The sequence below is a fragment of the Carcharhinus amblyrhynchos genome, chromosome 19 (assembly GCF_965287045.1).
Source record: "Carcharhinus amblyrhynchos chromosome 19, sCarAmb.v2.hapA, whole genome shotgun sequence".
In the NCBI taxonomy this organism is placed as follows: Eukaryota; Metazoa; Chordata; class Chondrichthyes; order Carcharhiniformes; family Carcharhinidae; genus Carcharhinus; species Carcharhinus amblyrhynchos.
The window spans coordinates 46574030-46646118 of NC_137342.1; the positions used below are offsets into that span (position 1 = coordinate 46574030).

Here is a 72089-nt window from a genome sequence, read left to right on the forward strand (position 1 = left end):
TTGCTCCAAGGTAAAGATTATGTCCCCATGTTCTAGGTTCCACACAAAAGGAAGGAACTTTTGCATAGCTACATATAGGGCGGCATGGTAGCACAGTGGTTAGCACTGCTGCTTCACAGCTCCAGGGACTTGGGTTCGATTCCCGGGTCGGGTCACTGTCCGTGTGGAGTTTGCACATTCTCCTTGTGTCTGCATGGGTTTCCTCCGGGTGCTCTGGTTTCCTCCCACAGTCCAAAGATGTGCGGGTTAGGTTGATTAGCCATGCTAAAAAATTGCCCCTTAGCGTCCTGAGATGTGTAGGTTAGAGGGATAATAAGAATTGCCTTTGACATCAAGATAGTATTTAACTGAACTTGGCACCATGGAGCCCAGCAAAACTGGGGTCAATGTGAATCAAGGGACAAAATCTCTACTGGTTACACTCATCCCTGGCACAAAGATTGTGATGGTTGGAGGTCAATATTCTCAGCCCTGGGATATCACTTTGAGAGTTCCTGAGAATAGTGTCCTTGACCCAACCATCTTCAGCTGCTTCATCGATGACCGTTCCTCCATCATAAGCTCAGAAGTCGGGATGTTCGCTGATGGCTGCACAATGTTCAGCATCATGAGCGATTCCACAAATACTGAAGCAGTTCATGTCTAAATGCAGCAAGGCCTGGCTTGGGTTGATAAGTAACATTCACACCACACAAGTGCCAGGCAATGACCATCTCCAACAATAGAGAATATAACTATCTTCCCTTGGCATTCAACAGTATTACATAAGAACATAAGAAATAGGAGCAGGAGTAGGCCATCTAGCCCTTCGAGCCTGCCCCGCCATTCAATAAGATCATGGCTGATCTGTCGCTGCTCAGTTCCACTTTCCCGCTTTCTCCCCATAACCCTTAATCCCCTCTCTTATCAAAAACCCATCAACCCGCTTCTTAAAAATATTTAGCGAGGCAGCCTCCACCACTTCAACGGGCAGAGAATTCCAGAGATTCACCACCCTTTGAGTGAAGAAGTTCCTCCTCAACTCCGTTCCAAACCGCCCCCCTTTTATCTTGAGGCTGTGCCCCCTAGTCCTACTGTCTTTTTTGAGCGGGAAGAGTCTCTCCACCTCTATCCTATCCATCCCATTCATCATCTTATACATCTCAATGAGATCTCCCCTCATTCTTCTAAACTCTAACGAGTACAAGCCCAGTTTATTCAGCCTCTCCTCATAGCTCAACCCCCTCAACTCCGGTATCAGCCTAGTAAACCTCCTCTGCACTCCCTCCAAGGCCAAAATATCTTTGCGCAGGTGCGGCGCCCAAAACTGCACACAGTACTCCAGCTGCGGCCTCACCAATGCCCTATACAGCTGCAGCAAGACCTCCCTACTTTTATATTCAATCCCCCTCGCTATGAAGGCCAGCATCCCATTCGCCTTCCTGACCACCTGCTGCACCTGCAAGCTGGGTTTTTGCGACTCATGCACAAGGACCCCGAGGTCCCTCTGCACCGTCGCCTGCTGCAGTTTTTCGCCACGTAAGTAATAATCCTTCCGACCATTATTCCTACCAAAGTGGACCACCTCACACTTGCCAACATTAAATTCCATTTGCCATTTCCTGGTCCATTCGCCCAGCCTATCTAGATCCTTCTGCAGACTCTCCACACCCTCCGCACAATTTGCCGTTCCCCCAATCTTGGTGTCATCAGCAAATTTCGACACCCTACACTCAGTTCCCTCCTCCAGATCATCTATATAAATGGTAAAAAGCTGAGGCCCCAGCACTGACCCCTGGGGCGCTCCACTAGTCACCATCCGCCAATCCGAATAGCACCCGTTGACCCCCACTCTCTGCCTCCTATTTGACAACCAATCCTCTATCCACGCTAACACCCTACCCCCAACTCCATGTCCCCTGACCTTCTGCAATAACCTCTTGTGAGGTACTTTGTCAAACGCCTTCTGAAAATCCAGAAAGACCACATCCACCGGCTCTCCTCTATCCACCGCCCTAGACACATCCTCATAGAACTCCAGTAAATTTGTCAGACACGACTTCCCTTTAATGAAACCGTGCTGCGTCTGCTCTATCAAGCAATTCCCTTCAAGATGCCTTGCAATTTCCTCCTTAATGATGGATTCTAACATTTTACCTACCACAGACGTTAAACTAACCGGCCTATAATTCCCCGCCTTTTGCCTGGCACCCTTCTTAAACAACGGCGTAACATTAGCCGTTTTCCAATCTTCCGGCACTTCCCCGGAATCCAGCGACGTCTGGAAAATAACCACCAAGGCATCCACTATCACCTCCGCCATTTCTTTCCGAACCCTCAGATGCATTCCATCCGGTCCTGGGGACTTGTCCACAGTCAGCCCCCTCCAGTCTGTCGAGCACCGCCTCTCTAGTAACAGTAATGTCATTAAGACCCTCCAGTCCTACCACCTTTCCATCGCTAACACCCGGCAAATTATTCACGTCCTCTTCCGTGAAGACAGAAACAAAAAAGTTATTCAAGAATATGGGGGTAGGACCTGGGTGGAATTGTGGTTGGTGCAGACTCAATGGGCCGAATGGTCTCTTCCTACACTGTAGGATTTCTATGATTTACCCCATCAACTCCCAAATTTAATGCATCTTGATCAGATCATCCCTGATGTTAGTGTACCTTTAAGAGGTTTTTAGATTCATGCTCACAGCTTTGGGTGATGTCATTGTCAGGAGGAGAAAAATCTCGGTGCAGATCAGGTGACAAGGAGTTCATTTTCAGTTTTGTTTTGGCTGCAGGGTTAGAGGCAGTCTTAGAAGCAATCTGGTAAAGAAGTCTTTCTCTCCCCCTATTTTGCTTTGAAAATTTTACCAGTTAGCTGAAAGCAAGGCTTGCTGTCATGATGCAGTAAATAATCTGTGCTTTGGTATTTTGGGGAGCTGATTTGGCTACAGACTGCTCTGAGTTTTCAAGATCATTTAGAATCAGCATTCAACCCAGGGTGCTGGATTCCAGTATCATGTGAGCTTTAGCCTGTGTAGTGATAAATCTGTTTAAAGAGTTTTGTTTATTGGATATTAGTTTTGATTAGAACATCTGATATATATTGGTTTAGGGATATACATTATTGTAGTTGTTTTGTTTTCAATTGTAATTGATAAAAGTTATTACTAATTTTCATTCCGCATATGTTATCTATATTCTGAAGGAAAATTTGTTTGATAAAAGATCCCTAGTGGGTCATTTGAATCATACCTGATGTGAAGCATATCATGCTTATTATAACCAAATTCAAGATGCAAAACCTATAATTCAGACGGGGCTTCATAAAACACTTTGGAGTTTCTAACCTGAGCCATAACACATCTCTCGATCTCCAGAATACATTCCACAATTCTCACAATTGAATATAATCTGGTCCAAAGATTAAGGGCAGCTTCCTTATTTTAGATTGGTCAAAGATTTGCTTTAGAGTATAAGACCCTTGTCACAGGTTCCTCAACCAAGGTAAGATACCTTCTCTGTATAAAGTCCCGACCATTGGATTTATTCCTTCTGGGTGAAACTGAATCAATGATTTCCTTGGGTGTAACTAAATTGTACAATAAACTCATACAGACTAAAGCCCATTATAAACCTACACTACTTAGCTCATTGTTACCAATGATGTGGAGGTAGATTGTTGATGTGAAGTCATACCTCACATTAGTTATTTGACTGCAAACATTTCTCATCTGTTCGTTTTCAAAATTAAATCCTTGCAGGTAGAATTATTAATTCTGAAAACTGGCAAAGATGTCAGTGTCTGTTTGGCAGCTCTCATTATCAGAATTACTCTCAGTTAAGGAAAACATTCCATTGCATCTGCTGAGCTGAAATACTTTGTTTGGTCTTTACTATGGTGGCACAGTGTGGTTAGCACTGCTGTCTCAGTGCTAGGGACCCGGGTTCGATTCCTGGCTTGGGGTTCACGGTCTGTGCTGAGTCTGCATGTTCTCCCCGTGTCTACGTGGGTTTCCTCCCACAGTCCGAAATATGTGCTGGTTAGGTGCTTGGCCATGCTAAGTTCGCCCTCAGTGTACCAAGCAGGCATCGGAATGTAGCAACTAGGAGATTTTCAAAGTAACTTCATTGCAGTGTTAATGTAAACCTACTTGTGACACTAGTAAATAACATTAAAAAAAATCACCTGATGGTGGAGATCACATATAACTTAGTTGAACCAACTTTCTCTTGAACCTGTTAATGAACGTGAGGACAATCTAAATTAATTCTGTTTTCTCTCTGTGTGCCAGTGAAGTGAGATGTGAATTAACTCACATTTTGCTACAGGACATTTCTCTGCAATAACAAGTTAATAATCAAACCCGCAAAGCGTGTGTTAGAGAGCACCTGTAGTAACAATTTTAAATGCTTAAATTAACATACTTAATTCCAGCTTTTAAATGCTGAATAGTACAATAAAGATGAACAGAAAAACGTTTATCTCAAGCTGCTATCACAGATAAGGATTTATAGAAAATCAAAACCCTCCAACTACATTGCAGGCTTTAAGATTGGAGAAGCACTCAAAAAATAGTGAATATATTTTTAACTCACTTGTAAAGAGAAGCTGATGGCTAAAAGGAAGGTAGATCCGAAGAAAAGTTAGAAGATGCCAGAAATGGTTGGCACAGCGACACTGTGGTTAGCACTGCTGCCTCACAGCACCAGGGACCCGGGTTCGATTCTGACCTGGAGTCACTGTCTGTGTGGAGTTTACACCTTCTCCCCGTGTCTGCCTGGGTTTCCTCCAGGTGCTCCGGTTTCCTCTCACGGTCCAAAGATGTGCAGGTTAGGTGGATTGGCCATGCTAAATTGTCCCTTAGTGTCAGGGAGATTAGCAGGGGAAATACATGGGATTTTGGGGATAGGACCTGGGTGGATAGTTGTCGGTGCAGATTGGATGGACCAAAGGGCTTCTTACTGGACTGTAGGGATTCTATGACACTAAATGTACAAAAGGCTCTCCAAAGAAATATCTTGATTTCTTAATGTGTTACCAATTTCTAACACGTTCCAGCTGATAGTGATAATGAGCAGAAACAATGTTTAATTTTGTTGAGCAGATTGTTTCAGGAAGCTAATGCTTGTATTCTTGTTGTTTTTCTCTTCTGCAGGACAGTAAACCCCACATGACAGATTTCATTGTCAAATCCACTATCTTTTCTCGCTATGCGTTCACAGCTGTTTCCTCCACAATGGTCAATCGAGCTCACAGACCCAAAGATGCAATTTTCCAAGTGCAAATCCCAGCCTCTGCCTTCATTTCCAACTTTACAATGTGGGTATCCACCAATCCTGGTTCTCGGGGTGGCAGTGGCCTATTGAGAGATTGTCACAGATTGTCCAGAGAGATCAATGAATGGGTGATTTGTGAAGTCAGATTTCACAGCGACAGAGCATTTTCCACGCGCGAAATCTTCCTCCACTCGAAACATTTTCTCCCGTTGAGTTTCAGAAAGTGTGAGTTGAAAATGGATCAGGGAGGGAAACAGGGCAAGTTCCAAACAGATCCAAAGATGTGTGGATTAGGTGGATTGGCTGTGCTAAATTGCCCCTCAGTGCCAGGGGTACTAGCTGGGGTAAATACATGGAATTATGGGGATAGAGTCTGAGTGGGACTGTGGTTGGCCCAGACTCAATGGGCCAAGTGGCCTCCTTCTGCACTGTAGGACTGAGACCTGGTTTCAATCCCCGGCTTGCACCACTGTCTGTGTGGAGTCTGCACATTCTCCCCGTGTCTGTGTGGATTTCCTCCGGGTGCTCCGGTTTCCTCCCACATTCCAAAAGATGTGCTGGTTAGGTGGATTGGCCATCTAAATTCTCCTTCAGTGTGCCCGAACAGACACCAAAGTGTGGTGACTAGGCGAGTTTCACAGTAACTTCATTGCAGTGTTAATGTAAGCCTATTTATGACTAATAAGTATCATTTTTTTTACTTTTACGATTCTATGGCTCTGTGTCAGTAATAGTATATCTTCACTAATCAGATTAGAGGATTGGGAAGAAACATGAGCAAAGCTGGAAGGGGAAAGTTTGATTGGATGAATCAAATCAGTTACAGAAAAAAGAATAGTGAGAGGGAAAGAAAGATTGTGGGGGGTGGGGCATGATTTTGGAAATGGCAAAGCATACTCTAAATATCTCAAAGATCAGGAAATGCCTTGGGTGAGAGAGCCCGAATGATTGTGCCTTGGGGGTGCTGGGGGGGCAGAGCCCCTAATGATTGGTGGTGGGGAAGGGAGCCCCCCCAGTGATTGTGCCATGGGGCTCGGTGTAGAGCCCGCGATGATTTCACTATGGCGGTAGAGGGGCAGGAGAGCGCTCTAGGATTGTACCATGATGATGGAGGAGAGACCCTCCCCCCCCATTCCTTCGTGGTCAGGGAAAGTGGGAATGTATTAATTCGCTGATGATTTGGATGTCCTTTGAAGATGACGCCCCAATCTCTGTGGAGCTGGCCTTGCTGGTTCTATCAGGCCCTGCCCCGCCAGACTAAATTACGCCCCCAGGTCTCCTTTTGTCAGAATGGCTCAAGACCTGATCTGAAAACTGGGCAATGCATCTGGAGAGCTACACCGCCAATTTTCAACCAGACAAATTATGGTGAAAATTCCGCCCTGGAATATGAAAGAGAAAAGAAGAGACAGAACAGGAAAAATGAGAAAACAATTTTGTTCAGTTTAACTTTTGGAAATTTTAAAATCACCATGATAAATTCAAAGCTTGAAGAAATGAGACTCTACACTTGTAAAAGCTGATTTGCAATGCCAGAGAGGTTTGGCAGTAATTAATTGTCATCACATTGTTATCCGACACTATCAATTATTAGTCTTAATTATCTGTGATTAGTTCAGTTCATATCTTGTGCACAAATGCATTTCAGTGATGAATCAGGCAGTAAGCCCCTGCTTTTCATAAAGATAATTGCGGACTGATACAATTTGGACAGCACCCTTTGCATGTAACCACATATCAACCACTTGCCTAAAGTTTATATATTTTTATGCATAAGTAACAGTAAGCCCCTTCAGCCTAACTGTTACTTTGATGGTAATTCGGGCCCCGTTGTTTTGATTGAGCATAAGTATTGTCTTCTCATTTAGTCTTATATTCACAAAATGAACTGGTTATGCATTAAGGAGACAAAACGACACAGGATCTTCAGCAGAGAATGAGTGGCTTTAATGTAGGATGCTTCCATCTAGTTCGGGGTGAAATAAATCCAACAAAAGCCATTTCAACTAAATAAGACAGATCTTTGTTTATCTGTTCTCACTGTCAAATTTGCTGGAAATCCATTATTTTGGCTCTCCAAGCAGGCAAAGAGATATTGATCTGATGTGAACTTTGGGAGATGGTGTTCTCCAGCGGGTAACTGTTACTGTTATAACATACTCTGGCACTCTTAGCCCCGGATGTTAATTGGGAGGAATTAGTGAGGCATTAAGTATTGGCTCGCACACTGGATTTATTTAGTTACGGTTGACAGCAGGACCAAATTAGGATGGGAACTGCTCGCAACTTGCATTAACTGAGTGTTTCCATGTTTGCTTTTAGCTTTGTAGCCAGCCATTGAGGGATTAGGAGAGATCTGACACAGCATTCCAAACCCAGATTTGACCTTACTTAGACCCATTTTGATCTATCCAGAGGCACAACCTTAACTGCACTTGATATTATTTCCCAGTAGCTGTCAAAATGAAAAGTTCGGCTAAAAATGAAGAGCGATTGTGAAGAAAAATATATCTCTGCCTCTAATTCAATCCTACAAATCTTCTGACATGCAGAAGTTTCTATGGAACAGTCTGTGAATTGATCTATCCAGCTATTATTATATAATACATAGCTGGGTGGCACAGTGGTTAGCACTGACTCACAGTGCCAGGGACCTAGGTTCAATTCCAGTCTTGGGTGGCTGTCTATGTGCAGTCTGCACGTTCTCCCCTTGTCTGTGTGGGTTTCCTCTGGGTGCTCCAGTTTCCTCCCACAATCCAAAGATCTGCGGGTTAATTGGCCATGGTAAATTGAGTATCAGGAGGATTAGCAGGATAAATACCTGGGGTTACAGGGAGAGGGTAACCCTGGGTGGGATTATTGGCAGTGCAGGCTTGGTGGGCCAAATGGCCTCCTTGCATACTGTAGGGATTCTTCTTTGGTACGATTACGTTATGGCCCAGAAATCATGTAGGCAATCTCTACACTACATCCCCACAGTGCACAACATGCCTTATGTTTGGTTCAAAAAGACAAGGATTTATTTTTAATTCTTTTCATGGGCTGCGACCAACAGTTGTTGCCATTCCTAATTGCCCCAGTGAAGACGCTGGTGAGCCACCTTCTCAAACCACTGTAGTCTATCTGATGTAAGTACACCCACAGTGCTGTTAGGAAGGAATGCCAACAGAGTCCCAAGTCAGGATGGTGGGCAGTTTGGAGGGGAACCTGTTGGTAATGGTGCTGCCATGTGTCTGCTGCCCTTGTCCTCCTGGGTGGTAGAGGTCGTGGATTTGGAAGGTGTTGTTGAAGGAGCCATGGCGTGTTGCTGTGGGGCATCCTGTAGATAGTACCCTCAGCTGCCAGTGTGTGTTGCTAGTGGAAGGAATGAACGTGATGAATGGGGTGCTGATCAAGCAGCAACTTTGTCCTGAATTTTGTCAAGCTCCTTGAGTGTTGAATCCACACTCTAGACAATAACAATTAATAAATGGAGGACAATTACTTCCTTTCCAACCATTTTGTTTGGAAATCATAGAATCCACAGTGCAAGAGGAGGCCATTTGGCCCTTTGAGTCCACATCGACAACAACCCCACCCAGGTTCTAACTCCGTAACCTCACATATTTATTCCTCCTAGTTCCCCTGACACATGGCCAATAAACCTAACCCATGTATCTTTGGAGTGTGGGAGGAAACCGGAGCACCCGGTGGAAACCCATGCAGACACTGGAGAATGTGCAAACTCCACGCAGAGCCGAGGTGGGGATTGAACCCAGGTCGCTATGAGGCAGTAGTGCTAACCACTGTGCAGCCGTGCTGCCCTGCATCCTTACTGCTGATGTCCACAACTTTACGGATGGAAAACTAACCTTAATACAGGTTTGATGGTAAACTATCCATTTGTCAAAGCTAGGAGACTGGGAACGTGAAGCAAGTGTGGAATACAAGGAAAGTAAGGAGTAAGGGGTCATGAAATGAAAAAGCATTGGCCAGCAGGATTAAGGAAAATCCCAAGACTTTTTATACGTATATAAAGAGCAAGAGGGTAACCAGAGAGCGGGTTGGCCTACTCAGGGACAATGGAGGGAATCTATGCATGGAGCCAGAGGAAATGGGTGAGATATTAAATGATTACTTTGCATCAGTATTCACCAAAGAGAAGGACTTTGTGGATGATGAGTCTGGGAAAGGATGTGTAGATAGTTTGAGTATGTTGAGATCAAAAAGGAGGAGGTATTGGGGTTCTTGAGAAACATTAAGGTAGGCAAGTCCTCAGGGCTGATGGGACATACCCCAGAACACTGAGAGAAGTAAGGGAGGAAATTGCTGGGGCCTTGACAGAAATCTTTGTATTCTCACTAGTTACAGGGGAGGTCCCAGAGGATTGGAGAATAACCAACGTTGTTCCTTTGTTTAAGAAGAGTAGCAAGAATAATCCAGGATATTATAGGCCAGTGAGCCTTACATCAGTGGTAGGGAAATTATTGGAGAGGTTTCTTTGAGACAGGATTTATTTCCATTTGGAAATAAGTGGACGTATTAGTGAGAGGCAACACGGTTTTGTAAAGGGGAAGACGTGTCTCACGAACTTGATCGAGTTTTTTGAGGAAGTGCAAACAGCCCCAATAAGGCTCATTGTCTCATAACAAGATTTACAGTGACCTGTGAAACATTGGTCATTATTAAAATGTGGAATGTACCAACCCATTCTCACAACACTGACAGACCCAGAATAGAAACGTCTGGACATTGCTGTGACTTAATTAACATTCAATCTGTGCTTTTGTTCCTGTACAGGATCATCGGCAGAAAAGTACATCAGAGCGAGGTGACGAGCAAAGCTAAGCAACCCAAAGACAAAATGAAAGAACATTCTGGAAAAAATGATATGTAGGTATTCAATTCCTCACTCACCTGCACTCATATGTGTAAAAGTCCCCCAGGCAATACAGGGGTTGAAAGTATCTAGCAGGTACTGATTAGTTGATGTGATATGGAGATGCCGGCGTTGGACTGAGGTGGGCACAATGAGAAGTCTCATCACCATATCGAGTTTATCTGGAATCACCACACCAGATTAAAGTCCAACAGGTTTATTTGGAATCATTGAAATTATTTCAAACCTGTTGGACTTTAACCTGGTGTGGTGATTCCAAATAAACTTGGTTAGCTGGGGTATAATTAAAACTTGTGTGGTGTAAAGCTGGTGGTTTACCAAGATAGTAGCTCAAATAACAGCAAGTCTCAGCAGCATCTCAGGATTCAGTCGCAGTTATCCTGGGAATTGTAGTGGATCATGCGCAGGTCTGTTGACCTCGGGCAGGATTTTCCAATCTTGGAGTGAACACAACTGAAAAATCCTTACAGCAAATACCAAAGGGCCTTTATTTAAAATAGTCCTTTATTCAAAATGATTATTTCCACCTTAAAGAGGATGGTAGAACTGACAGGCGTAGCTGAACAGATGGAACACAATGTCTGGGACTCTTGCCTGCCACAGAATCCACACAGGCGCGGGTCCAGCAACAGAAATCTCCTTGGGCATGAATTTCCAGTCTCGCCCGAGCGAGGCTGTAAAATCCCACCCAGTTTGGAGGACTAATAAACTAAACTGCACATTGTGATTTTGTCCCTGTGGTTCCTGGTTGGTGGATTGGCAGATGAGCTAAGGGGGCGGTGGGCGCAGGGGGTGGTGGGGGGAGGGGCAGGTGGCAGGAGAAGCCAATTGGTGGGTCACGTCTGTCTAAGTGGCTGATTGAAAACTGCCATTGCCAGAGGTTTGAAAGTAAAGAGATCTGGCTGGCCTTTCACATGGGGACAATATATTATTCCAACTGGACAGAGGGAAGAGGGCCTCCAAGAGTTCAAGTCAGCGGACATCATTAAGGAGACAAGGGAAATTCCCAATTTGAATTATATTTGAGGCATAGACTTTATAAAAACAATCTACATCAATAGAGCAACAAGCAAAACAAGCAAATCTAATTTCCTAATCGAACGTGTACTTAAAATGTCTGCCTTTCTGTACTTGATGCGAACTTGTTTATTATTGGAGTTGTCAACACCAAGAATTATTTGGCTTCAGCTTTTAAATGAGCTATTCGTTTTGTGGGACATTTCACTGTAATTTCAACACTTGCTAGTCGAAGACATTGGTCAGCTGTGTGGAGAATCTTGGTTCATTGATGAGACAACGGAATACAGTGTCAAGTGTTGTTGGCCTCTTGCAAGTGGTCTCAGTTACAAAGAGAAGGGTGTGTAGTGATGGGTAAAAGTTCATGGGCAGAGTGAGTTCAGGGAGGGCCCAAAAGATTCCATCGGCATGTATTTATTTAATTTGTAACAGGACAAAATAAGTTATGAAGTAAATTTTATGAGATAGATATTAAAACCCTGCAGATTTTAAGAGGATATAAAGATTGAAGCGGATAGAGTGGGTGGGATTATCCAGCTGCGCATTCCCCAAGACAGGAAATTCTCACCCGAGCTTAACGGGCCTTTAAATGGTCTGCCGGATTTTCAGTCTCGCTCGCTATGACTCCTGCAGCGGACAGGATGGGAAATTTTCAGCCAGTGTTTCACAGGTTTGAGGGAATAGAATGTGTTAGAATACAAGCATTGTGTTGAGTCATGGTTTCAATGCAGTGAGGGATGGCATAGTTGGAGCTTGGGAGGAACAAGAGAGGAAAATTCAGACGGAGATATGGTTTCAATATAATCATAGAATCCTTACAGTGCAGAAGGGACCATTTGGCCCATCAAGCCTGCACTGACTCTCTGACATAGTATGTTACCCAGGCCCTCTCCCCGCCCTATCCCTGTAATCTTACACATTTACCAAAGCCAATCCCCCTAACTGATACATCTTGGGACATTAAGGGGCAATTTAGCATGGCCAATGACCCTAACCTGCACGCCTTGGGACTGTGGGAGGAAACTGGAGCACCTAGAGGAAACCCACATAGACATGGGAAGAATATCCAAGCTCCTCACAGACAGTGACCCACGGCCGCAATTGAGCCTGGATCTCTGGTGCTGTGAGGCAGCAGTGTTAACCACTGTGCCATCAGGCAGCTCCATAATGTAGGTGGATTAGTGTAGATGCACTTGCCACTCTGGTGAATATTTATCAAATGGTTGGGAGCAGGGTGGCCTGGAGGAGATTTTTTATAATTCATTCATGGGCATCGCTGGCTGGACCAGCATTTATTGCCTGTCCCTAATTGCCTAACTGAATGGCTTGTTAGGTCATTACAAAGGACTTTTGTTTTTTAAGAGTTATCCATAGTGCTGTGGATCTGGAGGCATGTGTAGGTTGGAATCGGTAAGAATGGCAGAATTCTTTTCTAATGGAGATTACTGAACCAGATGGGCTTTTACTAAAATTGATAATTGTTTCACAGTCATATTAGACTTTTAAACCAGATTTAACTTTCACCTGTAGCGGGATATGAACCCAGAATATTATCCTATGTCACTGGATTACTAGTCCAGTGTCAACACCACTATACCACCACCTCCCCATGAGGTTAATGTCCAAATACTAGTGAAGAACATAGAACATTACAGCACAGAACAGGCCCTTCGGCCCACGATGTTGCGCCGACCAGTTAAAAAAAACAATGACCCTCTAACCTAAACCAAACCCTTTCCATCCATAAACCTATCCACGGATCTCTTAAACGCCCCCAAACTAGGCACATTTACAACTGCAGCAGGCAGGGCATTCCAATCCCTCACCACCCTCTGGGTAAAGAACCTACCCCTGACATCCGTCCTATAACTACCACCCCTTAGTTTAAAGCTATGCCCCCTTGTGCTAGCTTTCTCCATGCGAGGAAAAAGGCTATCACTGTCTACCCTATCTAAACCTCTAATCATCTTATATGTTTCAATAAGGTCCCCTCGTAGCTGCCTTCTTTCTAACGAAAACAACCTCAAATCCCTCAGTCTCTCCTCATAGGACCTCCCCTCCATACCAGGCAACATCCTGGTAAACCTCCTCTGCACCCTCTCCAAAGCCTCCACATCCTTCCTATAATGCGGGGACCAGAACTGCACACAATACTCCAAGTGCGGCCGCACCATAGTTTTGTACAGTTGCAACATGACGCTGCGGCTCCTAAATTCAATCCCCCTACCAATAAACGCCAAGACACCGTATGCCTTCCTAACAACCTTATCTACTTGATTCCCAACTTTCAAGGATCTATGTACACATACACCTAGATCCCTCTGTTCATCCACACTATTCAGAGTCCTACTGTTAGCCCTATACTCTACACATCCGTTATTCCTGCAGAAGAAGTTATAATCCTCAGTGCGATTCTTTTTTGATTTTGTGAAAATATGAATTTTAAGATCAGTACAGCCAACATTTCCAAAGTGTGTTCCATTCCTTTCTTGCATTTCTTGTAAATTCCTTATTCCCACCATGATTCCACCTATATAATTTACCCCAGTGTCACAGCGCAGCTGAAAAATAAACATTTTTATTATCTGTGATGCTGAGCAGAGCAGCTGCAATACGATCCTCACTCACTCAAATCCTAAACTTATGAAAATCTCCACTCCCTGAGGTAACATCTATCACAGCCTGGCCCATGTGACCATACATCAACATATGATAACTCGGCAACTTGTCAGCTTTCTTTGGCTGAAAAGTAGTCCACCATTTAATGTTTCACTGAGTGACGAAGACACACAGGTCAATCATCATAAAATCCCTACAGTACGGAGGAGGCCATTCAGCCCACTGAGCCTGCACTGACAACGATCCCACCCGGACCCTATCCCCGTAACCCCATATATTTACCTTTCTAATCCCCCCAAAAGGGGCAATTTAGCATGGCCAATCAACCTAACCTGCACAACTCTGGTCTCTGGGTGGAAACTGGAGCACTGGAGGAAACATAGACATGGAGAGAACGTAGAGACTCCACACAGATAGTGACCCAAACGGGGAATTGAACACAGGCCCCTGGCGCTGTGAGGCAGCAGTGCTAACCAGTGGGCTACCATGATGGTAAAGCAGATGTCAGATGTGGGGCTGCAGAAGGGGAACATCAATTGAGGGAGGACAAGATAAATTTTGGCAGTGAAAATGTCTCCGATACTCAAAATGCTTACCACCATGTAGCTCCAAAAGGCCAATTGGCTGAGACACGTGTGAGATTCACAGGAATACACATAGAAAAGCTTCAACACTTCCAGGGGAGGCAAAAAATGAGAGAAAAAATGTGAAAAACTTCAAACTAATCCTTGCATGAGGCTGGATTTAAATAATTTGGCAAGTGTACATTAATGTGACTTTATCCCACTGACATGTGTAGAGAGATGGATGTCACTTTGACCCCAGAGAAATCTTTGTTTATCTTTTCAGTCTTTCTGCCATTTTGCTGACAAACATCACTGATTTCTCAACTGTGGCTTTGCTTCTAAGTCATTAGTGATCCAGTAGATTTTATTAACAATGAAACTATCCCAGAAGTAAAATCGAGATGCAGAGGTCTGTGGGTGTGACTATTCTGGAAATCATTAAATACAAAATGTACAGATTATGATACGGTTCGTACAAATACACTTAAATTATTGTGGTTATTTCACATGGTAACACAAGATAATCACTGTAGCCCTCAACCAAAATCATTAATCATTTCATATTCCAATACTGGAAGACAATGGGAGGCTCATGCATGGAACATTCTAACATATTAATCTACTGTGTCCTGACAGGGACACTGAAATGGAACTTTTCACCGTCAATGTAAGTTTGCCTGCGAGGACTAAAGGATTATTCCTCCTGACCTATGAAGAGATGTTGGAGAGGCGTCTGGGAAAGTACACCCACGTGATCAGTGTCAGGCCGATGCAGATCATTCCTAAACTCATGGTGGAGATCCACTTAATGGAGAATTCCGGAATCTCTTTCCTAGAAGTTGCACCCCTGAGAAACAGCAAGCAGATCAGCCAACCCTCTGCAGGTACAGAAAATCAAAGAGGAACGCTTATATTCCTGATGATAAATTTGCAATGAACAAGTTTGTTTTTTAATGGACAATAGATTTAGAACGCAAGTTTAGTTTTATTATTACATTTTGCCGTGATATCACCAATACCTGATTGCTATCATATTTTTTATAAAGTGTAATTTAATGGACTTTTTCACCTGTTATTTCATTCGCCTCTCTTTGTTTCCATGACATTTCTGCCTTCAAATGCCCTGCAGATATCCCTGGATTTTGATTGCAGGGAGCACTGGGGGATAGCATAGCTCCATTAATTTTCTCTCCCTTTTCTCTTGTGTTATAACAGGCAATGTTGCCTGTTATAACACAAGAGAAAAGCTGACATGGATAGAGCTGTAAACTCTGTCTATGTGCACTTAATAATGTGATGATACTGTGCCTTTAAGCATTTGTGTCATGTTTCTTGTTGAGGATTTTTTTAATAATCAGTTCTATGTATCGGTGCCGCTTTGTCTATAACTGGCAGCCCACATGTTTATGCTGCAGAGGCACAATTGATCCTAATTGCTGGAATGTTTGTTTTAATGTGGGCTGATGCAGTGTTATTATTTTAGTCTTTTCCCTTTGAATTTTTCAGAATGGGGCTTGATTAGGTTGATTGACAGGAAAAGTCATGTGATTGGGTGAGACTAGGCTCACAGAATGAAAACAAGCTCAGTGGCTGCTTGGGGGCTACAGAGAGATGTTCTTTCTGTCTCTGAAGATTAGAAATTGGGACCTGCCAGAAAAATAGGTCTCTGCTTGAAGTTAGATCTCTCTCTGGTGACTGCTGTATGGGAGTCAGACACAAGTGTCTGTCTGGACCTCTGTCCAGAGGTGTCAGGAGGCTGGAAACCTACCATGCATGTGAACTAGATGTTTTTGTGCTAACTGATTCTGAAAAAGGATTTATGTTCATGGGATATTACTTAAATTGGAACTATAGTGATATTAGTTGTTAAGAATTGTACCTTATCATGTTTAAGTATTTCCACTGGTAAAAGTTATCCTAATTCTTTTTGTTATATTTTAACTGCGTCGTTAAGTAAAGTTTGTTTTCATAAAAACCTACCTAGTGGGTCAATGCAATCACATCTGGAGTGGAACACCTTGTGCTCATACTAATGCCAAAATCAAAAATAGTTGGGGTCTGGGCTAACTTCATACTATATCTTGGAGTTTCTGATCTGGTCTATAACACTAGCTCTTAAGTGTTTGTGTGTTAATGCTAGGCCAACACTCTGCCTGCTACATTTCCAGGAATGTGTGAGAAAGAGAGCCAGTTGCTGTTACGATCCTAGTTGATGTCACCACTGAACAAGAAGGTCCCTGGCTCAAAAGACTATTACTTTTACTTCTATAGAAAACATGGATAGATAGAGCTACAGGACTACTAATTAGCTTTTAACAACATCAATTTTATTTATTAAACATGAAAAGTTTGACTATAATACAAGACCCCTTCATCCCACTTACATCTTCACAAATGTACGCAGATTTTAAGAATAACACAGTTTACAAATTGTATCTTATGCTCCAATGTTCTTAATAAATACATAGCCCCCGTAAACCAAAAACTAACTGCAGTCAGACACACTCCACTCTGAAACCAAGTGGTAGATGCCATCCAATCAAACTACTGTGGATTTCCCCTCAAATACCCTCCAGATGATTATCACATGAATATTTCCAAACACCACTCTCGAAATAACATGCCTCAGACTCTTCTTTCTGCTGTTTTCAACAAGGATCCATTGCCAGAATTTCCAACTCTCCTTTCAGTAGTCCTCTGCCTTGAATTATCAGGTGCATTCAAGCTCCCACACATTCGTGTCAGTACAGGCTTGGTGGGCCAGTACTCTTCTTCTTTCAGGTACACAATCTCTCAGGTACTCAGCCATGCTAATAAACACTACTACTTCACAAGCTATACTAAGTTCACCAGCCTTAGGATTGCTTTAGATATCTGGCTTCTTGCTAGACAACTTCAACGGTTGTATTTTTTATCATCTCTGCCTTTAACTTCAGTAAAAAAGATATTGGTCAAATTTCAGTCCCTTTTGTCCCTTTGACTTCAAACATGCTGGGACCTCTCTTTTCATTCCTCGTTTTCAAGAGCAAATTGTGCTTTAGTTTCTAGGATCCGCTTTCTTCCCATTACTCCATTATCCTGTTTCTGCTTCTCATAGAGATGTGAGAGTTGCCTTTTCCCTCACTACCCAGCACCAACTGTCTTGGATCCAAGGAAAACTAAATGGTTTCTCCAACTCAAAGCTGCTGTGGTTGCTAAGCAACAGCTTAGCCCATCTTTACACTTATTTGCTTTCCACGTCGTAAACTTTTAAATCATTGTGCAGACATAATTTCAAATGAAACCAAAACCCCCATCGTTTAACTCGAATTTAATTAGAGTTTTAACCCTTTCCTGTTCAGCAACACGAAATTAAACACACTTAAATATATCCCATGTTACAGATATTTGACACTACAAATATAGATTATTTGAAACTCCACTGCTTCCTGCTAGTCATTTCCCCGGACCCATTCCAATACTCTTACCCCTACCCAAGACCTACCTACCTGTTTGTTCAGCATCCAAGTTGGGCAATGCTGCGAAGGCCAGTTTTCTGTAGATATGACGTGAGGTCCAATTATTGGTAAGTGTCAATGGACATGTGTTGGAGGTGTTGCATTCACCTCACATGAGTTTTTGATACATGATGAATTTCTTTGCTTAGAGGCCCAGCTTGAGGCTTCAGTGCAATGATGAGGGAAAACTTCATTGTCAGAGGTGCCGTGGTGTCTCTCAGATTACACATTGTTCATTTGCCTCTGTGGTCTTGCCAGGAGTGGTTGAAAATATTCACAATGGTTCTTGTGACCTTTATTGACTCATATCTTAATCCCTCTTTCTAAATTTCCATGCAGGAGGGGATTTAATTTAAAACAGCCCTGATTTTTCCTCTCGCCATCCATCCATAAGGAGAAAGCTGTTTTGATTTTGATTTCCCCCTTTATAGGAGGTGGCGTATTTCCCAACCCTTCAGTTTTGGAGAGATCTAATTTCTATTAATAACACCAGCACATACTGGGATAGGATAAACTCAGAGGGTTAGTTTATATTCACACAACCTCAAATACTAGAGGAGGGTTGCAACATAGACCCCTCTTTCATTCATACAAAAGAGAGGAAAATAGAGAAAGAAATATTTATAGAGCAGTGGTCACAGAATTATTGTTTCACACAAGTCTTGAGCTCAGAATCAAAGTCCACTGGTGTATTCATTCACAGAGCCCAGCAGATTGAAGACAGATTCTGGATAAGTAGCGATGACTTCCAGGAAGGGGTAGGCACATAGAAATGAATTAGCCTCATAGGCAATGGTTTTGAATTTTAGAAGTTCCAGTAGAAATAGTGTAGATGTCTCCAAATGTGAACTGAGCTCCACCAGATGGCAGACTGATTGGAAATATAGCAGGACAGTGTAATTTGTTTTCCCAGCTGGGGCTCACGTGGGTTCCACCACTCGATTTTGGCTTTTCCTTTTTCTGTATTCTTAATATTGTTAGTGGTTCAACCAATATAAATTTCAAAGAGGTTTTCAGGGTCCTTTGTCTAGCAGACTGGTGATCTCCATTGACCAGGCTAGCTTAGGAAATGTAGATGACCTTTGTATAATACCCTTTGAATTTGACCTCAGGAGCTACAGATGTCATTATCATCTCTCCTGAGGTAAAGAGGTGTCAGCTTCTCTGATTCTTTTTACTCATTCAGAGGATGTGAGCGGGTTAGCGTTTCCTGCTCATCTCTAATTGCCCTTGAACTGATTGGTTTGTTAGGCCATTTAAGAGTCAATCATATGTAGGCCAGGCCAGGTAAGGGTGGCAGATTTCTTTCTCTAAAGAGCATGGGTAACAATCCCCTCGCAGTGGGTTGGGCGAGCCATGCAAATTGCCATTGACTTTGGCGGGACTGGAAAATCTGGCGGGCTGCTTACGGTGAGCTGCCTCTGCTGCGGGAAAACCCATTGTAGGAGAGGTGGGGGTGGGGTGGGGGGGTGCGGTGTGGAAATCATAGGTGTCTTTTATATGCATTATAGGAAATAATGAAAGGCCTATTGTTAGGTCCCAAGTTGTGGATGTTTGTGAATAACTGCACCAAAACCAGTTAAATACATGTCTAATACACTTATCCCAGCAACTACACTTCAAAGTAATTCAGTATATTTGTAGTTTTGTGGAGTACACCAAGAGGGGTACAGCAATTTGTGAAAAACAAATTTCTCTTTGTTTTAATGGAGTTTGTTCATCTGTTAGAATTCCAGGTTTGAATATAATTGTTCACCATTCCACCAGGTTGGACTAACTTTCTTTAGAGACCTATTAAATGGAAGAGAAGGGCCTAGCTTTTAATCATACTCAACTAGTGAGTTCCACTGCTGACTTACACACCCAAAGAATGATGAATCTGTGGAATTCATTACCACAGGAAGTAGTTGATGCCAAAACAACTGCTGAAGGCCATAGAAACCAGGTCATTGAGTGTCTTTAAGACCAATATGGATAGGTTCTTGATTAATAAGGGAATCAGGGGAAAAGGCAGGAGAATGGGGATGAGAAAAATATCAGCCGTGATAAAATAGTGAAGCACACTAGATGGGCCAAGTGGCCTAATTCTGCTCCTATGTCTTATGGTCTTATTGAATGTGTTCAAGGGGTATAACGCTTGGAGACGAACGGATCAAAGGTTATGGGGAGAAAGCAGGATTTGTCTACTGACTTGGATGATTAGCCATGATCGCAATGAATGGCAGAACAGGCTCGAATGGCCTCCTCCTGCTCCTATCTTCTATGTTTCTGTATCAATTTCATGAGGTGGTAGTCATCTTCCCTGAAGCTGATGAGAGTCCTTCAATAAGCATGCAAATCCTAGTTTGACAACATCATTGGGTAGCACTTGCAATTTTAACTTGTGATTCAACAATGAAACCAGTGACCAGAGAAGCCAAACTTTAGTGCGAAGAATAAAAACATGCATAAAGACACGGAGATTATGGAATCAGACTCTTGGATCTTCAGATAATGAGGAAACAAGGGTTGAGAAAAAGGGTTGAAGTCTTAATTATCATTTAGAAAAGAACCTTTACACAATCTTTGAAAGTATCCAATTTGACAAAGAATGTTCTAAAGTAGAGATGGTAAATGTTTACCTCTGCTGAGCTCAAAATTTTTTCCAAGAGTCAAACAAGAATTGTGTTTAATTTGGGCTGAAAATTATATCTCAAATATGTGGGTTTAAAAAGGTTCTATAAACTACTTGCTGGTAAGAGTTGTAAGCCTGTGAGAATTGTGCTAAATGGATGGAATATCTATCCACTACAGTTAAAAATTTTAATGGGATTTTGAAATGAAAGGTCAAATTATGGAATGTGTAAGGTTAGGTTTTATTTGGAACATCCTCGAACCTTCTGATTATATTTTGTGTTTTTGTCGCACTGTTACACATTTCAAGTTACAAAGTGATTATTAAGTCTTCAGTGTTTGTCTCCTGTGCAGTTAAAGCCTCACCCCCACCATCCACCAAAATCAACCAGACCAGAACAACAGCCCACATTAGATTTGCCCCGACTATTCTGCAGCAAGCTGGAATCAGTAAAACTGGGGTCCTGGGGGACTTCATTATGCGATACGATGTGAACAGAGAATTGGGAGTTGGCGAAATTCAGGTAGTTCTCTTAATTGTTTCCTTATTCTGTGTCCAGAGGATCCCAAGAGTTATAGAACACTCTTGAAAACCTGACAGATTGTAGCATTATTATTAAGGACATCATTTAAATCAGATAATTTAATTTTAACTTGGTTCACATGTTAAGTTGATGGTTTATGGATCTTAAAGATGTACCTATGTATTTTCTAATTGTAATATTTTGCCACAGCAGGTTTCCTTTGCATTCATTTATATTTCACGCATCATATATCCATATTTAATTCTCACCTGAGCCCTCAAACACACATCCCCGTTCCATTCGAAAAGCCCTGCTTATTAAGAGCAAGTTGTCTTCACTTATGGTTTCTTTGCCACCTGTTTCTTCTTATCACTTTCTTCCCCTCCTTGAAGTTATTGACCTCTTGTTGAAGTTTGGTACTTAGTGTTCCAGTCTCACTTTCTGTTAACCCATCCAAATGGACATTCTTCAGATGTGTCACACTTTCTGAGAAAATGTCCTAAAAATTACCCTATGTTTATTTATTATTGTCACAAGTAGGCTTACATTAACACTGCGATGAAGTTACTGTGAGAACCCTCTAGTCGCCACATTCCAGTGCCTGTTCGGGTACACTGAGGCAGCGTTTAGCCTGGCCAGCGCACTTAGCTAGCGGGTTGTGGGAAGAAACTGGAGCACCCAGGGGATAACCAGCAGACTCGGGGAAGAATGTGCAAACTCCACACAGTGACCAGGCTGGAATTGAACCCAGGTCCTTGGCAGCAGTGATATTTTGCTAAGCACTGATCTTGACAACTTTGTTCACAACCCATGAACAAATAGGAAAATAAATCTGCTACAATATATAGGGCTTAAAAGTAATCAGGGAGATGATCTGGGTGCAGGTCCCATATACTTAAATCCATCGTTCAGTCCATTCTCACCCAGTCATCACCGCAGTGTTACTTGTGTTACAAGCAGAGCCAAACTGAAACATGGGAAGGAATTTTACGGGCCCTCCCACTGCGGGATTCTCCAGTCCTGCTGCAGTCAATGTGTTTTTGAATAGTTCGCTGCAAATTTCAGCACTCCTCCACTGCAACGGGTCTGTAAAATTCCACCCATTATAGATTGCCTTTAACCATGTTGAGAGACGAGGAGTTCTGATAGTATTATTTTCACTTTCAGATTCAAAATGGATATTTTGTTCATTACTTTGCACCCAAGGATCTTCCTCCAGTGCCGAAAAATGTTGTTTTTGTGATAGACACAAGCGGATCAATGGCGGGGAGAAAAATTAAACAGGTAGGCATCTTTACTGTGCTAAAGGGATCAATTTTACCATGTTCAAGTAATAGTTTGTTGATGTATGACTGTATCATCATTTATTATTATCATGGGCTAATTGTAGAATCATTGGGATTTACAGCACAGTGAGACAACATTTAGCCTATTACGTTTTCACCAATTAATAGAATTATTTAATCATAGAAACCCTACAGTGCAGAAAGAGGCCATTCAGCCCATCGAGTCTGCATTGACCACAATCCCATTCAGGCCCTCCCCCATATTCTACATATTTATGCACTAATCCCTCTAACCTACGCCTCTCAGGACACTAAGGGCAATTTTTTAGCATGGCCAATCAACCTAGCCCGCACAGCTTTGAACTGTGGGAGGAAACTGGAGCACCCTGAGGACACCCACACAGACACGAGGAGAATGTGCAAACTCCACACAGACAATGACCCAAGCCGGGAATCAAACCCAGGTCCCTGGAACTGTGAAGCAGCAGTGCTAACCATTGTGTTAACATGCCGCCCAAGATTCATTTCTCAATCTACCAGGTTTTTTGGTTATTATAGAATCCTACAGAGCAGAAGGGGGTCATTTGGCCCATCAAGTCTGCACCAACTACAATCCTACCCAGATACTATCCCCATAACCCCATGCATTTATCCTAGCTTGTCCCCGGGCACTAAGGGGGACTGACTAGGGTAAATGCATGGGTTTATGGGGATAACCGCGTTTCCCCATTACCCCATCCATTTACCCTGCTAATCTCCCAACCTACACTGAGGGACAATTTAGCATGGCTAAACCACCTAACCTGCACATCTTTGGATTCTAAGGGGCAATTTAGCATGGCCAATCCACCTTACACACATATGTTCGAACTATGGGAGGAAACCCACACAGACATGGGGAGAATGTGCAAACTCCAGACAGACAGTGACCCAAGCCGGGAATCGAACCTGGGTCCCTGGCACTGAGAGACAGCAGTGCTAAGCATTGTGCCATTTAGCCGAATTCTATTTTCCAGTTCATGGCCTGATGACTATGACAATTCAAGTAAACATCCAAGTACTTTTTAAATGCAATGAGGCTAGAATGTCAAGCCACACTTTATTATTTATTTATTTGTGTCATAAGTAGGTTTACATTAACTGCAATTAAAAGTTACTGTGGAAATCGCCACAATTTGGCATGTGTTAAGGTTCACTGAGGGAGAATTTAGCATGGCCAAAGCACCTAAACAGCACGTCTACAATCAGTGATTGCAGAGACATCTTTAGTCTTTTTGTTCCCTGCAATTCATATGCTATACAGGAATGAGTAAATGATCTATTAGCCATGGACCAACAATGGAACCATTGGCCTGGATTTTGTCCAGCACCAGTTATATCGGTGAGAAACCAGTGTTTCAGAATGAAAACCCAGAACTCCACATGCGGTGGAGTTTCAGTGGGTGTTTTAGCTCCATAGTGTGTGACTTCTGGCCCTGGCAGGTTCTTTACTTGGAATTCAGTCTGATTGACAGACTTAGTGTCCAGTCAGACAATGAGCACTCCGGAACAGGATGCAGGATGAGGTCTGTCCGATCCTAACCCTGGTGAGGGACTGAAACGGTCCAATTCCAGTGTTTCCATTCCTGATCCCAAGTTTTGGGAGGTCCCATTCCTCCTCTGGGGAAGGGGGCCAATCCCAGGAGCGAGGACCTAATCTACCACCCCTTTTGCATGGGGCGACGGGGTCTAATGCAGGGTGATGTGGAGGGTTGGGAGATGTGATGCTATAAAAGCATTTATCTTTTCCCAGTTGCTATCCTCACCATGCTTCAACTGTTCGGAATTATAAAATCTGGGAAACATGGTTATTTACAATAAGACCAGCTAAATCAGAGGCACACAGCCTTGTTAATATATGATCATTGTCAGCTTATTCTCGGATTGTTCCTTGCCCAACTTTCATAAAACCGAGAGGTGTGCATATTGGGGTTAGGTTTCAGATTCCTAAAACTTTTAGCCCCCACCCACCCCCTCCATTTCCCCCTCCCTGCAATACAATTTTTGTTTTGCTAAATCTCATTCCCCTCTCCCCTCATTGACAATCACATGTTTTGGTTTTTATCCATTTGATGGAATCCAAACAAGTTAGTTCTACTTTGATACATTGGTGTGAATGTTTTTTTTTATTCATTCATTGGGACATGGGCGTCGCTGGCTGGCCAGCATTTATTGCCCATCTGTAGTTGCCCTTGTGGTGGTGAGCTGCTTTCTTGAATCGCTGCAGTCCATGTGATGTGAGTTGACCCACAATGTCATTAGGAAGGAATTTTGAGGATTTTGACCCAATCACTGCAAAGGAACGCCAATATATTTCCAAGTCAGGATGGTGAGTAGCTTGGGAGGGGAACTTGCAGGTAGTGGTGTTCCTATGTATATGCTGTATTGTCCTTCTCAATGGAAGTGGTTGTGGGTTTGGAAGGTGTGGTCTAAGTATCTTTGGTAAATTGCTGCAGTGCATCTTGTAGATGGCACACACCATGGTGGTGAGATATTGTCCTGAAGATTGACTCAGTATGAGGAAGATAGCTCATGGCTGGTCTTTACACCAAGAGGAATTAAACAACGCAACTCACCATTAAATGTGAAAATGAGTTTCACATTTCCAAAGTTCATACTCAAAGAATCCCTACAGTACAGAAGAAGGATATTCGGCTCACTGAGTCTGCATTGACCACAATCCCACCCAGGCCCTATCTCTGTAACCCCACAAATTTACCCTGCTAATCCCCCTGACACTAAGGGGCAATTCGGCATGACCAATCAATCTAACCCGCACTGTGGGAGGAAACTGGAGCACCCGGAAGAAAGCCACATTGTTAAATATCACACCGCCTTGATGTCGTTCTTGTTTTCTTTCAGCTTTTTTTTGTACAAATGCTTAATGTGTCAAATATTTTGTAGCTTCCAACATTGAATTTTGCTACTTATGCTGTCTTCAGCATTTAACCAGGGAGAAACTTGGCGTTTGTCTTTATCTCTGATTCCAGCCAAATAAGCTGTCAGTGTTCTGTTGCATTTGGAAGACTTCCAATTATAATTTTATATGTTTTTTTCCTCTTCAGCTACCAATAAACTCTTACTGGCTAAACATTTGCAAAGCAAAAATAAAAATGGTTTGCTGAGATGTCAGTCTTTACACTGTTCAACGTACTTTCTTTGCAAGTATATTTACCATTTCACCAAATTGTGTAATTCAAATATTGCCATATGCTGATGAGCAGAAATTTATCCACAAGAACACTTGAACAGAATGGGGGAGGCAATGATCTAGTAGTATTGTCGCTAGACTATTCATCCAGAAACTCAGCTAATGTTCTGGGGACTTGGGTTCGAATCCCGCCATGGCAGATGGTGGAATTTGAATTCAATAAAAATATTTGAAATTAAGAATAAGGACCATGAAACCATTGTCGATTGTCGGAAAACAACCCATCTGGTTCACTCATGTTTTTTAGGGAAGGAAATCTACTATCCTTACCTGGTCTGGCCTACATGTGACTGCAAGCCCCAGCAATGTGGTTTACTCTCAACTGCCCTCTGAAATGGCCTAGCAAGCCATTTAGTTCAAGGCCAATTAGGGATGGGCAATAAATGCTGGCCCAGCCAGTGGTGCCTATGTCCCATGAATGAACTAAAAAAGATAGCTAATCTTTGCCATTGAAAAATTGTCAATCCTCATACCAGAATATTGGCGTGTACCTAGAAGAATAATAACAAACCATCGGGACTCTTGCTTGGCAGGGGAAAGTGTGGATGACCAAGATGGAGAGATCAGAATAGGTTTGAGAGTCTAAACTAATTTGTTGAGTTGCTGGGAGGCCGGGATCCCTCCCATAGACAGAATGGTGTTGTTTGGCAAAGTTGTATTTGATGTGCCCCATGTAGAGGAAACTACACCATGAGCGATGACTGCAGTACACCACATTTGGAGATACATGCAAATTGCTGTGTCAAATGGGAGAATTGTTTGGAATGATGGCTGATGATTTTGCAATTGTTGTGGTTACATTTAAGTATCATGGGAATGTTTGCTGGTAGTTGGGATTATGGCAGAATGACCGAGTATATAAAGGAGGAGCTGGTCCATCTGGATTAGGACAGGAATCAGAAGATCTGGATTGTGATCATGTTGGTGAAAATGGAGAATAATTTTGTGAATGAGGACACTGATTGAAGGGAGGCCTCTTGTTATTGTGAAAGATGGGTGAGAAGATGGCCTTAGGAATGGTGCTGACATGGTCAAGAGCATTCTCAATTACAGGAGAAACTCCAGCAAAGGAAAATGTCATTTTAGAAACACTGGAACCAAAATAGAATCATCAGAGTGGGTAGATGGAAGATGAGAAGAAATGTAATCGAGGAGAGAATGGCATAGCAATAATGTCACTGGCCCTGTAACATAGAGCTCAGGCTAATCCTTTGGGGCCATGAGTTCAAATCCCACCATAGCACTTGATGAAATTTAAATTCAATTAATAAAATCTGAAATTGAAAGCTAGTCTCAATAATGGTGACCATGACAACTATTATCAAGTATACTCTGGTTTCTCTTCAGATCGTATAAATCTTTCGCCTTCTGTGAAGTCTCGTAAAACCCCATTCTAGTTCAATAATGTCTTTTCGGAAGGGAAATTTGCCATCCTTACCTGGTCAGGCCTACATCTGGACCAACTGATGGATACATTGGCCAAGCCCAGCAGCAGCACGATGAGAAGGTCTCCCAAGCTATCTGTCCCCCCCGCCACCCGCGCCCGCACTGAGGAGCTAAAAATTAAGGAACAGCCCTTTCAGATAATGGACAATTGGCCGCAAACTGTCACGCTCTGTATAAATGTGAAATACAGACTTTTCCAGACTGCAGAAATTAAGTGTGACCCCGACATGAAGTAGTTTAACCCACTATTGTAGTGGATCACCACGTGCAACATCCTTCACGCCAAATCCCTGCATGCCATATTCAAGATGATATGTTAATTTATCACAGATTTTTTTTACAGTGAAAATAGTGCATTAAACATTTTTCATCCTAGCTATCAGAAACATCTCAATTACGTTAAATTGCTAACTCCTCAGAGTGAAATTCCCAGTGTCCTGAGCTTCAAATTCCTCGGAGCCCCTCTGACCCCAGACCTCCTGTCATTGGCCTAATCGTGGGGATATGAAATTCCGCCACCCCCTACTGGTCCAAAGTCTCATGGCACAATTCTCCATCCATTCATTTCTCTCAAACCAAAAGGCAAGACCCTGAGATTATCTTGCGAATTGGGAAAAAGCGAGGATCAAAGCAAGCTAATTTACTGGCCTATTGATTCCACCGCTTGTTGACATTTTCTCAGCCATGACTCATGCTCTCATAAACAGGGGGCTGTAAGAGAGGTCCAGATGAGTGTCTGTTCATAAGGTCCATCCCTTAACAACCCGACAGCTGTTTCACCAATTTGGAAAATAAATTGCTTAATTCAAGAAATTGAAAATATGACATCTGCAACATTTGTGATCTCCAAATCAGAGCAGGGTAGTCATTGCGGCCAAGCTGATTTGAATTGATTGTCATTTTTAATAGGGATATAATTAGAACCCAAACAGGAGCATATGCAAGAAGTAGTTTTGATGCACATTAAAAATGATGGCATGGCAGGATTTGAAATGATTATGTCTTGTAACCAGTGATGAAGATAATAGTCATTTTATTCTTTACATTAATATACTCATAACATGCTTTAATATTTCCCTTGCTGCATTTTAACGTAAAATTTTGCTTCCATAATCAAAATGTTACCAACTCTTAGCTTCTTTTACAATCATACAAATTATCCCTATTCATTGGAATTATCCTAATTCCCTCTAAGATTGCTTAAAACATTCTGTTTGTCCACTATATTAACACTTAAGCTTGACAAATGACCACTGGTATTAATTGCAAAGCCTGTGTTATTTGAGGGTTGCTGATCATTAACTCTGGGGTTGATTCAATGAGGTGGGGGGGGTGGGGGTGGTGGGAGGAGTTTTCCCATCCTGCCTGCCACAGGAATCGTAGCGGTGCTGGGGGGGGCAATCAAGGGGGGGACAGTGGGGGCAGACCATGCAAAGGTCTGTTGACCTCGGGGGGGGGATTGTCTGGTTTTAGCGGGGAGTGGGTCTGGAAAATCCCACTCTATGACTCTGATCAAATAAGTGTAAGTCCTGCACCCTACCTACGCAATGACCCAAATCTTCAGATCGGGATTGGACCTGATCCGACCCCAGCTAGAAACCAATTCCACACTTATCCTCCTCCCGTTTGTCTGGGCAATCTGAGAGTCCTGCTGAATTGACTCAGCACAGGGAATCTCGGAGACATCAGCGAAGGTTGGGGTGTGTAATACTAGAGGGCATGGATTTAAGGTGAGAGGGGAGAAATACAAAAGGATGCAGAGGGGCAATTTTTTCACATGGAGGGTGGTGAGTGTCTGGAACAAGCTGCCAGAGGTAGTAGTAGAGGCAAGTACAGTTTTGTTTTTTAGACAGTTACATGGGTAAGATAGAGGGATGTGGGCCAAATGCAGGCAATTGGGATTAGCTTAGGGGTTTAAAAAAAAGAGCAGCATGGACAAGTTGGGTCAAAGGGCCTGTTTCCATGCTGTAAACCTCTATGACTCTATAGTGCACACAGTTGCCATATCCCCATTCCCAGCACCAACTGCTGTTTTCCATGAAGCAAAGAGTTTAAATACCTTCAAGGTTCTTTGAGAAGTTCTGGAGGGAAGGTAAGTGGATAAGGGGAGGGGGTAGAATGGGCTAGGTAATTGGATGATGGGGAGGGGAGGTGAAAGGGGTAAGATGGCAGCTGGGTGAGGTGTTGAAGTTGGATTAATTTGTGTCAGCAGGAGAGCTGGGGGTCCAGGAAGGGGCATGGGGGCTCAGAGAGGAGCGTGGTGGTGAGGCGAGTCAGTTGTGTTGGGTTTTAGGAGAGTTGGAAGGTGAGGAAGGAGTTAGACTATAAAAATAGAAAAACGTGGAAAATCTCAGCAGGCCTGACAGCATCTGTGGAGAGAGAATAGAGCCAATATTTCAAATGTTGGCTGTATTCTCTCTACAAAGATGCTGTCAGACCTGCTGAGATTTTCCAGCATTTTCTGTTTTTGTTTCAGATTCCAGCATCTGTCGTGTTTTGCCTTTATAATGAGGAGTTAGACTCTGCATTTTCTGTTTAACTCTTCCTGGGTAACTATCTGGGTAAATACAGTGGTGGGGAGACATCGAAGCAGACTAGGTGCCGGGGGTGGCCAAGGCTGACCCAGGCATGTTTGCGGGGGGGGGGGGGGGGGGGTGGGGGCAGCGATTGGGCCGTGGGTGGGGGGTCGCTCAGCCACCGTTGCGGGGGTTGCGGGGCTGGTTAATGATTGAGCTGGCCAGCAGTCGGGAGGCCAACAGACAAGGGGCAATGCGCGTGCGCTGATCTCGGTGCTGACAGATCGATGCATGTGCAGTGACCCGCTCAGCGCAATGCTGCCAGTCTCATCCACCCACTGAGTTTTGGACTGAGTCATGCTAGTGCACTCTGTGGTGTACAGATTGTGGGAGATTCATTCTGAAACTCAGGCTGAAAAAAAAAGTTTTTATGCGTATTCGACACTTAGAATTTTTTTGGGAGAATCACCCCCTTTGTTTCCATGTGCTTCAGAGTAAGATCATTTACTGCATCTAAAACAATTTTGTATGAGCATTAAAATGGAATCCCAGTGGCAGCGTAGGTGTAATATGGACATTCTATTGGAAACTATCCTTCATTGTTGGGAGCACAGCAATATAAAATGTGTGTAGAAATGTGATACATCCCAATAGATTTAATGGCCCATCAATATGTGTGTCCCTTTGCGATTTTGAATTTAGGAAGTAGCTGTTTCCAATTACAGGTTCAAAATTAAGGAAATGGCTAACTGTATAATGGATCCAAGATTGTTCCCTTGACATCATACATGCCATGAAGCTTGAGGAGAAATATAATAGTTTGCGTAAGATGCTAGAATCAATACTTGTTGGCTTTCTCTAAATGCCTGTATTTCTGTGAATTCAAGACTCAAAACATTTTGGTGAATTAGACTGAACTGGACTGGGTTCTAATTAATTGCAGCTAGTGAATATAATTAATGTTCACGGAACTGTACAATTAATATTCCTCTTGTAGGATCTGTCTTTCATTATAATTTCCTTCCCATTAAATCAGAAATTTGTGCAGACTCATTGATTTATCACAAGAAACTCCTCACAGATGCTTGAAAAATAAAATTCTGAACACCTTTCTAAGATTTGCAATAACTAGATATTTCCTATATATAGATATCTAATATATTTCCTTTGTAAAGCTCTGCCCACTATTAAACAATTTACTTGATAAAAGCGACAATTTTCTTTCCAAAAAGACCAAAATAGAATTAATAAAATAATAAATGTCGGAAATCTGAAATAAAAGCAGAAAATGCTGGAAATTCAAGGCAAAATCTTCCACATCCGAGAAGAGGAAAGAAAGGTAACTCGTTTCTGATGAAGGAGCTTCCTCTGCCTTCAGAGATACGATGTGGCGATGCCAGTGTTGGACTGGGGTGAAACAGAAAGAAATCCCACAACACCAGCTTAAAGCCCAAACAAGTTTATTTGCAGCAAAAGCCGCAAGCTTTTGGGACAGGCTGGGAACTCCCAGCCACCTGACGAAGGGACAGCCTGTCCTGAAAGCTTGCGGCTTTTGCTACAAATAACCCTGTTTGGACTTTAAGCTGGTGTTGTGGGATTTCTTTCTGCTTCATAGATGTGGACAGACCTGTTAGCATTTGCAGTGTTTTGTGCTTTATAGCATATTTGTTGGCTCATTTTCAACAGGCAGCAGGTGGGGAGGCAATGGCCTACTGGTACTATTGCTGAACTATTAATCCAGAAACTCAGCTAATGCTCTGCTGACGTGGGTTCAAATCCTAGCATGGAAGATGGTGAAATTTGAATTCAATGAAAAATATTAAGAATTTACTAATCACTGCAAAACCGTTGTTGATTGTTGGAAAAAGCTATTTGGTTCACTAATCTTCTTTAGGGAAGGAATTCTGCATTCTTACCTGGTCTGGCCTATACATGACTCCAAAGCTACAGCAATGTGATTGACTTTCAACTGGGCAATAAATGCTGGCCAGCCAGTGATGCCAATGTCCCATGAATGAATTAAAAAATAAAACTGGAGTTAGTTTTAATTTGAAAATAGATTTATCTGGGTGAGACTTTTTTATATTTAGCCAATGACCAAACCTGAGACCACTCTTTCCAGGGACTGACTGACTGACTGACCGAAAGCAACAATCACCAGGAAACTTGGCAGTTCCAGCAATATCTGAAGAACGTCAGTAACTTGGCACATTTGAAAGAGAAAATACTTAAAATGTTCCCACCAGTTTGGAAAGAATATGTAGATGGAACTGGGCAGTGACTTGTAACTTATGGTTCCAGGGATGAAGTGCCTTCAGTTACATGGCTGGGGGTGGGGGGGGTCGTTCTCTTTAGGGAAGGAAAAGGTTGAGAGGAGGATTGATATAGATTTTCAAGAATGTGAGGGATCTAGATAGAGTGGAGAGGGAGAAACTGTTCCTTTTGGCAGAAGAGTTAAGAATCAGAGGGCATCAATTTAAAATGATTGATGAAAGAACCAAAGATGACATATGGGGCATTTTCTTACGCCTCTAAAGAGAAAGATTTTGCAGGGTTAAGGTGTAAAGGGTGGGGAGTTTCATGTCCAGAGAGCTGGCAAGAACATAATGGGCCCAATGGCCTCCTTCTGTGCTGGAGTCTTTCTATGATTCTGTGATATTCTTGCCATTGTATTTGACTGAAGTCCCAGTGACAATCTGCTTTCTGTTGAGTAATTCAACACTAGTATCTACATCCTGTGCCTAATACATCAAACCTCTTTGGAGATGGAATGCTTTTCATTTCAGGCACTCATTGGCAGTGTCACCAGTGGCAGGTTAGAGACAGAAGAGCTAAATGCAAAGTAAAACTCCCTCTACTCTGTCCTAACAACATGCTTGTTTATCAGTCAATCTTTAGAAAACTACCCCCTACTGCATTGGCATGGTGTTATTTCCTTTTACCACAACTCACCTCAGCAGTATTGTCTGTTAGAAATTAGTCTGAGGTGGTATGCTGTAGAGATTGCTATCTCATTAGCCAAGGCTGGACTGGATGAAATGCATCGCAAGTTCCTTGTCAAGTCTTGACCTGGCTGCAGAGTAGAGATAATGCAGATAATGGGAACTGCCCTTCGGAAAGACCCATCACACACAGAGTCACCCTGACTCAAAATGTTAGCTCTATTCTCTCTCCACAGATGCTGTCAGACCCCTTGAATTTTCCAGCATTTTCTGTTTTTGCTTCCAACGTCCACAGTGTTTTGCTTGGGCTTGGGTTTAATAGCCGTGTAGAATACAGTTTCAGTGTAATGTGAATCCAGGCTTATAAACATACCATTGAGAAGACACTGGCACCTACCTCAAATATGAAAATATATGACTGGCTGGGAATGAGGTAAAGACAGATTGGGAGCAGAGATTCAGGCAGGGAAGAGTGTGGTTTGTCCCCTATAGTTTTTTTTCCAGCTCATTCACAGAATGTGGACCTCACTGACAAGGTCAGCATTTGATTGCCATTGAGAAGATGGTGGTGAGCTGCCTTCTTGAAGTGCTTGTTGGGAAATTTTCAGGAGTTTTAATATAATCTGATGGCTTGCTGAACTATTACAGATAGCAGTTCACAGTTGCTATGGGTCTGAAGTCACATTCAGGTCAGACCAGGTAAAGAAGGCAGATTTCCTTGCTGAAAGGGCATCAGTAAACCAGGTGGGCTTTTCCTGACAATCTGGTAGTTTTATGGACACCATTATTTTTGCTTTTAGTTTCCAGATTCGTCAAAATAATTCACCAGATATAACTAAATTACCCAGTTGCTGTGGTGATATTTGAACCTTGCCTCTGGAGTAGTGATCCAGTAATATAACCACTATAGCACCATATAAGTCACCTACAATGGGAGCAGCTGATGCTGCTATGACACTTCTGCCTCACTGCACCAGAGACCCAGGTTCAATTCCCGGCTTGGGTCACTGTGTGGAATCTGCATGTTCTCCCCGTGTCTGCGTGGGTTTCTTCCTGTTTCCTCCCACAGTCTAAAAGACATGCTGGGAAGGTGCCATGCTAGATTCTCCCTCAGTTTACCTGAACAGACCCCAGAGAGTGGCAACTAATTGACTTTCACAGTAACTTCATTGCAGTGTTAATGTAAGCCTACACGTGACAATAATAAATTTAATAAGTGCACACTGTAATGAAACGTTGTCTGCAGTCGAAACAAGTTTCCTTTTTTTATGATAAAAATGATCCCTCACTAAGCATTGTGCATATTTTCAGACGAAAGATGCCCTTTTCACCATCCTTAATGACCTTCGACCCATCGACCACTTCAATATCATCAACTTTTCCAGCCGGATCAGGGTCTGGCGAAGTGGAGAACTTGTCCCTGTCGTCTGGGAGACTATAAGAGATGCCAAGAAGTACATCTATGCAATGTCACCTTCAGGAGGTAAATAAAGTCCATTATTTTCACTTTGAAGCTTCTGATCTCAAATAAAAAACCTTCTCTTTTGGCCTTTGTGATGTTGTTTGAATGGATGTCCCCTTAGCATTAGTACTGAGCATGTGTGGAGTTACTCATCCATTACTTATACACCCTGTTCTGACTACAGAAAAATGATTATGAGCTATCTGCATTACACTAGCATATACAGCGAGTGAAACACTTGATGATAGTTCCTGTCATGATAGAGACATCCAGGACAAATTATGAGTTGTTACTGATGCTAGGTTAACTGCTAGAAGGGGTAGTCATATTTTCCACATCTTTGTACATTGCACTTTTTCAACAAAATTGGCTAGAGCTGTCAACAATTTCAACTTTCTTCAGAGGTTTTTTTTGCACACACTGTTTTTTAAATAGCTGTGTCGGAATGTTTCACACTCAGCACAGAAGCAGAAATTGGGACGTCTTGATGAAGTTGTACAAGATATTGGTAAGGCCACACTTGGAATACTGTGTGAAATTCTGGTCACCCTATTATAGAAAGGATATTATTAAACTAGAAAGAGTGCAGAAAAGATTTACTAGGATGCTACCAGGACTTGATGGATTAAGTTATAAGGAGAGGCTGGATAGACTGGGACTTTTTTCTCTGGAGCGTAGGAGGCTGAAGGGTGATCTTATAGAGGTCTATAAAATAATGAGGGGCATAGATCAGCTAGATAGTCAATATCTTTTCCCAAAGGTAGGGGAGTGTTAAACTAGAAGGGATAGGTTTAAGGTGAGAGGGGAGAAATACAAAAATGTCCAGAGGAGCAATTTTTTCACACAGAGGGTAGCGAGTGTCTGGAACAAGCTGCCAGAGGCGGGTACAATTTTGTCTTCTAAAAAGCATTTAGATAGTTACAGGGGAAAGATGGGTATAGAGGGATATGGGCCAAATGCAGGCAATTGGGATTAGCTTAGGGGTTTAAAAAAAAGGGCAGCATGGACAAGTTGGGCTGAAGGGCCTGTTTCCATGCTGTAAACCTCTGTGACTCTATAAGTGGGGAAAATCAGCCATGTGGACTGAGAGCTCGAGTTAGTGAGCAACACTGGAACTACACACTCTCTGGAAAAACCTTTGAGGATAAACTTGCTGATAGATAAACAGTTCTCTCAGTATCCAGCCCAGTGAATGTCCCAAGCCACTTGTGTGCTGGCAGCATGAGGGCTTTTTTAAAAAATAAATATAGAATCAGCGAATAATGAATAGACCAATTTGCTTCTTTTTAGAACAGATAATAAATCCCTTTCACAAACACAATTCCTCCTTATATCATGTAAGAAGTCTCACAACACCAGGTTAGAGTCTAACAGGTTTATTTGGTTGCACAAGCCACTAGCTTTAGCAGTGCTGCCCCTTGGCAGCTCTCCAAAAGCTAGTGGCTTGTGCGACCAAATAAGACTTTAACCTGGTGTTGTGAGACTTCTTACTGTGTTTACCCCAGTCCAATGCCGGCATCTCCACATCCTTATATCCTGTCAGTTACAGCGACTGAAGTGGCCAGGAGGCTCTTGCTCTCGACTTCCCTTCTCCTCACTGGTCAGGACTTCTGATCCTCAGACTAACCACAGCGTTGTGGGGTTATCTCTGTGTGTTCTCGGAGCTGGCTGAATTCCCACTCCCGCTCGCCCGCTCCTCACATAGAACCATAAATCCCCTACAATGCAGAAGAGGCCATTTGGCCCATTGTGTTTCACTGACCCTCTGGCTGGATCTCTCATTACAGAATTGGAATGGGTAAAGGCGGACAATAGGAATCTCCATTGACCTTGGGTGAGATTTTAATGTTTTGGGACGAGCAAGGGCATAAAATCCCACCCTCTATCTTACCCAGTTCCTCTCCCTTGCCCTATCCCATAACCCCACATATTAAGCATGGCCGATCCACCTAATCCACACATCTTTGGATTTTTTTCTATTCATTTTTGGGACATGGGCTCGCTGGCTGGCCAGCATTTGTTGCCCTTCTCTCGTTACCCGAGGGCAGTTGAGAGTTAACCACGTTGTTGTGGCTCTGGAGTCACATGTAGGCCAGGCTGACTAAGGATGGCAAATTTCCTTCCCAAAAGGATATTTCCTGTGGGAGGAAACCCACACAGACATGGGGAGAACATGTTAGCTCCACACAGACAGTCACGCAAGATCAGAATCAACCCCGGGTCCCTGTCACTCTGAGGCAGCAGTGTTAACCACTGTGCCATGCTGAAGTCCAATCCTCACTATGAAGTTGAGGCCAGGGAGTGAGAACCTTACCAGGTCTTGGAATGCACGCCTGATATTTGTAACAGGCCTCTACATAAACCAATACCAGCCCAAATTAAAGTTGTAATCTACATCTCTTGTATTCCTCAATTACTTCATTTGCCAAATCTCTGAACATTAAAAAAAAAGCATTTGTGTAGGACTGATAACTCTTTCATCTGGAGCTCTGCCTAGACACAGTGGGCCAAATGATCTCCTTGTGTGCTGTGAAACTCCAATGGTTCCAAGATGCTTCCAAAATGTTGTTTGTATTTCACTTAATTTTTAACTATTCTCTACTTTTTACCTCTTTATTGTCTTTCTTTATTTATCTTCCCCCTCCCCCACTCTTACTCCCTATTTTATCCCCCTTTCCTTATCTTTTCTTCCCCTTTTGCTTCCCTTTTTTCTCCATTTTACCTCTCTCCCATCCAACTCCCCCCTCCCCCCACATCTCCACCTGTCACAGTTTACCCTCTGATTTCAGCTTCTATTCTCTCTATGGACTGCCATTAGCAGCCTTTCCCCTTGTGGCTATGACTCATCTTTCACTCCCCCGCCCTACAGTATAAGTATCTCCCACTTTCTATGCCATTTAGCTTTGACAAAAGGTCATCTAGTTTCAAAACTCTTTTCTCTCCTTACAGATACTGCCAGACCTGCTGAGATTTTCCAGCATTTTTTTCTTTTGGTTACAGATTCCAGTTTAGCTCAAAGTTCTACTTTGCTTCCCAGATACCAACATAAATGATGCCATCCAGACTGCATCGAAGCTGTTGAAAGATTACATAGCTCAGCAGGACAAGAGTGTGCGGACGGTATCACTAATCATCTTCCTGACGGATGGGCGGCCAACTATTGCTGAAGTACAACCTCATAAAATCCTAAACAACACAAAAAGGGCTGTTGAAAACAAGTTCTGCATCTTCACTTTGGGGATAGGAAGAGATGTGGATTACAGGCTCCTCCAGCGAATGGCACTGGAGAACTGTGGAGTGATGCGGAGAATCGATGAAGACTCGGATGCAAGCACCCAGCTAAAAGGTTTCTATGATGAGATTGGGACTCCACTCCTCTCGGACATTCGTGTGGATTATTCTGAGGATTCAGTGTCTTACGTGACGCAGAATTTCTTCACAAACTATTTCAATGGATCAGAACTCGTGGTTGCTGGGAAGCTGACCAACAGCACTGCTGACAGCTTGCACGTCCAAGTTACTGCAAGCACGAGTGACAAGCACCTCATGCTGGAGGCAGACGTGATTGTTAATGATACCAGGAAAAGTTTAAATTACACCAAGGATAGAGCTAAAGTTGCCAAGTTGGTCGAAAGGGCGTGGAGCTATTTAACCATAAAAGAACTGCTGAGATCTCGAGTGAAGAGTAGCAACAGCAGAGAGAAGAAAATGCTTTCAGACAAAGCAAGGAATCTGTCACTGGAATATCATTTTGTCACACCCCTAACTTTGCTGAGTGTGAAGAGTTTAGACAAGGAGAGCATTGGATCCACAGAGAATGTGATAAATGAATCTGAGTTGAAAAACGAAAGAACACAGAGTTTACAGGGAATAAATAAACCAGGTAAGGTGGAGGCGCAGTGGTGTCGTCAGATGACTAGTAATCCAGAGACGCAAGATAACATCTCTGGGGACCTGAGTTCAAATCCCATCACTGCAGATGGTAAAAGGGAAATTTGATTTGATTTATTATTGTCAGATGTACTGTGATACAGTGAAAAGTGTTGTTTCTTGCACACTGCACAGACAAAATATACTGTTCATAAGGTACAAAGGGGAAAAAGGAAAAGGAGAGAGTGCAGAATATAGTGTTGCAGTTACAGGTAGAATGAAGAGAAAGATCAGGTTAATTTATGATAGGACTATTTAAAAATCTAATGGCAGTACGGAAGAATTTGTTCTTGAGCAGGTTAGTACGTGACCTCAGAATTTTGTATTTTTTTCCCAACGGAAGAAGGTGGAAGAGAGAATGTCCGAGGTGTATGCTGGCTGTTTTTCTGAGGCAGTGGGAAATGTAGACAGCGTCAATGGATGGGAGGCTGGTTTGAGTGATTGACTGGGCTTCATTCACAACCCTTATAATTTCTTGCAATCTTGGTCAGAGCAGGAGCCATACCAAGCTGTGATACATCCAGAAAGGATGCTTTCTATGGTGCATCTGTAAAAGTTGGTGAGAGTCGTAGCAAACATGCTGATTCAGTAAATTTAGTAAGAACTGGAATTAAAGTCAAACGCTGACTATGGAACCCTCATCGATTGTCATAAAAACACACCGGGTTCGCTAGTGAACTTGAGGGAAGGAAATCTGTTGTCCTGACCTTGTCTGCCGGTCTCCAAACCCACATTGGACTCATGACTTCAGTGGAAACCGGAAAATCTCAGCAGTGGGAGGGGCCATAAAATTCCCCCCCTTTGCTTTCTTTCACCATTGATGCTGAAAATCAAATCTTTACAGTCATGAGGATATTGGAATGTCATAATTCTACCGAAACATCACCTGTAAAGTTAGCCATTGCATATTAGGAGAATATACAAGGTTCTCACTCTTCACAATCTTGACTTTTAATCCTGTTCCCTTCCCAAAACCTGGATCAGGTAATCAGGGGGCAGTGACTTCTAGCCATTATTGACAAAATTTGTGTGTACAAGAGAGATGCATTGTGCAACTTGTAATCTTCAAGTTTCTTTTGTGAAACTACAATAACTAGAGTCCTTATCACAGCCCATATACATGATCATTCGGCAGAAAGGATTCCTTCATGAGAAGATCAGTGGAAATGCAAGAAAAATAATAAAGGCAGTAGCGTACACCTTTTTTCATTTATTCCACTGATCTTCCAAAGAGAAATCAGGTCCTGTTCTGTCCAAGACCACAAGAGACTACAAAGGGTCGCGAATGAACCCCAATCCGTCACTCAAACTAGCCTCCCATCCATTGACTCTGATTACATTTCCTGCTGCCTCGGCAAAGCAGCCAGCATAATCAAGGACCTTATGCACGCTGGACATTCTCTCTTCCACCTTTCTCTGTCGGGAAAAAAGATACAGAAGTCTGAGGTCATGTACCAACTGACTCAAGAACAGCTTCTTTCCTGCTGCTGTCAGACTTCTGAATGGACCTACCTCGCATTAAATTGACCTTTCTCTACACCCTAGCTATGATGGTAACACAATATTCTTCACTGTCTCCTTTCCTTCTCCCCATGTACTCTTTGAATGCTTTGTTTTGTTTGTATCGTGTGCAGGAAATAATACTTTTCACTGTATCCCAATACATGTGAGGATAATAAATCAAATCAAATAAAAACACAACTACTGGTACAAAATGCCTCAGAGATTCAGTACCTAAAGAGTTAAATAGCAATTACATGCTAACGTTTCATCAAAAGACATAGTCCAGTTAATTGCTAGATGTTATTTGGGAAGAACTAAGCTCAACAATTAGTTTAATACTGACATTTCTTTGTCTAGACGGCACTTCCTTACAAGAGAGAAAGAAAACAGTGGTGATTTCAAAAACTTCAGGTAAGTGCTTCAGCTTTGAACCTCTTCACTAAAGGCCCATGAACAGGTTATTGTAAGCTACAAGTTTCAATCAGGACAGATATTACTGTGTCCACTACAGTTTTACATCAAGCTGCTAATTACACAGCGTTTGCTTGTTTAACAAGAGGAGTACTTTCAGGGTTGGTTAAAAAGCACACACTGGCTATTATCTGACTGACTGATTGTACCAAATCGTTAAAATCTGAAAAAAACCCAGAAATTACAAGGAACCTTTTCTGCTTAGAGAGTCAATTCTTGTTCTAGCAGCTAATTCCTGAAATTATGTTGTGTGTACGTTCAGATTGGGATATTGAATGGAATCTTATGAATTCTTTTTGCTTGCTATTTAAATGGAATGTAGTAGTGTAAAATACAATGTAGCATTATATAATCACAGGATCACAGAGCCCTTTAAGTCTGCCCCAACTCTCCAATAGAATATCCCACCCAGGCCCTACCCCCATAACCTCACATTTTCACCCCACTAATCCCCCAACCTACACATGTTTGGATGCTAAGGGTGGAATTTTCCCGCCTGCCCATCACGGGGAACGTTGCGGGGTGGGACACGGGACATGCAAAGGTCCACAGGTGGGATTTTCCGTCCTTGGAGCGAGCACAGCCTGAAAATCCACCCTCAGGGTCAATTTAGCATGGCCAATGCAGCTGACCTGCACATCTTCGGAGTGTGGGAGGAAACCGGAGCGCCCAGAGGAATCCAACACAGACTTGAAGAGAACGCACAAACTCCACGCAGGTGGTCACCCAAGGCCAGAATTGAACTTGGGTCCCTGGTGCTGTGAGGCAGTGGTGCTAACCAGTGTGCCAGCCTATGTTATGCTGTCGTGTTATATGGCCACCGTAACATGATATTTTATATATATTATCAATGTACAAATTGACACCTCCATTAAAACACCGGACAGAATAATTGTACATGTGTGTTAAATATTTGTACACTAATGAAGTTGATCTGACTGTATTTGCAACTTTTTTCTTTCGTACCATTTGTTATGATATATAGTTGTTTTTCACACTGTTGTAATAACTCCACAGAGGCGAAAGTCCCGTCACTAAGTTACTTTATTTACACTATACATATATACACAGCCAGCTCTCCAGTTGATCCCTGTTACATTCCCTGGGAGTCTGACACATGTGCTTTAAATAGGGAGTATAAGGCTCCTTGATTTAACCATCAGTTAAGATTCATCAGGTAGTTCATACTCTAGCAAGCCAACCTCATTAGCCTGGCTGAAATCATCACAACTGTTACCAAATTATTTTGGGGATGAGGTGCATTGATGTGAACAGTCGCTGTGAATCAGAGATTGCGGCTTCCGATACAGTCAGCCAAAGGTTGAAGAATGCCAGGAACTGAAGTTTGAAAGAAGTTTGACATTTTACTTTTGCCCTGCGGGGAGATGGAGACTGGGACATGATGTCAAGACATTCCAATAAAGGCAAGGGGCAGCTGAGTGGGAGGCAATCTCCCATTCCCTTTGAAAGGGCGGGGGGGGGGGGGGGGGGAGTTGGTGGTGGGGGAGGAAAATATTTGAAATGAAAGCTACTCAAGATGCAAGTGAATGTATCATAATATCTTCAATTAATTTGATATAATCCAGAGAGCCCTGGCATGTCTGAGCTAAAGTCTCTCCATAGTTGGTTGCTGGAGGGTCTGTGAGAGAGGCTGTTTGTGACTTGCGGTACTCATCTTTGCTTTGTTTCTGGCTTTTAGTTGACAGATCCACAAAAGATTGACTGCCCGTGTTCATAGCATGAAGAACCACAGATATGAACTATTCTAATCAGTGATCTGGAGTGAGAGTGTGTTATTCCAAGACCCAATCTTAGATTAAATGTTGATTTAATCCCTCTATCATTTTATTCTTGACCATCTCTGTCTCGTTACACGTATGGGAGCTGCCTTCCACTCTTTGGTTTGACATGCCTTACATTTCAGAGTTATCTGCAGTACAATATTAATATTCTAAAGATAACAGCATGTGATCTCAAATGCTCTGGTATGCTTTAAGATTGCTGTTATTTTTGTTCAAGTCCTAGTTTTATTTGAGAAACTCAAAGGGAGGTCAAAAAGATTGGCAACAGCAAAGATTAGGAAAACAGGACAGAGAGACAGTGCAGCAAAGATTTACTAGGCTGATTCCTGGGATGGCAGGTCTGTCATATGAGGAGAGACTAAGTTGATTAGGGTTGCATTCACGGGAGTTTAAGAGAGTGAGAGGGAATCTTATAAAAATTTATAAAATTCTAACAGGGTAGATTCAGAAAGAATGTTTCTGATGGTGGAGGGAGTCCAGATCTAGTGGTCATAGTTTGAGGATGAGGGATAAACCTTTTAGGACTGAGGTGAAGAGAAATTTCTTCACCCAAAGAGTGGTGAATGTGTCGAATTCACTACCACAGAATGTAGCTGAGGCCAAAATGTGTGATTTCAAGAAGAAATTAAAAATAGCTCTAGGGGCTAAAGGGATTGAGGGATATGGAGGGGAGGGGGGATCAGGATTCAATGATCAGCCGTGATTAAAATGAATAGCGGAGCAGGCTCAAAGGGCGGAATGGCCTATCTGCTTCCAGTTTCTGGAATGAGATTAATCAGCAAATAATGATTAGAGGATACTAATGCTGGATTGTTAAAAATTACCAAAGCAAGGAACAACTGAGAGAAGTCAAAATTCCCAAAAGTAAAACTGGTTCCGTTTCACAGAAGGTCTTTCCTCCCTCTCAGTCACTTGGATAGATTAAGGTTCTTTCACGTCTTTAGGCAGTTTTCTTTTAGTGCATCTTCACACTTTTCCTGCTGGGGAAGGGGTGGACATATTTCTTGGATAAAAACAAATTACTGCAGATGCTAGAATCTGAAACCAAAAGAGAAAATGCTGGAAAATCTCAGCAAGTCTGGCAGCATCTATAAGGAGAGAAAAGAGCTGACATTTTGAGCCCAGATGATCAAGCTTCAGTTAAAAAAATGGTGAAAAATTGCAGCATGCTGATGTGTAGAGGGATCTGGGTGGCCTTGTGCATGAATCACAAAAAGTTTGTTTGCAAATGCAGCAGGTAATTAAGAAGGCAAATGGAATTTTGTCCTTCATTGCCAGAGAGATGGAGTTTAAAAACTGGGAGGTTATGTTGCAGCTGTATAAGGTGCTAGTGAGGCCAATCCTGGAGTACTGTGTATAGTTTTGGTCTCCTTACTTGAGAAAGGATTTACTGGCACTTGAAGGGGTGCAGAGGAGATTCGCTGGATTGGTTCTGGATTTGAGAGGGCTGGCTTATGAGGAGAGACTGAGTAGAATTCAGAAGAATGAGGGAAGATCTTATAGAAACATGTAAGATTATGAAGGGAAGAGATAAGATGGAAACAGGGAGGTTGTTTCCAGTGGCAGATGAAACTAGAACTAGGATCATGGCCTCAAAATAAGGGGGAACAGATTTAGGATTGAGTTGAGGAGGAACTTCTTCACCCAAACGGTTGTGAATCTGTGGAATTCCCTGCCCAGTGAAGCAGTTGAGGCTACCTCACTGAATGTCTTTAAGGCAAAGTGAAGGAATTAAGGATTATGGTGAGCAGGTAAGTGGAGCTGAGTCTATGAAAAGATCAGCCATGATCTTATTGAATGGCAGAGCAGGTTCAAGGAGCCAGATGGCCTACTTCTTACGTTCTTTTTGAAAAGTTGTTACCAATAATTGCAAACAAGTGAACTGAAGATATTATTGCTACAAACCTGTTTATTGTATTTACAACTTAATGCCGACCATATAAACTGTACTATTTGTTTGTTACGCAGCTGATGGAGATCCTCATTTTGTTGTTGATTTCCCTTTGAGCAAGCTGTCCGTTTGCTTTAACATAGATGGCGAGCCAGGTAACATACTCCGACTCGTGTCTGATCAGGAGGGTTCAGGTAAGTAGCTGAAAATGTTTTAAAAGCTTGGTCATTGAGATCATGGGGCAAATATGTAGGGTTACAGGGATAGGCCCTGGGTGAGATGCTCTGCCGGAGAGTCGGTGTAGACTCAATGGGCCAAATGGCCTCCTTCTGCTCTGTAGGGATTCTGTGATGATTCTTTGAGACGCAAATCATAGAACCATAAAGCACAGAATGAGACTGGGCTACCATGCTTGTATCCACTTGCTGATGGAGCTATTCATTTTACACTGTAAGAACATAAGATGCAGGAGCATAATTAGGCCATTTGGCCCATCAAGTCTGCCCTGCCATTCAATCATGGCTTCTCATTCCCATTCTCCTGCCTTCTCATTGTAACCCTTGATCCTGTTATTGATCAAGACCTATCTATCTCTGTCCTGGCCTCCACAACCCTCTGTGACAATGAGTTCCATAGATTCACCACCCTCTGGCCAAACAAACTCCCACTTCTCAGTAGATATTGCTGTGCCACCTTCTCCCAGAATGTTCCAGTGAAGTCCCTCTGCCGCTTTTATTGGATTTTGACCCCACCCCGTTGCTGCTCCTTCACAGCCTTTTAAATTATTTTCCTTTCACGTATTTATCCAATTCTCTTTGAATGCTACCAATGAATCCGCTTCCACCACCTGATCAGGCTGCGTATTCCAGATCACAGTCATACTCTGCGTAAAAACATATTTCCCAAATTTGCTGCTGGCTTTTTGCCAGTTATCTTAAATCTATCTCCAGAGACTGATCTTTCTCCCAGCAAACTGTTCCCCCATTTTTGACAATACCATTCATGATTTGAATAACTCTGTTAAATCTCCTTTTAACCTTGTCTGCTCTAAGGAGAACAACCACAGTGTCTCCAGTCTCTCCACATAAAGTCACTCACTTTCTTTATTTTTCTCTCCCCCCCCAAACTCTTTCCCCTACTTGATCTCCCATTTTCTTATCTTTTCTCCTCCTTTGCTTCTCGTTTCCCCCTTTTTTCTCAATTTTGTTTCTCTCCCACTCATCTCCACCCTCCCCCCACATCCTCACCTATCACAGTTTACCCTCTGATTGCTGTTTGGCCATTCGCACCTCCTATTCTCTCTATGGGCTGCCATTAGCAGCCTTTCCCCTTGTTTGTGTGGCTATGATTCATCTTACATTCCCTCACATGACAGTATAAATATCTCCTACTTTCTCTGCCTTTTAACTTTGACAAAGGTCATCTATACTTGAAACGTCAGCTCTTTTCCCTCCTTACAGATGCTGCTGAGATTTTCCAGCATTTTTTCTTCGGTTAAATCCCTGGCACCAGTCTAATTAATCTCTTCTCTATCACCTCAATGGCCGACATCCTCCCTGATGTTCGGTGTTCAGGATTGAACATAATGGCCAAGATTTTCCAGGCCCATTCGCCACAGGCGCGAATCTCCCTTACAGCCACTAAGTCTCACAAGAGACCAAAGGCGGGATTTACACCTGCGAGAATTCCGAGTGCGATGTTCCTGGGCCCTCCTCCCCTGCTGACTTATTCAGGCTCACTTCCAGGAAGGGTGAGAATCTGTTTTGAACGCTGGCAAGATCACCTGTGACTGAAGGCTTTGGGAATCTTGCAATTGGCTTTGCAGGAACAGGAATGTTGCTGAAAATCCCTCCTGGATTTCCCTGCTCTGCCTTTGCATCCCTCACAGCTGAGCGAGGACCACCATTGGCCCGAACACTGGCTCATTCCTGCCTCAGGATGTGCACCAGAAGCAGTGTGGTGCTCACTAGATAGTGACCCAGAATCCTGTCTGCTAAGTTTATTTATTAGTGTCACAGATAGGCACACATAAACATTGCAATGAACTTACTGCGAAAATCCCCTCGTCGCCACACTCGGGTACACTGAGGGAGAATCCAGCATGACCAATCCACCTAACCAGCCCGTCTTTCGGACTGTGGGAGGAAACCGGAGCTCCCGGAGGAATCCCACACAGACACGGGGAGAACATGCAGACTCCACACAGACAGTGAGCCAAGCCCGGAATTGAATCTGGGTCCCTGACACTGTGAGGTAGCAGTGCTAACCACTGTGTCATCATGCCACCTCTTTTCATCTTTGCTATCAAAATGTATCACTCTACACTTCACTGCATCCATTGCATCTGCCCATTCCACCATTCTAGGACCACCTAAAGTCCTGAATGCCGAAGTCACTAATAAACATCAAATAGAACATTTCCTTTTACTAAATTTTGGTTTTCAGTGTCAGCACCAAGCATTCCAAACTCAGGTAGTGAATGTCCAGTTCCGTTTTGAGTAAACCTCCTTCATTTCTGGCACAAAGTTTTGCCTTGGTATTAACTGCAAAAGATTCTTTTTTGTAAGACATTTTCCAATTCCCTCACTATCCTTTTTAGGCTTCCTCTGGTAAATTACTAATTCTTTGCCAAATAGTATCAATTTAAGATTAATTTAATCAAATATATCATGTGGACTCATATACCTTAGTAATTGGGTTGAAATTGCCCAATATCAATTTCACAAATGCCCCTTATACAGAGCAGTGAGAGAATAGAGAGCAGGATTCCACCTCACCCCCATACCAGGAACTAAGTAATGTGGCAATGCGTGGATGTATCCAATCTTCCAAATCAATTCATCTTTTCTGTAATAGGGCTTTATGTTTGTGCAGAGACCTTTTACATATTTGCAGCTTAAAGAATAATGCAAGATTCTTCCTTGTTTCTAAAGAAGTATTATAGATGTTCATATGGCAGTGGAAAAAGGTTCAACAGTGATGTCTCTTTTTTATTGTAACAACATCACATTGCAAGTGTGACAAAATGCTGTTATTTCCATGTGAATCCCAACATTGCATTGACTGATATTTTGGAGAAAGGAAGATCAGATTCCTTTAAATAAATAGAAACAGAAACTAGAAGCAGGGGACGCCATTCAGCCCTTTGAATCTGTTCCACCATTCACCTTGATCATGGCTGATCATTGAATTCAATATCCTGATCCCCCTTTCCCCCCATATCCTTTGATCTCTTTAGCCCCAAGAGCAAAATCTAATTTCTTCTTGAACTCAGGCAACATCTTGGCCTTGATTACTTTCCGTGGGAGTGAATTCCACACATTCACCACCCTCTGGATGAAGAAATTTCTCCTCACCTCAGTTCTAAAAGGTTTATCCTTTATCCTCAAACTATGACCATTAGATCAGGACTCCCCTACCATTGGGAACATTCTTTCTGAATCTACCCTGTCAAACCCTGTTAGAATTTTATAAGTTTCTATGAGATCCCCTCTCACTCTCCTGAACTCCCATTAATATAATCCTATCTAGGCTGGAGTTTTCTGGTAGTTCACACTAGTGGGATCTGCTGGTCCTGCCAATGGCATACCCCCACCACGGGTTTCCAGGTGGCATGGGGTGAAGTTAACCCATTGACATTGGCAGGACCAGAACATCCCTCCGCTGTCCAACAGCACCCCATCTCCCACCACACGAAACACGCTGCGGGGAGCCCAGAGAATCCCATCCCAAGTCTCTGAACTTCTATGGGATTTGACTGATTGACTCAGGGATTGGTGGAACACACAGAAATGGGCCAAACAGGAATTTGGGACAACTTCTGTGGAAACCTAGCTTCATGCACATTGAACAATTCCTTCTATTTTTGAGAAATGTGTCAGCATCTCCAGTATCATCGCCCCAAGGCTTGGGTTGGACTTATCAGGAAGTACACTCAAGTGGCAAAAGGCTCCCCGATGATTTGGCTACACTTGACAAACATCAGGGACTAAATATAATCGCCATAGGATTCAAAGTGGATTTCCTTCATCACTCTAGTTTTACTAGTTACTGGCCAGAAAAATATTTGTGTCCCTAAGATAGTAGTCAATCACAACAAGCCAAAGATAAAATGGGGAGCTGATAGTCTAGTGGTATAATTGCTAGACCATTAACCCAGAAACTCAGCTAATGTCCTGGGAGCCTGAATCCAAATCCTGCCACAACAGGTGGTGGAACTTGAATTCAATTAAAAAAAAACGTGGAATTAAGAATCTGCTGATGGCCATCAAACGATTGTTGGAAAAACCCATCTGGTTCACAAATGCCCTTTAGGGAAGGAAATCTGTCATCCTGATCTGGTCTGGCCTACATGTGACCCCAGAGCTACAGCAATGTGGTTGACTCTCAACTGCCCTCCAAGGGCAACTTGGGAAGGGCAATAAATGCTGGCCAGCCAGCAATGTCCATGTCTCTTGAATGAATAAAACAAAAGATCTGTCGTCTGTTACTTTGGTACTGGCAATATTGAAAAGTGATTGTAAAAGTGAGTGCGGTTCATATGAATCTTTCAGCATGGTAATGATTTTAAAATTGTGATGTCTAATAATATCTTCTGTTGTTGGCAGGAGTGACAGTTAATGGGCAGTTGATTGGATCTCCAGCACCTCCCAATGGACATAAGAAGCAGCGCACCTACTTCAAAGCCATCACCATCATTGTCAGTAAACCCTCCCGCTCCTATATTGAAATCACACCTCACAAGGTCATCTTTGACAGCCGAGATAAATTTATCTTATCGTGTGATAAAACCATAGAGGTGGAGAGTGAAGGCTTAGCTGTTTCCGTGACTGCTAAATCCAAGGTCACCGTGACAATACAGGAGTATACCTCCTTTGTCATCCTGCTTCATCAATATAAGAATCCTGCCCCCTATCAGAGAGATCACCTGGGATTCTACATTCTCAACAGCAAGGGACTCTCCCCCAATGCTCACGGACTCCTAGGTAAAGTGACTTGCATTTTTTTAAATAATGTATTTGTGCCAGTGTGTGTTGTAATCATACTTTTAAAATCAAATTTCTGAAGCTTTGCTATTACAGGTTACATCATACATTGACCATCTCAGCATACTTTATAATATTATGGGGCTATGGTAGTACAGTCATGCTGTTACTGGGCTAACCAGCTAGCAACTTGGTCTCATGATCAGGAGTTCTCAGCTCTCACACAATCTTACCGGTTTAATCCGCCCATTGGCCGGCAGGGAACGATTGTCAGATCTGTGTCATTATGTCGAACATTGCTTACTCAACCAACAATATCAAAAGGCAAATGGTCGCTTGCTGTTTATGTTGGCTTTTGTATTTCACTACATAGCGGTTAATGAATTTGAAACTAATTTGCTATTAGTGGAACAATTTCAGATGTTCCTGAAATAGCTCTTGTGTAAATGCAAGTGTTTTGTTTGGAAATTGCATTGTTCGTGCCACTTTGAAAAGACTTCAGGCTGCATTGGTAAGAAACCAGAAGTAACAAAACAAGATGAAACTCCAGCTAGAATTCAGCAGGCTGGTAGAGAAATAACAAAAAAATCCATTTTTGTTTTCAGTAGTTTGCATCTTTTGTAGTTCATTCTCAGGATATGGGCATTGCTAGGGAGGCATAGTGGCACAATGGTTAACACTGCTGCCTCACAGTGCCAGGAGCCTGGATTCGATTCCTAGCTTGGGTCACTGTCTCTGGGGAGTTTGCACATTCTGCCCAGGTCTGCATGGGTTTCTTCTGGATGCTCTGCTTTCCTCCCACAGAGAAATCCCACAACTCCAGTTTAAAGTCCAAACAGGTTTATTTGTAGCAAAAGCCTCAAGCTTTTGGGACAGCCTGTCCCTTTGTCAGGTGGTAGCAGGAATAGTGCTAAGGCAGTGTTAAGGTGGCTCACAATGCATTAATCATGGTGGCTTCCCTTTCCTCACTGTAATGTCTTGAGTTTACACCCGAGGCTTATCAATACAGGTGTAACTGAAGAAAATAGTGTGTAGTACTTTCTCAGAGCTCAGCAGGCAGACGCAAAGTTTTATTTTACTCCCACGGACAACTGTGGCACAAAGAAACTTGGCTTTCACACACCCCTAGGATCCCATGTGGGAGGAGGGTTTGCATGAGTCACGTAAGCTAATAGCTAGTAAATTTTACATTATGTAAACAGTAATACATGAAACAGGGGTAAGTTACATTAGAGCGCGACACAGTCAACAGGATGTGCTGGCATCCAACCAGGAAGTCTGAAATACAGCCTTTTCCAAATATTTCCAGACTGAGCACACTAATCACAGCCAACTTTTGTTAAAAACAAAGCACAATTTGGGAACACCATTAAGGCAGCACGGTGGCACATTGGTTGGCACTGCTGCCTCACAGTGCCAGTTCAATTCCAGCCCCCAGTCACTGTCTGTGTGGAGTTTGCCTATTCTCCCTGTGGCTGTGTGATTTTCCTCCTGGCGCCCCAGTTTCCTCCTACAGTCCAGAGATGTGTGCGTTAGGTGGATTGGCCATGCTAAATTGTCCATTAGTGTCAGGGGGATTAGCAGAGTAAATAGGTGCTGTTACGGGAATAGGGCATGGGTGAGATTGTGATCGGTGCAGACTTGATGGGCTGAATGGCCTCCTTTTGCACTGGAGGGATTCTATTCTGTAAAAGGAGGGAAAAAGAAGGGAGAAAATTGAACAAAGAAAGGTTTACTTCCCATTGGCTCTCAAGATCTGTCAGTGATTCAATGCATTTCACTATTTCTCTGTGTTTTCAATGAAATATTGACCTCCTATCACCAGTTCTGCTTTCAGATGGGTCAAAGTCTATGAATGGTAATGCATTTTCATACCAGACATTAACATAACAATATTTCTCCTGCAGGCCAGTTCTTATACCAGGAGGTGCAAATCACTGAAACAGCCGCAAGGGCAACTGGACCAGCGAGACAGCAAAATCAAACAGGAGCTCAAGACGAAGGGAGTGGGAGGTTGAAGGGGTCGGTGATCATGTTGAATATTAAAGATCGAGTCGTGCCCGTGGTGAAAAAGCAAAGATGGATTTACAATGGGCAGCACCAGGTCGACTGCTGGTTTGCCAAAAGCAATGCCATTAATCTGATTGATGGAGCGTATGAAGATTATCTCGTGTCAAATCTCTTTGAGGCAACCACAAACACTGCAACTGAGCTTTAACTTCAATGGGCAGAACGGAACATAATGTCCATTTTTTTCACCGCCCTTTCTTAAAAGCTGTTGCAACGGCGATATTTAGTTGGCTTTTGCACAATCACAAATGTCATGCTTTGTCTCCTTGGTAACGACATGGTTTATAACATCTCACTGCAGATGTTCTCCTGAGTTTCCCATGGACAGAAAACATTAAAAGCTCAGTCTGCATCCAAGTATTTTTGCAGACACAGTCCAAAGGATCTTTCTGCAAATGAGTGAACTGTTTCCCTCCAGGGACTCTGCTGAAAGGGGTTTGCTTTGTGGCTCTCGATAAAATAACCAGCCCTCTCTGAAGGACGGGCGTGAAAGACATCACATGTTTAAGCCCACTCATTGCTGTGAGTCCTTCCCCTACTTCCCTGCCACTTAGCGCCAGGTGCGGCTACATCAGATACTTCGATCAGAGACATGTTCCAAAAATATAAAGCTTGACTTTGCCAGACTAACTTTCTAACTAGATCTCCAAAGTAAAGGACTTTGACAAGAACGATCAACAAGATTTGTGAAAGGGTTAGCAGGAATCAATAACATATAAAAGGTTGCAGTAAAATGCATGCCTTGTAATTAGATATGGCGATAGCTGATACAGCCTCTTTAACACATTAATATAACTTCCCCTTATTCACTGTTTATCCATTTATTTTCAAAACCTCCATTAAGAGCAGGGCTGAAGAAATTCATGCAAATGCAGTAAATGTTCATCTGCTTAAATTGCTAATCATAGAATCTCTATAGTGTAAAAGGAGGCCATTGGACCCATTGAGTCTACATTGACCACAATCCCACCCAGATCCTATTCCTGTAACCCCATATATTTACTCTGCTAATCCCCTGACACTAGGGTCAATTTAGCATGGCCAATCAATCTAGCCCACACATCTTTGGACTGTGGGAGGAAACCAGAGCACCCAGAGAAAACCCACGCAGACACAGGGAGAATGTGCAAACTCTGCATAGACAGTGACCCAAGGCCAGAATTGATTCATGGACTCTGGTACTGTAAGGCAGCAGTGCTAACCACTGTGCCACCGTGCTGCCCCAATTCCTAAGTTTATTGGTTAGAAGATACGGTTCACTGCCCTTCAAGATTACCATTGCGAGAATGTTCTAAATACACAGCAGGTGTCACTTCCGTAGCAGGTGTGAGAAATGTTTGTTAAAAAGTCCAAGAGTAACTGAGAGCAGATTTGGATGATAGCTCTGTGTGAATTCAGTGGAATTTACCTATCAAAAGACAATGAAGCTGGTATATAGGTTGTAAAAACAATAAAGTACAAGTCAGAGGAGTATCATATACCATAGAATCCTCTGATCAAACTATTACCTTGAATCTAGCTCCTAATCATCCAAACTCAAAGGAGACAGTCAGCTGTGAGGTGTCAGTGGAGTCAATAATGAGCAACTACTGACTTCTCAGCCTTGAGAGGTGGTGATGATGGTGTGACATTTTCTGAAATAGTGAACATCAGTAAAGTCAAATTGAAAACATGGCAGTAAAACAAGTGGAGGAAAGGCCAATTTGACAAAAGCAAACCTAGAACTGTTGTCAAGATGCACCAATGGGATATTTTTCTGACCTATAAAGTGGTGCTTGAAGGAAGCATAACTTGGGATGCTCTAGCCATGTGAGCAGGCAGTTTCTATTCATTACTTGAATCAACACTGGGGCAGCATAATAAAAATACTAGGATAATTTAAAAACTATTGACAGACTGATGGGGCACTGTACGAGTGGACATGGGTCTGTGTGAAGTTTGCGCCTTCTCCCCGTGTCTGCATGGGTTTCCTCTGGATGCTCTGGTTTCCTCCCACAGCCTAAAGATGTATGAGTTAGGTTGATTGGCCATGCTAAATTGACCCTAGTTTCGGGGGGATTAGCAGGGTAAATATGTGGGGTTTGTTGTCAGTGCAGGCTTGATGGGCTGAATTACCTCCTTCTGTGCTGTAGGGAATCGATGAGTCTATGAAATGAGGGATGGACTGATTGAGTCGTCATATTTCTACCTCCTTGTGAGATGTCTCCAAAGGATTAATGAAGAATATGTGCCAAAGACACAACAGGTAAACACCCAAATGGGCAAAATGTTTTCCCACCAATTTCTCCCTTTACTCAATGAAAACATTTTTTGGATTAAATTATAAATCCATTTTCATTTAAGTGCACAGTTGCAGCAAGTTGAATATAAATATTGATTTATATTGAGATATAATATAGACATTTTTCCAGTGTTACCTTAGAAGGTGGAAGAAGCAGGTGCTGGGAGGAGCGATTCTTTCATACAAACCTGTCACCAAAGCCATTTTGAGGGTTTTTGGTAAACATATAAGATTTGCATTTATTTTCTGATCTCTTGTACTTACAGAAACAGGAAATGTTTTGTTTATTTCGTTATGAAAATGGAATGTGTGCTGCTCCAACAACATTCAAGAGGTTTAACAATATTCCAGGATAGTGCAGCTCACTTCATCAGCATCCCAATCACTGGCTTAAACATTTGTTCCCTCCCTCACTTGCACACAGTAGCTGCAGACTTTATCATCAACACAATGTACTTTCCAAACCAACAACCTCTGTCACCCAGAAAGGCAAAAGCAAGAGGTGCGGGGTGGGGGGGAGGGGGGGCACGCAACCACATACAAGTTCCCTTGCAGGTTATTCATTCATGGAGCATGGGTGTCATTGGCTGGCCATCCCTTGTTGGCCTTTGAGGGAAGATGAGAGTCAACCACATTGCTGTAGCTCTGGAGTCACATGTAGGTCAGACCAGGTAAGGATGGCAGATTTCCTTCCATAAAGGACATTAGTGAACCAGATGAGTTTTTACAACAATTGATAATGGTTTCATCGCCATCAGTAGATTCTTAATTGTAGATTTTTAAAATTAAATTTAAATTCCATTATTTGCTGTGGCGGGATTCAAACCCAGGTCCTCAGAACATTAACTGAGTTTCTGGATTAATAGTCTAGTGATAATACCATAAGTCTATCGCCTCCCCTTCACACCATCCTGTCTTCTAACTTTATCACCATTCCTTCACACTCACTAGGACCAAAATCCTGGCACTCCTCATGGAACACTTTGTCAATATATCTACACCATTCATAGAGTCATAGAGGTTTACAGCATGGAAACAGGTCCTTTGGCCTAATTTGTCCATGGTACCCCATCTTTTAACCCCTAAGCTTGTCCCAATTGTCCATGTTTGTCCCCTATCTCTCTATGCCCATCTTACCCATGTAACTCTCTAAATGCTTTTTAAAATTGTACCCGCCTCTGCTAATACTTCTGGCAGCTTGTTCCAGACACTCACCACCCACTGTGTGAAAAAAATTGCTCCTCTGGACTCTTCTTCACCATTTTGTCCACCTGTGTCTCCACTTTCAAGGAGCTATGAACCTGTATCCCTAGATCTCTTTGTTCTGTAACTCTCCCCCATGCCCTACCATTAACTGAATAAGCCCTGTCCTGGTTCGATCGACCAAAATTAGTCATATCGCAATTATCTAAATTAAACTCAATCTGCCATTCATCAGCCCACTGGCCCAATTGATCAAGATCCCATTGCAATCTGAGATAATCTTCACTGTCCACTATGCCACCAATCTTGGTGTCACCTGCAAACTTACTAACTATGCCTCCTAAATTCTCATCCAAATCATTAATATAAATGACAATGTAATATAAATGACTGCTGCACTTCAACAACTCCAAGTCAAAGGCAATTAAAGTTTATTTGTTAGTGTCACAAGTAGGTTTACATTAACACTGCCATGAAGTTACTGTGAAAATCCACTGGTCACCACAGTGTACCTGCTTGTTCTCAGGTACACTGAGGGGGAATTTAGCATGGTCAATGTACCTAACCTACATGTCTTTCAGACTGTGGGAGAAAACCCACAGAGAACATGCAAACTCCACACACACAGTGACTCAAGCCAGGAATTGAACTCAGGTCCCTAGCGCTGTGAGGCAGCAGTACTAACCACTGTGCCACCCACCTGTTTGTCACAAAAAGCCCACTAACAGTAACTGCACTCTAGGATAGAGTTTAATGGAATAATAATGATGGCTGTGATGGGTCATCGTAATCCAGACTTTGCACAGACAATGGCCCAAACTGGGAATTGAACCTGGGTCCCTGGCACTGTGAGGCAGCAGTGTTAACACTGTGCCGCCATGCCAGCCTAAGTTATAAAATACCCAAGGTGCTTAATAGAGCAACATCAACAAAAATATCTTTGACGTTTTGTGACACCAAGCCTTGAGAAAGAGAAATCAGGGAAGATGCCTCAAAGCTTGACCAAACAGAATGATCTTTAGGAGCATCTTCAAGGAGAGAGAGGTTGAGAGAGGAGAGGCTGCGGAAGGGAACTCCAGAACTTTGGACTCAGGCAGCTGAAAGTACGGCCAGTAGCTGTGGAGCAATGGAAATCAGGGACACGTGGAGGAATACGGAAATCTGAGTAGTTTGTCAAACTGGAAGAGGTTACACAGATAGGGAGGGACAAGGCTATGGAGGGATTTGAGAGCCAGGATGAGGATTTTAAAATTAAGATGTTGACAGGGATGACAAATGAATGGGATTTGCAGTGAATTGATATACAGGCAGCAGAAGTTGGAATGGACACAGGTTTATATCAGATTGAAGATGGAAGGCTGGTAACAAAAGTGTGGGTGAGGGTTTCAGCAGCAGATAAGGTGAAGGAAGGTCATAGTTGGGTGATGTTACAGAGTTGGAAATAGGCAGGCTTGATGAAGCTGTGCATACGTGATCAATAACTTAACTTGGGCACATTGAGGTCACGCGCTGCTGTGCTCAGCTGAAGACAGTTAAGAAGGATGGAAATGGTGGGAAAGAATCAGGTTTTGTGGAGGGGACCAAAGCCAGTGGATGGGGTTTTCCAACTGCGTGCACCTGAAGAGCAGAAATCCCCACCCCAGGTCAATGAACTTTTACACAGTCTGTCAAATTTTCTGTCCCACTCACCACAATTCCCACAGTGGATGGGATGGGAAAATTCTGTCCAATGTCTTTAGTTTCCTCAATCTTTAGGCAGTGGGGACATTTACATTAATCCAATATTGTATGGCAGACATGGCACGTGATAAACTCGAGATGGCTGGGTGATCCAAGAAGGTTGTGACAGGATGGAGCTGAGTGTTGTTGGTAAGCGTGTGGAAACTGGCATGCTTTTCAAAGGTAAAACTGAGGGATGCAAGGACATCTAATAACTATTAATGGGACTAATGGCGATTTCCAAAGAAGCAAGTGAAGATTTGACCACCAAGTAGAAAAAGGTTGGGTGTTTGGAACCAGTGGAAATAAACTGAATCAGTCACAAATTTGAATTTGTCATTCTTCACTGACATTCAATAAAGGCAAAAATAAAAGGAGATGGGGGTTTGGATTTTCCACATTAAGAAGTGCCTATGAATCCTTACTGGGAAATCTACCAATCATGGCACACTCTCGATCCCAGTTTCTTCTTCAGAATCAGTGCCCTTTAAACCTTATATACAAATTCCCCAATCTCTGCAGCCTCAAGCGGGGATAAAGATTGGCTGTGAGAACCTCCACACTGAAGATAAAAGTTTTGAAAAACTTATGGGCTGCTGTTTTGTGACTCCGCTCGGGCGAGGCTCATAAAATCCCACCAGAGGCCAACAGAGAACTCCATTCTGCGAGCCTCGCCAGCCCTGATTCTGGGTAAAATTCTGTCTCTTAACTCAAAAGCAGCATCCAAGCTTGAATATTCCGTGAAAAATTCCAGTTTCCCCATCACCTGGCCATACCTGCCAATCATCTCAATGAAGCCCCACTCTGCAAAATCCCAGGTGGAAACAGCATTAGTTCTGATTAAAACCAACATTCTAGCCAGTAGCTACAATTAGGCTCCTGCAGCAATAATACAGCATGCCAGTAGACACTATGGCACCAAGTCCATAAAAAAGCTGCTACAACAGCTCCTACATAAAAACATGGCTCACACTCTTAATTTAACCCATCTCTGAACTTAACTAATCTCCCATTTACCAGTCTCTGTGAGTTCACATCCTCCTGAAACCTGTTACATTCCTCCTTATTCTTTCTGAGCTTTGTGGCACCTGCAAACTTTGGAATTGTGTCCTGTATCGCCCAGGTAATTAATATATATCAAAAAGGCACTTTCCTAATATCAAAGCTTGGAAAATACCATCAACTTGTTTTTGTGTTTGTAACAACTCAAGTTTTCACTTACTATTTGCTCTCCCTCTACCCCCGCGTCCCACGTTTGAAGCTGTTTTATTCTTTCATGGGATGTCAGCGTCTCTAATAAGGTCAGCTTTTGATGCCCATCCCTAGTTGCCCTTTAATTGGAAGGCTTATTAGGCAACTTCAGAAGGCGTTTAAAAGTCAACCATATAAGCCAGACCAGGTAAGGATGGCAGATTTCTTTCCCTAATTAAATTAATTAATGAATTGATATACAGGCAGCAGAAGTTGGAATGGACACAGGTTTATATCAGATTGAAGATGGGAGGCTGGTAACAAAAGCGTGGGTGAGGGTTTCAGCAGCAGATAAGGTGAAGGAAGGTCATAGTTGGGTGATGTTACAGAGTTGGAAATAAGCAGGCTTGATGAAGCTGTGCATACGTGATCAGTAATTTAACTTGGGAACATTGAGGTCACACGCTGCTGTGCTCAGCTGAAGACAGTTAAGAAGGATGGAAATGGTGGGAAAGAATCAGGTTTTGTGGAGGGAACCAAAGCCAGTGGATGGGGTTTTCCAACTGCGTGCACCTGAAGAGCAGAAATCCCCACCCCAGGTCAATGAACTTTTACACAGTCTGTCAAATTTTCTGTCCCACCCACCACAATTCCCACAGTGGACGGGACAGGAAAATTCTGTCCAATGTCTTTAGTTTCCTCAATCTTTAGGCAGTGGGGACATTTACGTTAATCCAATATTGTATGGCAGACATGGCACGTGATAAACTCGAGATGGCTGGGTGATCCAAGAAGGTTGTGACAGGATGGAGCTGTATATTAATTCATTTATTCATTAAATTAGGGAATAATTAATTAAATGGGATTTTACCACAAACAGCAACAGTTTCATGGATATCATTTGACTTTTAATCCCTGATTTTTAGTCAGTTTAAACTAGAAACGTCATAGCGTTACCCTGGGTTTCTAGATTATTAGTCCAGTGACAATACCACTGCACCATCACCTCCCATGTTGTTAATCTGTATAAAGAAGGTTTTGAATTATATCAGCCATGGACTGCAAGGGCGCATTGACAAATTTCTTCCATTGCTTTAGCATTTGTTCCTGTGGTGCTCACCTCTATCAGCTTTTAATAACATGCCTGTATTTGAGGTTCAATGATGACTTACACTGAAACAGAACCTGGAGCTAGAAGATGGCATTCACTTCAATGAAAAACCTTTCAAAGTTTGTGCGTCTTCTGCTCTTCTTTCTAAATAGTCAACTTGCAGTTCTTTACCTTATAAGATACCATGGACACAAAGAGATAAAGACCTTTACAACATATAAAGTGGCTTACTGTATATTGTTAGAGATCAGACCATAAACTCCAAAGCATATTATGAAGTTGGCCTCAACCCCAACTCCTTTTGATTTTGCATTAGTGTGAGCAACCCAGGTGTGATTCTATTAACCCCTAGGAAGCTTTTATCAAAACAAACTTTATTTAACAACAGAGTTAAATTATAACAAAAAGAATTTGCATAAGTTTTACTGATTGAAATACTTAAACTGATGAGGTGTATATAGTTCCAAATTAAGCAATATCCCCATAGACATATGTCCTTCTTCAGAATCAGTTAGCACAAAAACCCATATAGGCTCATGTGGATGGTAGATTTAAAGCCCTTTAACCAGTCTGGACAGAGATACAGAAAATCATCTGTCCTCAGACTCCCATATAGCATCCTCCAGAGAAAATCTATGTCCAAACTGCAGAACCTCAGATAAAGACACTTATTTTCTGTCAGATCCTAGATTCCAATCTCCAAACAGAGACAGCAAACTATTTCTCTCTCAAGACCCCAAACAGCAACTGAACTTGCATCTCTCTGTGAGCCTAGCCCCACCAAGTCACATGTCTTTACTGTAAATCAACCTAATCAAACCCCACTCTGAAAATCCCTAGGAGAAACACAAAAACAACAGACCTGCATTAACCCAGATTAAAACAATCATTCCAGCAATTAATATCAATTATGCTGCTGCAGCATCACCATATAGGCTGCTGGTTATAGACAAAGTGGTACCTATATATAGAACTGACTTGTAGAAAAATTCCTGCACTTGAAAAATGACACAAATACATTCATTAAAGGCACAGTATTGTCACAATATGCTCATCACAGTGCCTGAAATTAGAAATGGAATTAGAATCAGTGTGATGGTGCTAGCCATCAAAATTCACCCTGGTTGCATCGCCAGATTCAAGAGACATAGCAGGACATTCCTCAGCATTGGAATGGTGTGTTTCAGGCTCATCACAACCCAGAACAAATCAGATTGCACCATTGTGAAATGTGTCTTCTGAGAAGTGCCAACATTTCACCTAAATCTTCAACCGGATCTACCAAATCCTTTGCTTGTTGCATTTTCTGGGTACCCCCTTCCAGCAGAAGGATGAGCTACAAAGAAATTGAAATAATAAAGTAAGAGAAGAACGCTGAAACTTTGGGTTATTTATTCAGTCAGAGTCAAGGTATCTTCAGTCTTTATCTAATGTGCTGTCCAGTTGGCCTCTGTGTCAAAAGTAGAAAATGGCTGCATCCACCAGCACTGGCATCACTCGCCCTGATCTCAAACATTTCCAAATATCTCAATACAGCAATACCAGAAAGAATTTTCAGAGTGCCTTTCACAACCTTAAGATGTCCCAGAGCACTTTACACTCAGTGAGGTATTTTTTTGAAGGAGAGCCACCATTACGTGGAAGCCAATTTGTGCACAGCAAGCTCCCACAAGCAACAATATGATAATAACCAAATAATCTGTTCATTATTAACAGAGGAATAAATAATCACCATGACTCTGGGGAATAACTCCCCTGCTCTTCTTGAAAATATTCCTGTGGGACCTTTTACATCCACCTCGGAGAAACAGGCCATTTGCTTTGTACCTCATCCAAGCAGCCGCATGTCTGAAAGTGCCACAGTCTGGCAGATATAGCCTGCATGGTCAGCCTAGGTGCCTGTGCCCAAGTCTCTGGAGTGGGATCTGGACCACTTGCATTAATCAAATGGCTTTAATGTAGAAAGATATCCCACGGAAGTGCAGAGAGTAAGGAAGTATTCAACACAGAATTCGGCAAAGGCTGTTTTGAAGAGACAAACTTGAGAACATTCAAACGGGATGGGGCTGGCTGGAGAAATTTGGGGAAGGAACCAAGGTGATAGCCAAAACACTTGTAGGACAGAAATGCGAGGGTGTTTGTGCAAAGTATTGGAGGGCATGAAAGAGAATTTAAGATTGCAGACATGGGATTATATACAATCTCCCCCAGTCCTGCGTCACAGTGCCAAGGATCCAGGTTCGATTCCCGGCCTGTGCAGAGTCTGCACATTCTCCCCGTGTCTGCATGGGTTTACTCCGGGTGCTCTGGTTTCCCCCCACAGTCTGAAAAAAGTGCTGGTTATTTTCATTGGCCATGCTAAATTCTCCCTCGGTGTACCCGAACAGGCGCCGGAGTGTGGCGACTCGGGGATTTTCACAGTAACTTCATTGCAGTGTTAATGTAAGCCTACTTGTGACTAATAAATAAAATTTGAACTTTAAAACCCTACATCAACCTGTGAATGCTCTGTGCTGCTGCTCTGACCTCTAACCTTGCACCCAATCATTGGCAGCAGCCTGCTTGACACCTCTCTGCCTCTCCACCTGATGTTTTCCGTCAATAACTTTGTGGAAACTCATTTCTCCTCTCAAGTTGCCCGTTCACGGCTCACTGCAGATTCTGCTCGCTGTGTGGCACCAGTTAGTGAATGTGTCTTACGTTAAAGGCAAGTTAATGAGTTTTTAAAGAATGTGAGGCAACCCACCTCAGCCACCCTCCCAGGCAGTACATTCCACCCCGTCACCACCCTCTGGGTAAAAAAACTGTTCCTCACATCCCCCCTAAGGGGTGACCTGATGGAAGTCTACAAGATTATAAGAGGCATTGACAAAGCGGATAGTCAGAAGCTTTTTCCCAGGGTGGAAGAGTCAATTACTAGGGGGCACAGGTTTAAGATGCAAGGGGCAAAGTTTAAAGGAGATGCACGAGGCAAGTTTTTTACAGAGGGTGGAGGGTGCCTGGAACTCGTTGCTGGGGGAGGTAGTGGAAGCAGATACAGTAGCAACTTTTAAGGGGTGTCTGGACAAATACACGAATAGGATGGGAATAGAAGGATATAGTTCCTGGAAGGGTCGGGGTTTTAGTTAAGTTGGGCAGCATGGTTGGTACAGGCTTGGCGTGCCGAAGGGTCTGTTTCTGTGCTGTAATTTTCTTTGTTCTTGGTAGACCTTTTGCCACTCACAACAAAGAGCAAAAAAAATTACAGCACAGGGACAGGCCCTTCTGCACCGACCATGCTGCTCGACTGAACTAAAACCCCCTACCCTTCCGGGGACCATATCCTTCTATTCCCACCCTATTCACATATTTGTCCAGATGCCCCTTAAATGCACCTTGAACCTACGTCCCCTCATGACTGGCCATTCATAAAACATAGAAACCAGGAGCATGATTAGACCGTTTGGCCCTTCAAGTCTACTCTACCATTCAGTTTAATCATGGCTGATCCTCAAATTCAATGCCCCTATCCCCCTTCCCCTCAGATCCCTGGATCCCTTTAGCCCCAAGAGCTATATCTAATTTCTTCTTGAAATCAGATAATGTTTTGGCCTCAACTGCTTTCTGTGGTAGTGAATTCCATACATTCACCACCCTCGAGGTAAAGAAATACCTCACCTCAATTCTAAAAGGTTCACCCCCTTATGTGGTCGGTGCAGACCCTTCGATGGGACGAAGGGCCTCTTTCTGCACTGTAGGGTTCTATGGTCCTTATCCTCAAACTATGCCAGTTTCTCACTCACAAAACCTGAATTTCTTGGTGGAACTCTGTCACCAAAAATGTGGAAGAAAATTGCAACAGAATAGTTTTGAAAGCCAGCCTCGAAAATTATAGAATTTTCTGATAAAGCATATTTGGCGTCCTGCAAAAGTTTCCAGGCTCATTGCTTGTGCATTCCAAAATCTGGGATAATGTTTCTCAACTTAAACAGATAATGTTTGCCTTTCAAAAGAAAATGTACTAAGGGATGAATAGGCAATAAACTACAGACTTCCCAAAATGTTGTTGCTCTCCATGATAAGGTCAGTAATGAATTGCTCTGTCACAGATACGTGCCGCTTTCTACAGGATTAGATGAAGGATGTTTCAGAGACTGAGTGGAAATCTGTTTGCAGGAGTCAAGCGTTGTTGAACAGTGTTCAGATCTCGAGTTATTTACATGTGTTTAGCAGTCAGTGTACAATGAATTCATTGAAACGAGTTATCTGGCAGAGAAAATGGAAATTGCATGCACACGACCTGGATGAAAAAAAAGATTTGTCTTTATGCAAATGTCACCAGCACTTCCTCCCATCCACAATGTTGAAAGTGCAAACTTTGAAATCCACGCTTTCACTGCGTGTTTTTTTCCAGTATCTAGTTTAACATTAAAGAAGGTCAGAAAATTACAGCTGACGTTATCTACGAGAACAGATTCCATCTAAAGATTCTGATGAACTGTCTGTACAGGATTAGGTTCTATTTCAGAATAAAAGTCCAAATGACTTTTGGCTTTTTCCGAATAACGAAAGCCCTCAAGTTTCTTCATTTATGTTATTAACTGGGTTTCACTGAGAGGTATGAATGATTACGCATCCACAAAGAGCGTTCATTAGTCTCACACATGGAGTCGTGTTCCAAATACATTCAATTTGATGGTTTTACTCTCGATTTTGAAATCATAGAATCATACAATGCAGAAGAGGCCCTTCAGCCCATCGAGTCTGCACCAACGCATGAGAAACACCTGAACTCCCACCTAGTCCCATTTTCCAGCACTTGGCCCATAGACCTGAATGTTATGATTTTGCCAAGTGTTCAACCAGATATTTTTTAAAGGATGTGAAGGAACCTGCCTCGATCTCTCTCCCAGGCAGCACATGACTGTCGCCACCCTCTGGGTAAGAAAGTTTATCCTCACATCCCCCCAAACCTCCTGCCCTCCATCTTGAACCTATGTCCCCTCGTGACTGACCCTTCATAGAAACATATAAACCAGAAGAAGGAGTAGGCCATTTGGCCCTTCGAGCCTGCTCTGCTATTCATTTTGATCATTGCTGATGATTGAATTCAATATTCTGACCCTCCCTTCCTCCCATATCCCCTGATCCCTTTATCCCCAAGAGCTGTATTGAATTCCTTCTTAAAATCAGACAACATTTTGGCCTCAACTGTATTCTGTGGTAGTGAATTTCTTACATTCACCACCATCGGGGTGAAGAAATTTCTCCTCACCTCAGTTCAAGACAGTTTATCCCTTATCTTCAAACTCTGATTCTGAAAGATTCCAAAATCAAGACTGACATTTCACTGCAGTGCTGAGGGAGTGCCGCACTGTGAGAGGGTCAGTACTGAGGGAGCGCTGCACTGTCAGAGGGTCAGTGCTGAGGGAGTGCAGCACTGTGAGAGGGTCAGTACTGAGGGAGTGCCGCACTGTGAGAGGGTCAGTACTGAGGGAGTGCCGCACTGTGAGAGAGTCAGTGCTGAGGGAGTGCCGCACTGTCAGAGGGTCAGTGCTGAGGGAGTGCCGCACTGTGAGAGGGTCAGTGCTGAGGGAGTGCTGCACTGTCAGAGGGTCAGTACTGAGGGAGTGCCGCACTGTGAGAGGGTCAGTGCTGAGGGAGTGCCGCACTGTCAGAGGGTCAGTACTGAGGGAGTGCCGCACTGTGAGAGGGTCAGTACTGAGGGAGTGCCGCACTGTGAGAGAGTCAGTGCTGAGGGAGTGCCGCACTGTCAGAGGGTCAGTGCTGAGGGAGTGCCGCACTGTGAGAGGGTCAGTGCTGAGGGAGTGCTGCACTGTCAGAGGGTCAGTACTGAGGGAGTGCCGCACTGTGAGAGGGTCAGTGCTGAGGGAGTGCCGCACTGTCAGAGGGTCAGTACTGAGGGAGTGCCGCACTGTCAGAGGGTCAGTACTGAGGGAGTGCCGCACTGTGAGAGGGTCAGTACTGAGGGAGCGCTGCACTGTCAGAGGGTCAGTACTGAGGGAGTGCCGCACTGTCAGAGGGTCAGTGCTGAGGGAGTGCTGCACTGTCAGAAGGTCAGTGCTGAGGGAGTGCTGCACTGTCAGAAGGTCAGTGCTGAGGGAGTGCTGCACTGTCAGAGGGTCAGTGCTGAGGGAGTGCCGCACTGTCAGAGGGTCAGTGCTGAGGGAGTGCCGCACTGTCAGAGGGTCAGTACTGAGGGAGTGCCGCACTGTCAGAGGGTCAGTGCTGAGGGAATGCCGCACTGTCAGAGGGTCAGTGCTGAGGGAGTGCCGCACTGTCAGAGGGTCAGTACTGAGGGAGTGCCGCACTGTCAGAGGGTCAGTACTGAGGGAGTGCCGCACTGTCAGAGGGTCAGTACTGCGGGAGTGCCGCACTGTCAGAGGGTCAGTACTGAGGGAGTGCCGCACTGTCAGAGGGTCAGTGCTGAGGGAGTGCAGCACTGTCAGAGGGTCAGTACTGAGGGGGTGCCGCACTGTCAGAGGGTAAGTACTGAGGGGGTGCTGCACTGTCAGAGGGTCAGTGCTGAGGGAGTGCCGCACTGTGAGAGGGTCAGTACTGAGGGAGTGCTGCACTGTCAGAGGGTCAGTGCTGAGGGAGTGCCGCACTGTGAGAGGGTCAGTACTGAGGGAGTGCCGCACTGTCAGAGGGTAAGTACTGAGGGAGTGCTGCACTGTCAGAGGTGTTGTGATTTGGATCAGAATATAAGAACATACAACCAGGGGGCAGGAGTAGCCATTCAGCTCCTTGAGCCTGTTTTCCCATTTAGTCGGAACATAATGAGAGGTCACACGACACCAGGTTATAGTCCAACAGGTTTATTTGAAATCACAACCTTTCGGAATGCTTCTCCTTTGTCAGGTGAAGTCACAGGAATGATGATGGAGCAGTGGTACCATGTGACCCCTCACCTTGTCCACCCCAGTCCAACACCGGCACATCGTAAGCTCAAACCTACATCCCTCGATAACCTTTCACCCCTCTGCTTATTAAGAAGCTGTCCATCTTTGCCTTAAAAATATTCAAAAACTCTGCTTCCACAATCAGTTTGGGAAGAGAGCCCAAAGATTCACAACCCTCTGAGAAGAAAAACTTCGCCTCATCCCCGTTTTACGTTGGTGGGCGACCCCTTATTTTTGAGCAGTAACCCTTAGTTGTAGGTTTTCTCACGAGAGGAAATATCCTTTGCACATCCACCCCATTGAGACCCCTCTGGATCTTGTATGTCTCCCTCTCAGGGCGAAAGTAAATGATCCTTTAAAGAATAGCTGTGGAATTCATCGATGGTGTCCTGACCAATATTTACCCCTCAATTAACACCTAGAAATAAATTGCGTGGTCATTATCAATTGTTGTTTGTGGGAATTTGCTGTCTGCAAATTTGAATTCATAGAATCCCTACAGTGCAGTAAGAGGCCATTCAGACCATCAGGTTTGCACCAACTCTCCCGGAAAGATCATCTTATCCATACCCTATCCCCGTAACCAAACATGCCCAATGTCTTCTTCATCACTCTGTCTACCTGTGATGTCAATTTCAAGGAGCTATGAACCTGTATTCCTAGATCCCTTTGCTCTATAACTCTACCCAACACCCTACCATTAACTGAGTAAGTCTTGCCTTGGTTCGGTCTACCAGAATGCATCATCTTGTATTTATGTAAGTTAAATTTCTTCTGCCATTCACCAGCCCAATTGATCAAGATCCCTGTTGCAATCCTAGATAACCTTCTTCACTGTCCACTATGCCACCTGTCTTGGTCATCTGCAAACTTACTAACCATGCCTCCTAAATTCTCAGCAAAATCATTAATATAAATGAGAAATAACAGTGGACGCAGTACTGATCCCTGAGGCACACCGTTGGTCACTGACCTCCAGTTTGAAAAATAATTCTCTACAACAACCCTCTGGCTTCTATACTCAAGCTAATTTTGTAACCATTTGGCTACCTCACCTAGATGCTGTGAGGTTTAACCTTATGCAACAACCTACTATGCAATACCTTGTCAAAGGCCTTGCTGAAGTCCAGGTAGACAACAACAACTGCACTGCCCTCATCTATCTTCTTAGTTACCCGATCAAAAAACTCAATCAAATTTGTGAGACATGGTTTTCCACTCACAAAGCCATGCTGATGTCCCTAATCAGCCTTTGCATCTCTAAATGCCTGTAAATCCTGTCTCTCAGAATTGCTGCTAATAATTTACCCACTACAGATGTGAGATTCACTGGCCTGTAATTCCCTGGCTTTTGCCTGCAGCCCTTTTTAAATACTGTATTCCAAGCGTGGCTTGATGTCTTGACCAACTTCACCAAGACGTCGCAACCCCTGTATTCTGCTCTATTAAAACCTTTCATAATCTTAAAGACCTCTATCAGATCACCCTTTTCTTTTCAACAAAGAACAAAGAAAATTACAGCACAGGAACACCACCTTTAGCCCTCCAAGCCTGCACTGACCATGCTGCCCCACTGAACTAAAACCCTTTACCCTTCCAGGGACCGTATCCCTCTGTTCCCATCCCATTCATGTAGCTGTCAAGGAGTTCCTTAAAAGTCACTATCATATCTGCTTCCAGTACATCCCCCAGCAGTGAGTTCCAGGCACCCACCACACTCTGTGTAAAAAACTTGTCTTGTATATCTCCTTTAAATTGTGCCCCCAAGTAATTGAATGTTCCACCCTGGAAAAAAGCTTCCAGATCTGCATCGCTCAATGCTTTAGCAGGTTTGCCCACTGGCTGACCAATGTACAATAACCAATAACTTTGAATCTCTTCCATAATCAAACATATGTTCAGAAGAAGTTAAATCAAACTCCATAACCTTTGATTTGTATCTGCTGGCCAGTTCCAGGCTCCCTGATTAAATCAGGAACTTGCAACTTTCATTTGGATTCTTTACACATCCACCATTTCCTGTTTGCTTGACACTTCTATCCAATTTATCCCTTGGAGAATCCACTGCAAACGATGGATTTACCAGTTAATATGATCCTTCTGTCTATTATTGACAATGCAGATTTTTAATTTTCTCGCTCACATTTCTATGACATCCAAAACTCCTCACTTTCAGTCCTTTGTTAGCTTATTCAGTCATCCAAAGCTTTTATTCAGAATCTCTTTATTTGATCCCTGAAGCCTGAGAATTGTTCATCAGTAGTACATATCTCATGCATTTCTATTCTAATAAGTGCTGTTATCCGCTACGTGAGTGGATATTCCAAAGGGGCAGATGTGGTAAAAAAGATCCACAACACATTGGTATAGATTGTCACAGAATTGTACAGTGTAGAAAGAGGCCATTCAGCCCATCGAATCTGCACTGACAACAATCCCACCCAGGCCCGACCCCATTACCCCTCGTATTTAACCCATCAATCCCTATGCCTCCTGGGAAACTAAGGGGCAACTTAGCACGGCCAATCCACCTAACCTGCACATTTTTGGACTGTGAGAGGAAACCGGAGCACCCGGAGAGAACCCACGCAGACACGGGGAGAATATACAAACTCCACACATACAGTGACCCAAGCCAGGAGTCGAACCCCGGTCCCTGGAGCTGTGAGGCAGCATATTGTGGCACAGTGGCACAACCACTGTGTCGTGGTGCTGCCCGATCTGTGCACTGTTTTTGAAGCAACGGTTTGCTAAGATTTTTCTGTCAAATAAATGTCCTGAAAGAAACCTGACTCAGCCAGACTGGAAGATGAGGCAGAAAAGATCAGGTTAATTTACAACTGGGATTTTTAGGCATGTTACCTTTAAGGGAAAGGTAGGTTTTACTGCCCTCTAGTGAGTACTGGGAGTCTATGCATCGATGAGTTAAAAGAAGATTTGCAAATTGTTCTTTCGACTTGGACAGATTTGACTTATGAACAAATCAAATTTTAAATACTATTACTTTAGGAATTATGACATAGTTGTTTTAAGAACTGTTTGGTTTTGCTTGTGATGTCACTCTAAATTAGTCATATGGTGGGATTTTCCAGCTGCACGTTCCCCAAAACCGGAATGTCCCACCCCAGGTCAACGAGCCTTTGCATGGTCTGCCCCCACCCACCCCTCCCCCACTACCCACCCTCCCCCCTCTCCGCCCCCTCATCTACAATTCCCAGGGCGGGTGGGATGGGGAAATACCCCCCAAAAGTGTCAGAAGAAGGAGTTTACACATCAGGTGTGACCCCCCCCCCCCCTCCTCATTAATTAAATCTCTCCTGAACTTAAAAGTGAATCGCATCACAGGCATTTTATAAAGATTACACTGAACATCACAGTACAGTCAACACACATGTGGGAACTAAAAGCAAAATAAAAATTGGAAATTCAAGGACCAGAGAGGTAGCTTAAAGAGAAAGAAAGATAAATGTATCGGCAAAGTTCTTTTGTTAGAGTAGACTCAGAGTGCAGAAGCCTCTTTGATTCATTGTCCATCATTGTGCAAGGAACAACTTCACTGCACTGAAGCTCGACGGAAATCAATGGTTTCATATCTAATGGCTCTGGTCTGCTCAGTGATTTTGTTGGACTTCTGAACCATCTCAAGGTCAAAGATGGAAGGCAGCTGTCCACAATGTCATTTTTTGAAGACATCTTGTGCCATTTTAGTCACCATTCTGTAAATTAAGCAGGATAACCTCACAGTTAAAATAGGGAAAAGGTATTTGAACCCTACATCAAACGTTGTACAATAATGCTACCAACAGCAATTTTCAATCTTAAACCATTGCAGAATGCAGCATGTTAAAGCAGTCCTTAAAATTAATGACACAACCATGTATTGTAATCCTAATATTTCTTAAAAATTATACTCCTGCATAACAGATTTGTTAACTTAAAATAAAATTTCCTGTATTACATGTCTTCCAACATTGGATGGGCCATTCCAGTGGAAACGCATTATAAAAATATCATAAAAATGCCTTCAAATGTTAACATTTTAGTTTATTGACAAAAGAACTGATAAAGTAGATAAGAGATAATGATGATAAGTTGCATCACATTTGGATGGGGCAGTATTCCAATCAGTAATATGATTGACTTTGGAATGGTTCGGGCTTCCTCAAACAGATGTCAGCTTCCACGATGAGGTTGTTGAAGGTGTTGGTACTATTCAGTTTCTTTTTGGGAATGAAGATCGTTTAAAAATCTAAATAAATTTTGGCCTAGTTACATTATGAAGGAAGCAATGTAAGAAAAAAAACTCCAGTTACTGCAGTGCAAACAAAGCACATCTGAAGTCAAATTTCTAGCCAAATTATTTCACTGGCATCTTTCTACAAGGCTTATTAACATCTGTTCAAGTCATAGAATTGACAATCTGCAGCAACTGGCAAATCACAGTGAGCTGACTCATTGCAAAACATTCCCATTACTTTAGCTCCAAAGAATTTTCCCCTTCCCATCATCCCGAATGGGCCAGATCCATGGGCTGTGAAACCGTCGATTGTTACAGGGGCTTCAGTACTCACCCGGTCTCATTGACAGAGCTAGACTTGGGTTGGCAGCTATTGGCTGAGGAGAAAGAACCGCCATTATCTCATGAACTGACTGCCCTTGGAGGATTGCATCTCCTTTCATCTTCCTGCCCCTGCCCATGCTCGACGAAACTCATAATTAAAGAGTCCACATGGTTTTCTATCAACTTTCACATGACAATATTTCAACTGAAAGCTTGCCAATCTCAGTGGAAACTGGAATGGGTGGAATTGAAATGGGATAAAAGATTTGTCAATGGACGGACTAATTTAGAAATGTAGTGAAAGCTGAACAACACCAAAAAAAAGTTTCCATCAAACAACAAGGACTCAAAGAGACTGCAGCTTTATAACTAGGATGGCAATTAAAATATGCTTTTTGCAGAGAAATTTGAGAATTAATAATTTTGGGGGACTGGTCTTGAATATAGAGTAGAAACTGTCCCCTTTTACAGCCTCTAAGTTATCACATTTCATGTTCAATAGCCAGGACTGGCTGAGCAGAAATTTGCTCCAACTAAATACTGGGAAGATCAAAGGGTGGGATTTTCACATCCCGCCTGCCACAGGAATCATAGCAAGCAGGACAGGTGTTGATACCATGCAAATGTCCGTTGACCTCAGGTGGGATTTTCCAGGCAAGTGTGGCTGGAAAATCCCATTCAGTAGTCGGGTATTTATGGCTTTGCTTGTCCTGAAAATGTAAAATCCTGCACGAGGTCAACAGACATTTCTGTTGTCCACCTCTCGCCTGCTCCGATTCCATGACGGGCAGGGTGACAAAACGTCTTTGATCCTCACTATGAACTCTATTTCCTTCCACTGACTCAATTCTGCCAACCGTCCGAGGCTAAAGCAAATGCTTTTGACCTTCATGTCATATTTGAACCGGAGATGAATCTCCGACCACATAGCTCCCAGTTTCCATTTCTGCGTCATTGCCCAACTCTGCACTCACCTCAGTTCATAGGACCAAAGGAACATCAGGCTTAGCAACAGGAGTAGGCCATTCGGTCCTTCAGGTCTGCTCCACCATTTGATATCTGTGCTGAAACCCTCTTTCCAGCCTTTGCTGACTTTAGGCTTGGCTGTTCCACAGCAGTCCTGGCCAGCCTCCCATGTTTTTCTCTCTGTAAACATGTTCTCATCCAAACCTTTGTTGCCCATTTCCTAACTTGCATCATGTTCCACTCAGTCCATGCTGGCTGAATTACATTGGCTCCTAATTAAGCAAAGCATTACATTTTAAAATGCTTAACTTTATTTTAACATCCCTCCATGATCTTGTCCCTTTCTCATCCAGCCCTACAACTCTCTGTGATATCTGCGCCCATCTAATTCAGCCTTTTGAACATCTTAATTTTAATCACACGATCCTTAGCAATTGGTGGCCTTGTGTTATGTTGCTATGGTTCTAAGCTTTGAAATCCCTTCTCTAATCCTGTCTGACTCTCTCCCACACTTTTTTCCTTTATAACCCCCCTTAAATTATCATCAATTTGACAGCCGCATCTGTACTGTCTCATTTCCTTCTTGATGTACAGTGTGCTTTGTCTAAATAACGCACAAGAAACAATACTTTTCACTGTATACTAATACATGTGACAATAATGAATCAAATCAAATTAAAAAAATCAAAATAATTGGCCAGTGCGTTCTATTTTGTGCAATTTTCCTGTTGAATAATAAGGCTGAGTCTCTGATTTTAAATAAGGAAAAGCTTATTAAACTGCATCTGAAATAAATTTCTATGTTTGAAATGCTGTACCAACAATGTTCACATGACTAGACAACAACCACTTGCATTTATATAGTGGCTTCAATGTAGTGAATTGTCATCAGATATTCACAAGAGCATTACCAAAGAAATGATATTGGAGCCTGTAAGGGGATATTAGGACAGGTCATCAAAAACTAGGGCAAAGAGCTGAGTTTTAAGGAGCACCTTTAAGAAGGAGGAAAGGTAGAGAGGCCAAAAGGCTTAAAGAGGGGATTCCAGAGCTTAGGGCCTGGGCAGCTGAAGACAAGACTGTCCGTGGTCTAACAAAGAAAATCAAGGGTAATACCAGAATTGGAGGAGTGAAGAGATCTCCACAGTGAGTGTGTCCTCCACTCAGAACAAGAACCACTTCATAGAATCCCCACAGTGCAAAAGGAGGCCATTCAGCCCATCGAGTCTGCACCAACCACAATCTCACCCAGGCCCTATCCCATAACCCCATGCACTTACCCTAGCTGGTCCCCTGACACTAAGGGGCAATTTTAGCATGGCCAATCAACCTAACCCACACATCTTTGGACTGTGAGAGGAAACTGGAGCATCCAGGGGAAACCCACACAGACACTGGGAGAATGTGCAAACTCTACACAGACGGTGGCCCAAGGTTGGAATCAAACCCAGGTCCCTGGTGCTACGAGGCAGCAGTGCTAATTGCTGTGCCACTGTGGTACTTCCTTCCTCACAGAAACATTTAGTCAGCAGTTGCACAGATGGTAAATTGTTTTAGTGGTGCAACAATCATTTTTGACTGAGTTTAATATACCATGAACCTCATTACATAGTTGCGTTCAGTAGAATGGAAC

The 72089-nt window shown here is 43.0% G+C and overlaps 1 protein-coding gene across 1 annotated transcript; it reads left to right on the plus strand.

Annotated features, from left to right (window-relative positions):
* The first annotated feature begins 5142 nt into the window (after positions 1-5142).
* Positions 5143-51447, plus strand: itih5 (inter-alpha-trypsin inhibitor heavy chain 5). The gene is made up of 11 exons (XM_080207909.1): positions 5143-5296; positions 10033-10125; positions 14971-15218; positions 20799-20968; positions 22136-22252; positions 33720-33891; positions 36908-37753; positions 39661-39714; positions 43545-43661; positions 48075-48452; positions 50360-51447. The coding sequence occupies exons 1-11, from the start codon at positions 5148-5150 to the stop codon at positions 50668-50670; spliced, it is 2655 nt and encodes an 884-aa protein (XP_080064035.1). The 5' UTR covers positions 5143-5147; the 3' UTR covers positions 50671-51447.
* Positions 51448-72089: the final 20642 nt, after the last annotated feature.

Excerpts from the sequence above, each read along its gene's own strand:
- itih5 (XM_080207909.1), top strand. The coding sequence starts at position 5,148 with ATGACAGATTTCATTGTCAAATCCACTATCTTTTCTCGCTATGCGTTC. Across the intron at positions 5,297-10,032 it reads TTCATTTCCAACTTTACAAT|GATCATCGGCAGAAAAGTAC; the intron begins GTGGGTATCCAC and ends GTTCCTGTACAG. Across the intron at positions 15,219-20,798 it reads GATCAGCCAACCCTCTGCAG|TTAAAGCCTCACCCCCACCA; the intron begins GTACAGAAAATC and ends TCTCCTGTGCAG.